Raw genomic sequence first — 72,089 nt, 5'->3', positions numbered from 1 at the left:
ATGTGGTGACACACACGAGTTTTTTTAGTTTTGTAAATGTAATTTTTTTTTCTAGTTTTCATTGAAGTGTAAATGCTGTAAATATAGATATTTTTTCAAAGTAAAAATAGTTAAAAAAAACCTTAACATTAATCTCTAAAATTCTGCCCCTTGATGTGGGTTCCTTTCCGTGGTGAGAGGACCTCCCAGAGATGGTTTAGTAATTTTTCTTTACCATCTCTGGGATCTGAACGCCCACCCATGTGTTTGCCATGCTTGGTGTCCCGTATGCCGGAAAGGGGTATCCTGGTAGTTGAGGGGCAACATAACATCCCCAACACACTGCTTCGGCCCCTGCTTCGGATAAACGGGAGACTCAAATCAGGCTGTTTGAGTCAGTCAGCTGGTCATTGAGTCATTCTTGATCTCGGCCTGGAGTCAACTGATCGATGCAGACCAGGCAGACACGTCAGACAAAATGTGCTCTTCTCGACTGCATTGTGAGGGTATAGCTCCTGGAAAACCCTGGTGTGACGGTCTATGGTAGTCTTCCATGTGGCGGCATCCCCTTGTTGGGCCCCATGGTGGGTGGGGTCACTAGGAACTGAATAATTATCTCTAAATATGGATTCACTAAAACCTAAAACATGTACTGACGCATTACCACCGAAGGATGTCATTTCTTCCAATCAACCAGCTTACCTTATTGTTCATGCTGCAGGAGAAACACCTCTATCTAAACATTCTCCTTTTTTGATTCAAAAATTGTTTGAATTGACATTGGAAATCTTTAAAAAAGTCCAAAAATTGAGGTCAGGAGATCTACTTGTAGAAGCAGCCTCCCCTCAACAGTCAGCAAAGCTTCTGAAAACGAAGCCTCTAGGAGAAATAATGGTCACCCATCACACCACACACAAGTTTGAACTCATCACGTGGTGTGATATCTGAAACCGATCTGATTTCTGAGGAAGAATCAGATATCCAGATTGGTCTTTCAGGCCAAGGTATCAGTGCTGTTCGACAAATTTTGATTCGTCGAGATGGCAAGTCGATACCAACAAAACACCTTATATTGACTTTCAACAAACCAACATTGCCATCTTCTGTTTCAGCAGGATAACTCCGTGCCCAGTTTGCCCGTACATTCCAAATCCGCTGCATTGCTTTAAATGTCAGTAGTTTGGACACTCACAAACATCATGCAGAGGAAAAAAAGCATGCGCACAGTGTGGAATTGAAGACCGCGAGAGTACTGAATGCACAAGTTCTCCATGCTGTGTAAACTGCAAAGATTCCATCCTGCCTACTCCCGAAAATTCACTGCATGGCAGAGAGAGAGAGAGATTCAGCGATTGAAGACTGTTAATAATATATCTTACCCGGAGGCACATCGCATGGTCACTTTAAGTGCACCAGTGAAACAGAAGACATTTGCTGCTGTTCTGAAATCCACAAAGACGTGGCGTTCAGACACATTTCTGCTTCACCAAATGAATCTCTGACTCCCCATGAAAAATGTCTGCCATCTACCAAAGCAACAGAAAAAGAAAGTAACAAGACAAAACCACTCTTACCTAAAACAGAGGTAACAACTAGGAATGTGGGTTCCAAAAAAGCCAGTAAGAACCCACTTAATAAACAAAGAATGAATGCAGCCCTCTCTAAATCTAAAAAATCGGAAACTCAGTCTATGAGTGAGTTCTTTGACTTCTCTGATGAAAAGACTAATAAGGTGATGACACCATCATCATCACCTCCAAAAGAAAAACTGTGAAATAACTTTGTGAAAAAATAGAAGAATAACCTTGCTAAAAATGCTGCCTCAAACACATAATGAATTATAAAATAATCCAATAAAACTGTCGTGGTTTCCGCAACAACTTCTCTGACATTAAACACTTGACATCATCTATCTACCTTATCTCTCTGCGTGGCACTCCAGGAGACCCATCTGAAACCTGGAGAAAGAATTACTTTAAAAGGATTCAATCTCTACCGCAAGGATGATGATAGCCACAACTGTGCCAGTGGAGGTGTGGCTATTGTAGTTTCAAATCACACCCCATCCTTACTGGTACAAATAACTGATTTACAAGCTGTGGCAGTCAGAATTTCTATTGGAGTAACTGTCACAGTTTGTTCTATATACTTGCCACCAGATGTCAGAGTCAATGAGGATGAGTTGGATGCCTTGGTTGAACAGCTGCCGACTCCATTTCTTTTACTCGGTGATTTCAACAGTCAAAATCCGATGTGAGGCAGATCCAACGAAAGATTCATAGGCAATCACCAACTATATTTATTTAGTACTGGAGAAGTGACATACTTCCATGCTTCAACAAGAACTTTCACTGCCATCGATCTATCCTTAGCAAGTCCAAACCTGTTTTCAGCATTTTGATGGGAGGTTGGATCTAATCCACTCTCTAGTGACCACTTCCCAATATTTCTAAAATACCAAGGCAGAAAAAGCTGTGAAACAGCCCATTTACCATGCTGGAAACTTGAAATGGCAGATTGGCCTTTTCTTTGGCAGATTGGCATTCTCTTCTTTGGCCAACATCTCTGAGGAAATGGTCAATACTGCTGATATCAATGATGCAGTTGAAGTTGTCACTACCAGTATTATTCAGGCAGCTGAAAAAACAATGGGAAAAACATCAGCCAGATATCCAAAGCAGCCAAAATCATGGTGGGTCAGAATTGCGAGGCAGCATTTAAAAAACAAAAGAAAGCATGGAAAGCTATCAAATTGTTAGCCGTGGGGTATCTTCTGAAAATTTCCCACTGCTAACAATTTGATAGCTTTCCAAAAAGCAAACGCAAATGACAGAAGAATAAGGAGGCAAAGCCAAAGGGATTCTTGTAGGAAGCATGTTTCTAGCATAACACTTTCCACTAGCTCAAAAGTAGTCTGGGATAAAATCCATAAAATTAATGGGAAATATGCTTCTCATGCTCTGTCCATGCTGGAAAATAATGGCACAATAATCAGTGATATACAGGGTATTGCTGATTTGTTGGGTGAAACATTTTCTTTTTCATCCAGCAGTATAATGTATACTAGGAATTTTCAAGCTTATAAAGCCCAAAGAGAAAAACAAAATTTAAATTTCTATTCCTCATCTAATGAAGAATATAATGTGCCATTCACCGGAATCGAATTACAAACAGCTCGGGGATTTCTCGCACAGAGAATACTGCTGTAGGCCCAGATAAAATCCACTACAGCGTGATTTAAAACCTGTCAAACAATTTGGAGTCTTTGTCTTTGTAATCTTCTGAATCTGTTTAACAGAATATGGACAGAACATACTTTTCTTGACTCTTGGAGGCTATCTATTATTATTCCCATTCCCAAGCTAGGTAAACACTGCAAGAATCCCTCTAATTACAGACCAATCTCTCTCACAAGTTGTCTCTGTAAACTCTTTGAGAGGATGGTAAACAAACGCCAGATGTTCCTCCTAGAGGAAAAGAACTACTTTTCACCACATCGGAGTGGCTTTCGTAGGAACAGAAGTATGATGGACAACTTAGTAAACCTAGAAACATTATACACAAAGCGTTTGTTAGACGACATCACTTAGTGTCTGTGTTTTTTTGACATAGAGAAGGCCTATGATTGCTGTTGGCGATACGGGATACTCTATGATCTGTACCAATTCGGATTGTAGGGTAATTTACCAATTTATATAAAAAACTTCCTACAGAATCAAAGATTCCATGTCAGGATGGGCAACACTTTATCTAGGCCTTTCACGCAAGAAGGTGTTCCTCAAGGCTTTATTTTGAGTGTGATGTGACTCTGTTCCCTAATTAAAATAAACAGTATAGCTAACTGTCTTCCTCCCAGTGTGAAACACTCTCTGTACATGAATGACTTTCAGATCTCCTGCCAGTCTAGTAACATGAGTTTTATTGAGAGACAACTGCAAACCTCCCTAAATTATATAGACAATTGGTCCAAGACCAATGGAACACGGAGAAGACCTCGTGCATCCACTTTTGCTGAAGGCATGGTTTGCACCTGGACCCTGAAATTCACTTAAATCAGGTTAAAATCCCAATGGTCAATGAGGTAAAGTTTTTGGGAGTTTTATTTGACCCTAAACTGACATTTTTACCACACTTGTGCAATTTGAAGAGTAGATATCTAAAATTTCTGAACCTTTTAAAGGTACTATGCTGCTCATCCTGGGGAGCAGATAAATGTTCTATGCTCAGTATTTATAGAGCCCTTGTCCGCTCAAAGCTGGATTATGGATGCATTGTTTATGGCTCTGCACGAGAATCTACTCTTCAGATGCTGGATCCAATCCACCATGAAGCACTGCGTTTGTGCACTGGTGCATTTCAAACTTCTGTGGTTCAAAGTTTGTATGTGGATGCTTATGAGCCTCCACTATCTCTCAGGAGAGAACAGTTCTCTTTTTTACTACATCAAACAGAAATCTCTGAATAGACTTTCAGCTAATAGTTCAGATACTCAGCTGAAAAGGTTATTTGCAGCTTGGACGAGTTGTGTCCCTACATTTGACATAAGAATCGAGAATGTAAGCAGCATGATTGACCTGGACACAAGCAACATCTCACAGATTGAGGTTAATAGTATTTCACCATGGTCAACTCCAGTGATAGATGTTGACTTAAGCCTAAAGCAGTTCCCAAAGAAACCATGCCAGACTATGTCTATAGATAGCACTTTGCAGAAATTCAACACTGTGACAGGAATTTAATTCCTATATACACTGATGGATCTAAATCAGATAACTATGTTGGCTCAGCTTTTGTTTGCCAAAATGAAATTGTGGCAGAACAAATAGCACTGAATTCTTCCATCTTTTCTGTGGAGTTGCATACTATTTATTTAGCCCTAAAGTATATAGATAGGAAAGGTCGTCATTGCTGCGTGATTTACACTGACTCAGTTAGTGCACTTCAGGCTTTGATCTTGTGTGAACCTAAGAACTCTATAGTGATTAAAATCCATAATCTGATTTGCTATGTTCTTGTGAGGAATTTATCTATAAAATTTTGTTGGGTCCCAGGCCATGTAGGTATAAGAGGAAATGAAAAGGCTGATGCAGATGCAAAGTCAGCAAGTCCTTCTCAGCATACAATGTTTATTGAAGGAGGTGATTTGAAGCTAGTTGTTAAAAAACAACTAGCGGAGAGATGGCAAAATATGTGGAATGCACAAATCTACAATGAACTACACGAGATAAAAGCAATGATAGAGAATTGGACATGTAATAAACAGTATGACAGGAGATCTGAAGTTATTCTTACTTGTTTGAGAATCAGGCATACTCGGTTGACTCATCAACACCTTTTGAAGGGTGAAGACCAGCCAGTATGTGAGTATTGCATCTGCTTTCTAAGTGTGAAGCACATACTGTGCAATTGTTCTACCTTAGAGACGAGGTGTAGACAGTATTTTGGAAATGCTTGTCTGACAGGGATTCTCGGCCCTAGGCCAAATGTTAATAAGTTACTGGACTTTCTGAAAGTGACTAATATTTATAAACAAATTTGATTATTTATTTATTTACTTATTTAATTATTTACTTATCTATTTATTTATTTATTTATATACTATTACATACCTCGTTGTTTTGTTAATTTGTACTGTTATATATGCTTGTTATTTGTTGTTAATTTTTTAATATATGTATATATGACCCTTTTGTAACGCCCACCATATAGCATGGTGCAGCATAGCCTGTACAGCTTGTGCCAAAAACCTCAACCAACTAAAATTCTACAATGCTTTATTCTGCAAGTAGACTCCTTTCAATTTTCATCATTAGGTTAATTCAGGATGTTTAACTTTTTCTTATATAGGGACTATATTCAAAGTTAATATAGATTGAAAATCAAATTTGAGTTTAAAAAATTGTTTCAAATATATCAAGTTTTTGGAATTTAAAAATCAACAAATTTCAAATATTTTATAACAAGTGAGCTTAAATTTAACAGGAAATTTAAACATCAATGCCAAAAGAAAATAAATAAATTACAGTAAAAACTAGATATTACAGACATTGTGTTATTATGGATGGCTAATATCAGTCTGGCCAAAGTATAGGAAAACTATAAGAAAACTATTCACTATAACGGACTCCTGCTACTATGGTCTATTTTTCAGATCCCACAGAGCACTGTCCTTTCATTATTATGGACTTTTTAGTCTTCGTTTTATTTAATTTATTATTATTTTTGTAAATAAATTCATTTTTAATTATTATTGTAGATTTTCACATTATTAGTTTTTGTTTCATTTTCTCATGGACTAGTTTTATTCAGTTTTGGTTTAGTTTTCTCTTTGAGCACAAGTCTTGGCTTGTTGTGTAAAGCAAATCTGTAGATCATAAAAGAAAATAAAAAGCTTTAGCTTGACTGATAGATAGAAACATTATTTTTACAAGTTTAATAAAAATTTGCCTTATATACTTTACAAAGGAAATTTCATCTATGTAATTGACTTTTGTCCATAATATCAATATACAGTAATGGACAAGTTGATATTACTATATACCAGTAGAATCCCCTTATATTTGCAATAAAGATCCACTGAAATGAGATAAAAATACATTGATTTGGCCTGTGGACTTGGAGAAAACATCCAATAACTACAGATATTTTCTCTGGATCTGTTATCGATATCTAACATGATTCTACTGTATAGTAATAGACTTTTTGATATAACAGACAAGTCAAAATAACAAGTAATCACAATAAAATGGACTTTTATAATAAAAGGAAACAATTTCTTCAGTCCTGTGGTGGTCTATTATATCAATCTTTTACTGTATCTATTTCTTTACTCTGTTAAGTTCATGCTGTTATGTTAAATAAGGGAAAATTTTAAACATTTCATAAAGAGAATTTATTTTATTTTAATTTAATAGCTTTTTAATTTTTGCTTGGTTTTTTTATATCAAATTTGTTAATTACTAAAATAATTTATTTTTTAATTTATAGGCAAAATTCATATTCTATCGATGAGGATTTGGACAACATTTCATTCATTTCATCATCATCCTCATCATCAGAAGTTGAAGATCCTTCAGATGAATGTATAGATGATATTGCTTTTCTCCAGTCTTTAAATTTAATACAGAAAAAAGAACTCCAAACCAGATCAGTTTCACAACTCAAAAAAATTTTTCCTTTGAGAAAAATATCAAGAACAAAAGCATGTAATAAACATCATTGCATAGATATGTTAGAAAATATTAAAATATTTGAAGAGACAGAATTATGTTCTCCTCTAGGCCGTCATGCACTTGATTCATGTCGAAAACAATTAACAAAAAAAGAAAGTACTGAATTAGTGAAAAAATATGAAAAATATTGTCAGATTTCTGTTTTAAGTATTCATCCAAATACTGTTAATTTACCTCAGCTAAGATGTAGAGAGACTTTAAAATATCCTGTGACCTATCGCCCAAATAAAAATTTGAAAAGTTGGTGCCATCAATATACATTTGGACATAGGCAAAGAAATTTACGATACAGAACGTTAAAGACAGGTAAATATAATTAATGATAATTTAACTTCTTTAACCACGTTTTGTATGGAATCTTTTATATTATTTTTAATGTGACAGGATTTCTTAAATTTGCTGATATTATGATTCTTTAAAATGATAAATTACTTTTTGTATAATAATGAATTTAACATCATCATCCCCTTTCCAATCATTTGAGAAATAATGGTTAAGATGTTTTATTGATCAATAAATTGATTTTAAAATAGTCATGTTTTTGCATAAAGTTTTATGAATACATAAAACCAAACACATTTGATTTTAATAATTTGGACACTGCCCTAAAAAGTATATTACAATATTGTTGTAATTTTTGCAGGAATCTATTTAATTTTATAAAGCATAAAGTGTGTAAGAATATCCATCAGTTTCTATCCTTAATGTAATGTAATATGGTGCTTGTCAACTAACGTGTTTTAATGTAACAAGCTGAGGAAGTTAATATTTACAGTTTCCGCCAATTAAGTTATGCAAGTTTTTAAAAAATCCAGTAACAAGTTGTTTAACTTTTCCCAATATTTAAAACTACGTGTGGCGCCATCTGTTATATTTTATTAAAAAGAACTTTTTATATATTTTAATTATTATAAAATGGCAAAAAGCTTAATTTTGAGAGTAGGGATGGGTTTTATAAAAAAAAAAAATTGTAAATGCTAATAAGGAGGAAAATCGTCCTTAACTCCTATCTTACTCCAGATATAACACACGATTACCCTTTAACGCCCCACCCTATCGTCTTTAACTACCAAAATTTAATAGAATCAATTCCCTAATATACAAAACTCCCTGCAAAATGTCAGAAATTTTTGACATAAAGCACAAGTTATTAAGCTTCAAAGAGGGTGAACAAAATCGTTCCCCGCACACGCACTATCTCTCTACATCTATACTTAAGTGGAAAAACCTCCGATTTTTTTCCCTCGACGATTCAAGGTTCTCTGAGCCCAAAAATTAAAAATCTTGAAGGGGTCATTTTCTCTATTCTATATTAATATAACAGAGCCGGGAAAAATACGCATTAAGTAGATTTTATCTGTTGCAAACTTTAATTACAGTAATTGATTTTATAACGTTATTCTGTATGATATTGAATAAATCTGGAGAATATTAGTTGTCATATCATTTAACCCAGTAATTACCAAACTTCGAGCCTACCGCCCTCCTTAGTTCCATAAAGTTATACCCAATGTCTCCTAACCCATTTTTCCTTGTGTGAGAAAGGTTTGGAAACCGTAGAAAAACCTTTCTACGAAACTTGCACTTTGTGTCACCATACATTGTTCTCCATATCTGGAAACCATTAAAATCACTGTTCCTTGCCCGTTTTAACAGAGGAAAGGGAAAGGTGTCAGCGACCCAACCCTCNCTAATAATATATTCTAATAATACTAATATATTATAAAAATAGCAGATTGTCATTGGCAACGGCAAAAGAGTGGAAACATCATTCGCACTTGTTCGCAGAAAGTCCATTATTCGCCTCACGTAACTGCCGAACGGAAAGTCCGTTGTTCGCAGCGTACGTTATACGAGGCACCACTGTATTTGATATAAGAGGACTGAAGAGGGGCGTTAAGCCCGAAATGCATATTCTTTTGTGTCAATAAACCTACTTTTTCCACTCAGTGTTCCTGTATGATTTGTTCTTAACAGCAACAAAGTTCTAATGTTGCTATACTTTTTTTTTCCATTTTTATTTCCTCATCCTTTGAGCACTAGGGGATTTTTTTCCAGGCTTATCATGGGTTTAGCTAGGTGGCTCACGATGGGACGACTGGAAAGTGAGGGACGGGACCCAATTTATCCGGTTCAGACTTCTATGAAAATTCCTGGGATTCACGCGGATTTGAATCTCCGATCCCCAGAACCATGTTGACGCCCTTATCTGACCTACTATGTTACTACACACAAAACTTTACTGTTTTCTCTGCTTAATATATGCATTACGATACTTAAAAAGTTAAAAATTTATTTTCATACACAGTTTTATTCACCAAATTAAAATTGGAAGAAAGCATCCCGACTGCTTAATATTGATCGATTGTCAGCTGTAAATGTACGAAAATATGAATTTGGTGTATGAAAAGCAGTTTTAGGGTATCAGTGTTATGGTAAAAATATAAATAATATTTATGAACAAATGTTGATTTATAAGTAAAAAATAATTTAATAACTTTCAAAATCTTTCAGTTTTTGAGATGAAATCAGAATAATAAAAATAAACAATTTACTTTTTAACATTCCAAATCAAAATTGAATGAAAGTGCGAACAGGACTATTTTGAACACTTCCGAGGTCCAGCCCAATTTCTTTAGTGACAGATATAGAATAAATGGCACCGTCAGCTGACTGGGCGATGGTCAACTAGGTCAGTGGTGCGCAAACTGGGGGTCGCCAGAAGTTTTTTGGGGTCGCCAAATATTTATGAAATGCATTATGCCTGCATGCTNTCTGTTTAACAGAATATGGACAGAACATACTTTTCTTGACTCTTGGAGGCTATCTATTATTATTCCCATTCCCAAGCTAGGTAAACACTGCAAGAATCCCTCTAATTACAGACCAATCTCTCTCACAAGTTGTCTCTGTAAACTCTTTGAGAGGATGGTAAACAAACGCCAGATGTTCCTCCTAGAGGAAAAGAACTACTTTTCACCACATCGGAGTGGCTTTCGTAGGAACAGAAGTATGATGGACAACTTAGTAAACCTAGAAACATTATACACAAAGCGTTTGTTAGACGACATCACTTAGTGTCTGTGTTTTTTTGACATAGAGAAGGCCTATGATTGCTGTTGGCGATACGGGATACTCTATGATCTGTACCAATTCGGATTGTAGGGTAATTTACCAATTTATATAAAAAACTTCCTACAGAATCAAAGATTCCATGTCAGGATGGGCAACACTTTATCTAGGCCTTTCACGCAAGAAGGTGTTCCTCAAGGCTTTATTTTGAGTGTGATGTGACTCTGTTCCCTAATTAAAATAAACAGTATAGCTAACTGTCTTCCTCCCAGTGTGAAACACTCTCTGTACATGAATGACTTTCAGATCTCCTGCCAGTCTAGTAACATGAGTTTTATTGAGAGACAACTGCAAACCTCCCTAAATTATATAGACAATTGGTCCAAGACCAATGGAACACGGAGAAGACCTCGTGCATCCACTTTTGCTGAAGGCATGGTTTGCACCTGGACCCTGAAATTCACTTAAATCAGGTTAAAATCCCAATGGTCAATGAGGTAAAGTTTTTGGGAGTTTTATTTGACCCTAAACTGACATTTTTACCACACTTGTGCAATTTGAAGAGTAGATATCTAAAATTTCTGAACCTTTTAAAGGTACTATGCTGCTCATCCTGGGGAGCAGATAAATGTTCTATGCTCAGTATTTATAGAGCCCTTGTCCGCTCAAAGCTGGATTATGGATGCATTGTTTATGGCTCTGCACGAGAATCTACTCTTCAGATGCTGGATCCAATCCACCATGAAGCACTGCGTTTGTGCACTGGTGCATTTCAAACTTCTGTGGTTCAAAGTTTGTATGTGGATGCTTATGAGCCTCCACTATCTCTCAGGAGAGAACAGTTCTCTTTTTTACTACATCAAACAGAAATCTCTGAATAGACTTTCAGCTAATAGTTCAGATACTCAGCTGAAAAGGTTATTTGCAGCTTGGACGAGTTGTGTCCCTACATTTGACATAAGAATCGAGAATGTAAGCAGCATGATTGACCTGGACACAAGCAACATCTCACAGATTGAGGTTAATAGTATTTCACCATGGTCAACTCCAGTGATAGATGTTGACTTAAGCCTAAAGCAGTTCCCAAAGAAACCATGCCAGACTATGTCTATAGATAGCACTTTGCAGAAATTCAACACTGTGACAGGAATTTAATTCCTGTATACACTGATGGATCTAAATCAGATAACTATGTTGGCTCAGCTTTTGTTTGCCAAAATGAAATTGTGGCAGAACAAATAGCACTGAATTCTTCCATCTTTTCTGTGGAGTTGCATACTATTTATTTAGCCCTAAAGTATATAGATAGGAAAGGTCGTCATTGCTGCGTGATTTACACTGACTCAGTTAGTGCACTTCAGGCTTTGATCTTGTGTGAACCTAAGAACTCTATAGTGATTAAAATCCATAATCTGATTTGCTATGTTCTTGTGAGGAATTTATCTATAAAATTTTGTTGGGTCCCAGGCCATGTAGGTATAAGAGGAAATGAAAAAGCTGATGCAGATGCAAAGTCAGCAAGTCCTTCTCAGCATACAATGTTTATTGAAGGAGGTGATTTGAAGCTAGTTGTTAAAAAACAACTAGCGGAGAGATGGCAAAATATGTGGAATGCACAAATCTACAATGAACTACACGAGATAAAAGCAATGATAGAGAATTGGACATGTAATAAACAGTATGACAGGAGATCTGAAGTTATTCTTACTTGTTTGAGAATCAGGCATACTCGGTTGACTCATCAACACCTTTTGAAGGGTGAAGACCAGCCAGTATGTGAGTATTGCATCTGCTTTCTAAGTGTGAAGCACATACTGTGCAATTGTTCTACCTTAGAGACGAGGTGTAGACAGTATTTTGGAAATGCTTGTCTGACAGGGATTCTCGGCCCTAGGCCAAATGTTAATAAGTTACTGGACTTTCTGAAAGTGACTAATATTTATAAACAAATTTGATTATTTATTTATTTACTTATTTAATTATTTACTTATCTATTTATTTATTTATTTATATACTATTACATACCTCGTTGTTTTGTTAATTTGTACTGTTATATATGCTTGTTATTTGTTGTTAATTTTTTAATATATGTATATATGACCCTTTTGTAACGCCCACCATATAGCATGGTGCAGCATAGCCTGTACAGCTTGTGCCAAAAACCTCAACCAACTAAAATTCTACAATGCTTTATTCTGCAAGTAGACTCCTTTCAATTTTCATCATTAGGTTAATTCAGGATGTTTAACTTTTTCTTATATAGGGACTATATTCAAAGTTAATATAGATTGAAAATCAAATTTGAGTTTAAAAAATTGTTTCAAATATATCAAGTTTTTGGAATTTAAAAATCAACAAATTTCAAATATTTTATAACAAGTGAGCTTAAATTTAACAGGAAATTTAAACATCAATGCCAAAAGAAAATAAATAAATTACAGTAAAAACTAGATATTACAGACATTGTGTTATTATGGATGGCTAATATCAGTCTGGCCAAAGTATAGGAAAACTATAAGAAAACTATTCACTATAACGGACTCCTGCTACTATGGTCTATTTTTCAGATCCCACAGAGCACTGTCCTTTCATTATTATGGACTTTTTAGTCTTCGTTTTATTTAATTTATTATTATTTTTGTAAATAAATTCATTTTTAATCATTATTGTAGATTTTCACATTATTAGTTTTTGTTTCATTTTCTCATGGACTAGTTTTATTCAGTTTTGGTTTAGTTTTCTCTTTGAGCACAAGTCTTGGCTTGTTGTGTAAAGCAAATCTGTAGATCATAAAAGAAAATAAAAAGCTTTAGCTTGACTGATAGATAGAAACATTATTTTTACAAGTTTAATAAAAATTTGCCTTATATACTTTACAAAGGAAATTTCATCTATGTAATTGACTTTTGTCCATAATATCAATATACAGTAATGGACAAGTTGATATTACTATATACCAGTAGAATCCCCTTATATTTGCAATAAAGATCCACTGAAATGAGATAAAAATACATTGATTTGGCCTGTGGACTTGGAGAAAACATCCAATAACTACAGATATTTTCTCTGGATCTGTTATCGATATCTAACATGATTCTACTGTATAGTAATAGACTTTTTGATATAACAGACAAGTCAAAATAACAAGTAATCACAATAAAATGGACTTTTATAATAAAAGGAAACAATTTCTTCAGTCCTGTGGTGGTCTATTATATCAATCTTTTACTGTATCTATTTCTTTACTCTGTTAAGTTCATGCTGTTATGTTAAATAAGGGAAAATTTTAAACATTTCATAAAGAGAATTTATTTTATTTTAATTTAATAGCTTTTTAATTTTTGCTTGGTTTTTTTATATCAAATTTGTTAATTACTAAAATAATTTATTTTTTAATTTATAGGCAAAATTCATATTCTATCGATGAGGATTTGGACAACATTTCATTCATTTCATCATCATCCTCATCATCAGAAGTTGAAGATCCTTCAGATGAATGTATAGATGATATTGCTTTTCTCCAGTCTTTAAATTTAATACAGAAAAAAGAACTCCAAACCAGATCAGTTTCACAACTCAAAAAAATTTTTCCTTTGAGAAAAATATCAAGAACAAAAGCATGTAATAAACATCATTGCATAGATATGTTAGAAAATATTAAAATATTTGAAGAGACAGAATTATGTTCTCCTCTAGGCCGTCATGCACTTGATTCATGTCGAAAACAATTAACAAAAAAAGAAAGTACTGAATTAGTGAAAAAATATGAAAAATATTGTCAGATTTCTGTTTTAAGTATTCATCCAAATACTGTTAATTTACCTCAGCTAAGATGTAGAGAGACTTTAAAATATCCTGTGACCTATCGCCCAAATAAAAATTTGAAAAGTTGGTGCCATCAATATACATTTGGACATAGGCAAAGAAATTTACGATACAGAACGTTAAAGACAGGTAAATATAATTAATGATAATTTAACTTCTTTAACCACGTTTTGTATGGAATCTTTTATATTATTTTTAATGTGACAGGATTTCTTAAATTTGCTGATATTATGATTCTTTAAAATGATAAATTACTTTTTGTATAATAATGAATTTAACATCATCATCCCCTTTCCAATCATTTGAGAAATAATGGTTAAGATGTTTTATTGATCAATAAATTGATTTTAAAATAGTCATGTTTTTGCATAAAGTTTTATGAATACATAAAACCAAACACATTTGATTTTAATAATTTGGACACTGCCCTAAAAAGTATATTACAATATTGTTGTAATTTTTGCAGGAATCTATTTAATTTTATAAAGCATAAAGTGTGTAAGAATATCCATCAGTTTCTATCCTTAATGTAATGTAATATGGTGCTTGTCAACTAACGTGTTTTAATGTAACAAGCTGAGGAAGTTAATATTTACAGTTTCCGCCAATTAAGTTATGCAAGTTTTTAAAAAATCCAGTAACAAGTTGTTTAACTTTTCCCAATATTTAAAACTACGTGTGGCGCCATCTGTTATATTTTATTAAAAAGAACTTTTTATATATTTTAATTATTATAAAATGGCAAAAAGCTTAATTTTGAGAGTAGGGATGGGTTTTATAAAAAAAAAAAATTGTAAATGCTAATAAGGAGGAAAATCGTCCTTAACTCCTATCTTACTCCAGATATAACACACGATTACCCTTTAACGCCCCACCCTATCGTCTTTAACTACCAAAATTTAATAGAATCAATTCCCTAATATACAAAACTCCCTGCAAAATGTCAGAAATTTTTGACATAAAGCACAAGTTATTAAGCTTCAAAGAGGGTGAACAAAATCGTTCCCCGCACACGCACTATCTCTCTACATCTATACTTAAGTGGAAAAACCTCCGATTTTTTTCCCTCGACGATTCAAGGTTCTCTGAGCCCAAAAATTAAAAATCTTGAAGGGGTCATTTTCTCTATTCTATATTAATATAACAGAGCCGGGAAAAATACGCGTTAAGTAGATTTTATCTGTTGCAAACTTTAATTACAGTAATTGATTTTATAACGTTATTCTGTATGATATTGAATAAATCTGGAGAATATTAGTTGTCATATCATTTAACCCAGTAATTACCAAACTTCGAGCCTACCGCCCTCCTTAGTTCCATAAAGTTATACCCAATGTCTCCTAACCCATTTTTCCTTGTGTGAGAAAGGTTTGGAAACCGTAGAAAAACCTTTCTACGAAACTTGCACTTTGTGTCACCATACATTGTTCTCCATATCTGGAAACCATTAAAATCACTGTTCCTTGCCCGTTTTAACAGAGGAAAGGGAAAGGTGTCAGCGATCCAACCCTCGCCTGCCGTCATCGTCCAGTACCATGCCCTCCCCCTGCCGTCATCGTCCAGTACCATGCCCTCCCCCTGCCTCCCGTTTGCTTTTGTTTTTTTTTCCTCTCCTAGATTTACTCATTGCCCATTTCGGAAATCACTGGTTTAGCTGTTAAAACTGTTTTCTAAATAAAATATTAAAGTATATTTCGCATTGTTATTGTTAGCGCTGTATTAAGCTAACTTTTAATTGTTTAAAAAGACGACAAAAGCTTAATATAACACAGACGATTCACGACTTAAGGGCCTAATGCGTTCCTTAAACTGTGCACAAAGACGAATATCCCAAAAGTCAAGAAATTGGATTGTATTATAATGTAGTCAAGTTTCCAAAGAACTAAAAATTACAAACTCGCTTATTAATGTAGAAGAGTTTGTTTTAATAGTGAATGTTACTATGCATTTTTTCGCAATTAGCACAAGGTTGCTGTTGAGAACAAATCGTACAGGAACACTTTGAGTGGAAAAAGTAGGTTTACTGACACAAAAGGAAATGCATTTCGGGCTTAATACCCTTCTTCAGTCCTCTTATATAATTTTTTACCGATATATTTGATATAAGATTTACAGAATGTGTTAATATATACAGTATTTAGCACACGCATACAAAGTTTTCACAGTAAATGTAATTACCTAAGATTATTATAGTGATTGCTGGAATAACCAAATTGCTAGATAAAACATGGATGGAATAAGTAAAATAGTACAGCTAAAAGAATTTTTGTTAAACCGTATAAAAACACGGGCTAGAATAATAAAAACAGAAATATATTAAATATAAAAATTAAGTAATTAGTTAAGGAATTAAACGTAAAATTAATAGGGAATACCTATAAAGTACGATATAATTCCGATAAAATGTTTGAAATGTTGTTTGATTAAAAAGTTGAATACAAAAACATAAACCAACTAGGACAGTCTAAAAAGTAAAGTGAGAGTATTCACTATCGTTATCAGAATGCCTGTAGTGTTGTACGACAGTGGGATGTGATGGGAGAGGGAGAAAGGAAGTACATCTTAAAATGGGCTCTTCTATTTAGTTAGTAATGGCTGCCAGATGTCATTGATGACAACACCAATGTTCAGATTCATTCTGTGTATTTTACATTTCTGTTTTTATTATTCTAGCCCGTGTTTTTATACGGTTTAACAAAAATTCTTTCAGCTGTACTATTTTACTTATTCCACCCATGTTTTATATAGCATTTGATTATTCCAGTGGTCACTATAATAATCTTAGGTAATTATATTTACTGTGAAAACTTGTACACATGTGCTAAATATATTTGAACACATTTTGTAAATCTTATATATTTTTTAACCGATATACAGTGGTGCCTCGTATAACGTACTTAATCCGTTCCAGGTGCACTTCCGTTAAGTGAAAAGTCCGTTATACGAAACGCATTTTACCATAGAAATGCATGTTAAAACATAATTCGTTCCGCAGCATAAAATAACCGTACTGTACCATAAAAAAATGAAAATGGAGCAGTCACCAATTATGCCGGGTAGTCAGATGTTGTGAGGAGGTGGAAGAACACTTTCTTCACATATTCATACAGATACAGACTTTTTACACATTGCAGCGGATCTCTTTTTATTGTTTTTTAATCGGAGTCAGTTTTTTAACCGGGGCTTGCAGGGTCAACTCCTCTTGTTCCATTCTTTGTTTTTTGGCAGCTGACTTCTTGAAAAACATATCCAAGGTGGTCTGTTTCTCTCTCTTCTTCAACACCCGACAGGTGTTGAAGAAGAGAGTGTCATTGTAGAGATCATTGGTCCTGTTGGCCTCCGCTCTGTTTGGATAATGAGTGTTGGTAAACTCCTGAACCTCTCCCCATTTGACAAGGAAGTTTTTGTCAACTTTCACTCCTTCTGATGATTTCTTGCTTTGTTTCAATTGAAATCATCTTTCTGTATTTTTAGAAGCCATGATTTGGACAACACTCGAATAAATGTAAATACCCTGCACCTAGGTGATGTACGTAATATATACAAGGGAGCAAGCCGAATCCAACGGGAGCTCTGTACTTCAGAAATACTAATAATATATTCTAATAATACTAATATATTATAAAAATAGCAGATTGTCATTGGCAACGGCAAAAGAGTGGAAACATCATTCGCACTTGTTCGCAGAAAGTCCATTATTCGCCTCACGTAACTGCCGAACGGAAAGTCCGTTGTTCGCAGCGTCCGTTATTCGAGGCACCACTGTATTTGATATAAGAGGACTGAAGAGGGGCGTTAAGCCCGAAATGCATATTCTTTTGTGTCAATAAACCTACTTTTTCCACTCAGTGTTCCTGTATGATTTGTTCTTAACAGCAACAAAGTTCTAATGTTGCTATACTTTTTTTTTCCATTTTTATTTCCTCATCCTTTGAGCACTAGGGGATTTTTTTCCAAGCTTATCATGGGTTTAGCTAGGTGGCTCACGATGGGACGACTGGAAAGTGAGGGACGGGACCCAATTTATCCGGTTCAGACTTCTATGAAAATTCCTGGGATTCACGCGGATTTGAATCTCCGATCCCCAGAACCATGTTGACGCCCTTATCTGACCTACTATGTTACTACACACAAAACTTTACTGTTTTCTCTGCTTAATATATGCATTACGATACTTAAAAAGTTAAAAATTTATTTTCATACACAGTTTTATTCACCAAATTAAAATTGGAAGAAAGCATCCCGACTGCTTAATATTGATCGATTGTCAGCTGTAAATGTACGAAAATATGAATTTGGTGTATGAAAAGCAGTTTTAGGGTATCAGTGTTATGGTAAAAATATAAATAATATTTATGAACAAATGTTGATTTATAAGTAAAAAATAATTTAATAACTTTCAAAATCTTTCAGTTTTTGAGATGAAATCAGAATAATAAAAATAAACAATTTACTTTTTAACATTCCAAATCAAAATTGAATGAAAGTGCGAACAGGACTATTTTGAACACTTCCGAGGTCCAGCCCAATTTCTTTAGTGACAGATATAGAATAAATGGCACCGTCAGCTGACTGGGCGATGGTCAACTAGGTCAGTGGTGCGCAAACTGGGGGTCGCCAGAAGTTTTTTGGGGTCGCCAAATATTTATGAAATGCATTATGCCTGCATGCTGCATACCATACAGTGTACATATAAAGAGTGAAGCGCCGTCACTCACTGTTTAATTGCAATTTCATGCAGAAGATTCAAGGATTTTCCTGAAAACGATCTTGGTTGGATTCGTGATCCATTTTCCTACGACATATGCAGTTCAACTCTTCAAATTAGTGAGAAAGAGCAATTGATAGATTTAATTAGTGATTATACTCTTCGAAATCAATTTAAGACTCAGCCTTGCCAAAAATTTTGGCTATCCGTGGAAAAGCAATATCCCGTTTTATGCAAGAATGCCATCAGGGTTTTAATACAATTTGCATCAACGTATTTATGTGAAACTGGATTTAGCAAACTAGTTTCAATAAAAACTAAATACCGCTCGCGTTTAAACCTTGAAGATGATATGCGAATTGCAATTAGCAACATACATCCAAACATCGATGAGATAATTAGAAACTTGCAGCCACATACATCTCATTAAAGGGAAATTTACTGATTTTTATGTTATATAAAAAGTATTTTCTTAAAATTATAAATAAAATTAATATGAGTCAGATATGATGATGTTTTTATTCGATAAAACGAAAGAAATGCGCGAAATATACATCGTATTTGTGAACATTTATCTTTAGGGGTCGCCAAAAATTTTCTCTGTACAAAAGGGGTCGCAGTCGAAAAAAGTTTGCGCACCATGGAACTAGGTGACAAAATAAGAGATCAATAATAGACTTTATACAAAATTTTTTGTTTTCTTTATAAATAATTTTTTTTGTTTATCTACTAACTGGTAAATTTAAATAATAAATTTTATAAAGATTTTGTAATTAACAAACACATCTATACTTGTCACATACCTTATTTATTTTTATAAGTAAATAGCAATTGTCTTTCGGGACTTTTCTATCTTAAATTAAACCAATAAAACAATGTAAACAATCTATTCCCAGAATTAACAAATATACATTAAAAAAATAATAATTACATAAAAATTAAAAATACATTACATTATACATTAAACAAAAAAAGTATAAAAGTTCTTTGAAAGAATTTGTTTTGGAAGTACTTCCTTTCTTTGATGTGCTTTGTTAACCATTTCTGACATACAATAATTGACAATGCCAGAGTGCGTTGTTCCAAAACATTTGCTTTTCCTAATTTGGAAATAACTCGTAACTCAGTTCATAATTCACACCTCATAAGTTTTAACCATATTAATAATATTTAAAAAAAATCGCGAAATCGTATGCTTGCTAAGCGTACAAAAATTAAGTAGTCACCGCTTTCTCAGCAAATAAATCACACCAATTTCACCAAACACTTAATTTTTGCTGAGCATAAATTCTTTTATTTTTAATAACGTTTTCAATCTAATATTGGCATCGTCAGGCTTAAGACTATAAATGTACCTGAATAAAATGTTGGTAATGATCAGCGAAATTGAATCTTTAAGAAGACGGGCGAGTATGCCATCCGAATCTCCCTCCATGGCAGGGTATTCCTATCCTTAATGCGACACTTAGTGTAAAAATATCTTTGGATATCATTAGTTCTTTCTGTAATTTTACGTATAATTTTTCCAATATGCTTAAGATTAGTAAATTATGTATGTTAATATTTAAAAAAAAAACCAATATAAATGAAATTTTAATAATTATAATCATACGAATTTATATTTACTGTTTTTACTTATAAATGATAAGCATTCCATATAAATATTAATATTATATACAAATTAGATAGTATTCAGTGCAAATATTAACTACTTTATTATTTGTTTTCAGGACTTAACGAAAAAAGTCGTAAATTGAAGAAACTTTGCAAGAAAGTTCAAATATTAGTTCCTCGATTATCTAAAGTTAAAATACCAGACACGAAGCCGTTTAAAATGAAAAATTCGGATGATGATCTATCAAGTGTAGAAAATTGTGAAGACGATAATTATAAAAATTTAGTTTTAAATTCGGACAAAGTTTCTAACTTAGAAAAATTTGAATCTGAATCCGAATCTGAAAGTAAAGAAAGTGAAACGATAAAAATTGATTTTAGTGATGCCAAGTTAATATTTTCACTCAGCAGTCGAAAACCAATTGTTTTACTTGAAAATATCATTGATAAACTTGTGTGGATTGGAAATAATGTGTATATAAAAGATACGAATATATGGATGACGGAGAAGGATATAACATTATTAAATATTGATAAACCGCCTAATATCTTGAGAATGAAGAAAATGAGTTGGATAAGAAATAATTCTAAAGTAACAGAATGGGTTCCCTTAGTTAACAAATTCAATATATTGAGACAAAAACAAAATATTGACGAGAATAAACAAATATGTAAGGAAATTCAAAATAATTCATCAAATTCAGTACAAAACTGTCTCCTAAAAGATGCTCCATCTTCATTTCCAAAACAGATTTTGTCTGAAGCAAATGGAAAGCTTAAAAGAATTCTTACTTGTTCTAATGCTTGTAGTAAATTTAAGAATAATTTAGATATAACTGTTGTGAACGGTAATTATGCAAGTGAGGAAAATTCATTGCTTCATGATTTAAAGAAAAGATTAAATTCTCACAACGTTTGTATTTCGGACACAAATTCTTGTTATAGTAATATGAATATGAATCTAGATTATGCTACAAATAACCAATTGTTAGAAGGAAATCCTAAAATTTTAGAGAATACTGAATTTTGGGGAAAACCATATAATGGTAACGGTGATAGAGAGATTCTCTCCCCTCAAAAATATTTTCCAAATAGTTTTAATTATTCATTTTTTGAAGATGTGACAGATATTCATTTTAACCAGAACAATAATTCTATTTTAATGAAAAAAAATTCATCAAATGAAGATAAAACTGAAACAAAGAATAAATCCGAAATAACCATCACACCATGTTGGCCTAGCTTAAGATATTCAAATGTTAAATCTTGTACATCGCCTTTAAAAAGAAATATTTCTAAGGTACTTCCAATTCAGGAAAACGGTCTTTCCAATTTAGAATGCGAATCGGAAATTTCTTCCAATGAAATAAACAGTAGTGATATTGAGATTCTTCCAGATATACAGATAGAAAACAATCAGCAGCCAAAGACGTCTTCCTACATATTCAGATGTCATGGATGTGGTCATAATGCTTCATTCAAGACAAATCACCAGTTATTGAATTCTGCACATTATCATATGATGATGTATCATTCTGTAATGGACCCCAGTACGTTTTTAAGTCATAGTCACACAGAATACGTTGATCGCTTAGAATTGACTGTAGAAGCATTTCCTAGTTATAAATCTTCAAACTTATCACCGATACAAGTTTGATTTTTATTTTTTAACTTTTAGTCTTTGACTATGTAGTCTTCCCCGTGTACATAAGTGAAAATATTGGCAGTTTCTTAAATGTTTTTACAAGAAAAAAACGTGTGGAGTTTTTAAAAAAAGTGTTGTTTGCATTTGTAATAAACTTTAAAAAAATTCTTGATGAAAACATTTACACAAAAACTATTATTTCATCTGTTGAGTGGAAAACAGTTTGATGGTATATCAAACGTTGAATCTAAAACTTTAAAACATTCTACTTGAGTTTTGTTTAATGAGAGTTTAATATTTATTACTTATATGTTTGATAAACTTTTAAATGTAAATTGTGAAAACCTACGAAAGGATCGAAACTATATTTGATAATAACTTTTTAATAATGTAATTGTTGTAATGTTACGACTGTGTATGAATAGACGTAAAGCTTCGTAATAGTCTTCTGATTTATACGTTTTATTTAATTCATATGTTTTCGTATATAGTGATTCGTTTTATTTATGAAATTATTTATTCACAGTACTGAATACTAAATATTTCTAATTGTTCTGTTTGTATGTGTTTTTTTCCGCAATTTGATTTTCACAATATGCATTTAAAAGATTATCTTATTTAACCCATCTGCTTGCCATTTTGCATTATTACTACTTAAAGTACGTATTAATGATAAAGTAAATAACTGAAATTTTGAGTGTATAAAATATTTGTAGCACATTTTAATTTTACTCAAATCAAATGCTACATAAATTTGCCAATTTACGTTCACGTTATTAGAAAATGACAATTAATACTAAATTCCTAATCTTTATTATAATACGGTGCACATTATGTTTAGTCTAATTTTAAGTGTTTACGATCAATCATCGAAGAATTATCTTCATAATTTACAGGTAAGCAAATGGGTTAATTTTACTGTATTTTAAAATTGCTTGTTCATATTAAAAATAAAATTCAGAGTTGATGTCATTTATTTTGTTAAACCATTTGCGCATGAAAATATTGTATATAGTACTTATATTGTAGTTATCATTTATTAAAGATATTCTTATTTAGACTGTGCTTTTTATGTGGAAAACTGCTGGATATCAAATTCTAAATCAAAGTCTGTATGTAGATGATTGAGTTTGAATGTCGTTTGAAAACGATTAAATTTCATTTCATGAAAATGGATGAATTTCATATCGAAGGATTTTTTTAAATAATCGAAATATTTGAAAATGTGATTCAATTATTTTATTATCAACCTGTGTCTTCTAAAAAATTTCTACTTCTCATTCTTTCATTTCTTGCAAATTTTCTAATTTTGTTTTCCTATCTGGTTTGTCCCTCTTATTTTTCAATTCAGTACTATATTAGCTCATCAATTGTATTATTTTATCTTTATTGTCTAAGAATTAACATTAAAAGAAGAATGCAATCATTGATCGTTCCTTTATTTTTCTTATCAATTTGTTAGTTAAGTGCTTCATCAGATTCTATTTTTCCGTATATATATAAGAATATGACTAGTTGGATGCCTTTCAGAATTAAGGGTATGCCATTTTTGTTCATGATATAATTGAATTTCCTGAATAAGATCCATTCAAATTTTATTCTTTCAATTTCCAGTTTCATGTCATTTTTCCATGTTTGTAATCTAAAGGTAGCAATAAGATTCTCTTTTTTTTTAGTATGTCCCATCATTACAGGACAATCACGATATTCTTATTTTTTTCTTATTAATTATTCCTTCAACGATTTTATAAAGTTTAAAATATTGCCACAAGTTGTGTTGTTACCTTTTATAAAAATTGCTCCAAATGACATGAAAACCAATCTTTCATAATTTCGAATTTCAATTTTTTTATTTTGAAAATTAGGAAGTAAATGCGATTATTTCTTCGAGACAATTTATTTATAAAAGCTAATATGTATGTATTAGAATTTTGTTGGCTATACTAAAATACTACGCATTATTCGCGGAGAATGTGACTAAAGAAATCAACATGGCGACACCAATTTTTTGTGGTGGTTTTAGTTTACAAAAAAAAACTGATTACTTGACAAAAATTCAGCAAAGAGTTGCTCTCTATTACAAAAAGTTTTTTAAATAAAATGGCAAAAAGTTTTCAAAATGATTATAAAATATATTTTTAGAGTAGTGATGAGTTTTATAATAAAAAAAAAATTAAATGCTAATAACGAGTAAAATTGTCATTTAAGTCCGACCCTACTCGAAATATGACCTGGGGCTGATTGTCTCCCAGCCACCCTACGTCTACACACTTGCCGCCCTTATAGGAGGAGACGGTTTTTTTTAAATTAAATTTTTGGACTAAAATTGTTGGTGTGGGAAGCCTATAAAATAAGCTACTTAAACAGGTAGCCCATAACCTAAACTGTTAACCTAATCCCGCATCACGGGGACTCGTAATTTTCGATACAAAAAACTTTTATGTTGAAAACAAGACTTGCCACTAAAACTTTTTAGACTCTCATATAGATGAATATTATTTTTTATTTTGGAAAAGTTTGGCTTGTAAAGAATTCATCAACAAACTTTTAATGTATAATAGTCAAATTAAACACTAATAACTGTATGCCCTGCATCTTTGATTTTTTTTAAAGCTTGTGATATTTTAAACGTTTCGCGCATTAGCTTTGAAGATGCTTACAACGCATTTTTTGTATCCTAATATTTATATTGCGCGGTTTTATGTATGATGGTTTCTAACTATTCCGGTGAAAGATCGTTTTCCGTCTTACGACGCATTAAAAATTATTTGCGAACGACCCAAAGTACAGACCAACTAAATTCATTAGCCTTGTTATGTATAGAATCAGAATTAAATCAACAAATGAATTATGATTTGATCGATGAATTTGCAATTAGAAAAGCGCGTAGAAAATTTTTTAACTCAAAAAAAATTATATACTTTTTGTAAGTGTTTTATTTTTTGTAATAAAGATATTTTGGTCTGTCACAATTTTTATTATTACAATGCATTGATGAAAAATAAAAACAGGCTCACAAAAACGCAGACTGAAACACAAAAAATGTCAAGATAGAACAAAAAATTTTCTTCCATGGTGGTTGCCGCCCCTGGAAGCCGTCCTACGCCCAGGCGTACCCCTTAATCTGCCACTGAATACGACACGACTCCCTTTATCTCCCCAACCCCGCGATCTTTACAAGCAAAATTTAAATTAATTAATAGCATCAGTTCCCTAATAAATCTTTACAAAATTTCATAAATTTTCGACAAAAAGCACGGGAGTTAATTAAGCTTCAAGCAGGGTGAACAAAATCATGCCTCCACATATAAACACAAATATTCATACGTACAGGAAAAACCCAAAAACCCGAATTTTTTGCATTTCTTTGTTTCAAGGCCACGAGTCCAAAAAATGTAAAAATCTTGTGGGTCATTTTTGACCGATCGCCATACTTTCCCTCTGTTATATTAATACACTGTATAACAGAATAAAACTAGATATTCGTTGCTATTCGTTTAACTTATTAAACTGAAATCGTTCTCAAAAATCCAATTTTTGTCATTTTAATTAAAATATCTCGGGCAAGTTACATAAAACTCGGGTGTTTGGACCCCCTAAATTTTTTTTTTGGATTTTTGGAATGTTTTTTAAGTCTCCAAATTTTTTCAAAATTTTTCCCGCGCGAAAAAATTTTATCGCGATTTTAATTTACCTTTAATGACGCACGATTCACACTTAATTGCTTTTTAATTGGAGTTTGATATCAAATTTCATTCATCGTTCTAAAGTTGTAGCGCACGGATTTTACTTCGGTAAAGTTATTTAAAGCTAGTTTCTGATGTCAAAAACGACCTCCGATAGTTTCTAAATTTTTTTAATTAATAGATTTTATTATATATAAGTTTAATTAAGTCGGGGGGTCGGAAATCGCAATAAAAACTTTAATTTTTAAAAAATACAGTAATACCTCGACTTACGCGAACCCGGAGTTACGCGATTTTCAAATCTCGTCGATTCGTCTTTTGTTTGAGCGCTACGCAACTCTTGATTACTCACTCCCCCACACTATTGTTCAGCTTACATGTTTGGACGTGTAGCGCGGAATCGACACATAGCTTCAATTTATTTTGTGTTTATTTCTGTGTTTGTTATATCTACGGAGACTTGAGAGACTCTATGTGGTGATTTCTTGTAACCGTGAACGAATCAAAAGACAAGATAAGATTAACGAGAACATTATTAGCTTACATACATCCGACTTGGATTTTACACAAATTGCGAAATTATACCCCGACTTACGCGGTTATCGCTCGGTCCCACCTATCGCGTAAGTTCGTGGTATTACTGTATTTAAAAATATACCGCCAGCTAGTATTCACCCTACTATAAACCCATCGCCTCCCGAGAATGTTCCGGGAAAGCCAACTCCAGCTGTGTTCAAGGTCATCCAGCTGTGTAAACAATGACTCATCTGCGTCAGATTTCACAGAAAGGCGAGACAAAGGAAAATAAAATTTGAAGCTTTCTTCAAAATTAACGCATTTCTTTCGTTTTTTCAGTTTTAAGTATTTTTTATGTTTAGCAATTTTTGATATTAATGTAATTAGAGTCCCAAGAAGTTAAGCTAAGTATTGAGATTTATAAAACAAGCTAGATTCACACCGTGCATTTTCGCGGTTCAAATGTAAGCGACAAGGTCGAGCCAATTAAACTCTTATCGTTTGTCGTTCGGAAATTGACCCAATGAACGTTCATTAGATCATGTGGTTTACGATTTTATTTCCATTCATTTAGTATCATTATCCACTTATTTGTGTATAGCATGGTGGACGAAAAAAAATCGAGACAGAGTTAAAATTTTGGACAACTGCCAATTTAATAATTGTTTTCATATAAGCAAAATTATAAAACATTTCAAACTGAAGATATATTTTCTAAATACAATTGGTGTTCCGTTTCCGGTTAGTGCTCTGGTAAAATAGCGTAGTCTAAAACCTCGTGAGCGACAATACGTCAGAAGCGATCGTGAAAGCGACCTTCTGTCACCTAGTGTAAACTGGGCTTTACAGTACTGATATTGTTAAGAAATAATAATGTAGTTTATATTACAATATAAAAATGAGCACGGTTTGAAAATAATTTTTTTCTCCCGTTTAACTTTAAAATTTGCTCTGTGTTCTCTTTGAAAAAACACACCCGTAATTATTGCTGGATATCGACTTCGACAAACTATGTTAGAATTTCATAACAGATGGCGCCATACACAATTACAGTATATTTTTAATAATTATTTTAAAAATAACTTTAACAGCCGGGAAAGTTATGCAACCCGTTGCTATACTTTATTGATTATATAGTAGAGCGAATAGAGTATTTAATATAACTAAAGAAAACTGATCATTTATAAGTTACTCTATTTTCAACAAAAACCATAGTAGGATGAGGAGCATTCGTGGATGTGATTTGGTTCCACAGAGATAACGGGATGCAAATTGACTCAAAAGTAGGTATCAGTGATTAATAATTACCTAATAATGGACCAAATCTTTAAATTTTCCTACATCGAAATTTTTGATTTTGAAAAATTCAGAAATTTGCGTCAAATCTCAAAGCAAAAATGTCATTACTGAAAAATATGAAGCATATAAGATGGTATAGATTGTTTGAATTTTGTGCCAAAATGTTTTCTAAACAAAAAAATTATTTCACTGCAACTGTCGCCCTGTTCTAAACCAAATATTTTTCGGAGTCTTTGTGTTAAAATATTTTATCAGAATATAGGATAAATTTTCGGCAATTTTTCAAAGTAAAAAAGTTTATTTGACGACACCCACCAGTAGCCGAGTGGATAAAACGCTGGTAGTTTGGTGGTTTCATCCACTCGTGTGTTCGTGCGTCGCCAACGGGCTGGCCACGCGAAGTTTTCCTGGTTTTCTTTACATTTATAATCAGGGATGAGAAGTCGGCGGAGAAAGACACGACTCTCGACTCGTTCTTTTAAAATCGATTCCGACTCCCAACTATCTTTCCATCACTGTCTAACACCTAGAGGCCAAATTTCCTTAGAAACTCCCCTTTCGACAGATCGCCCACGTGTCGCGTTTACCGTAAACAAGTAAACCAAACCATTTGACGGCAGGTTGATCTAGGCCAGGGGTCGCCAAACTTTTTTAACCGTCGACCACCAACCACTTTCCAAAGCCTCACATTGACCCCATTGTAAAGTTTTATCACAAGTGTATGTGTATGAGCAAAAAAAAAAAAAACGTTGTGACCCCTTAGCCGCATCGACCCCTGGGGGTCGATATCGACCACTTTGGCGACCCCCAGATCTAGGCAATAACGGCATCAGCCTATCGCTCTGGTAGGCCGGGATCGAATTCTAATGAAGCTCTCCACAACTTTTTCGTGGTGGCCCGGATGAGTCGATTCAGAACAAAACTCTGCGCTTCGAAGCAAAAAGTAAAAACATTAATTTAGGCAAAAATCTTCGCAATTCCAAGCTTATCTTTGAAAATAATTTGGACGACAGTCAAATTTAATTTTCTACCTGAAGCATTTTGCGATGCTTGCGACAGAACGTTTTTAATAAAAATTGTTATAAAAATTTTAATTTGCATAAATTTGAGCTTGTTCTGGATATTTTGAATAAAAATCATTCGTATCCATGCAATTTTATTCTTACAAGTAGAAAATTAAGCCACAAAAGTAAAATAGCTCTTAAAACCGCCGTAAACTTTGACTATCGACCCGGAAGTTAAGCTAGCATCTCACTGATACCGAGAGAGACTTAAGTTTAAAATTCGAGCTTTCTACACCCAGTTTTCTCCTCTGGGAGCGTCTGCAGTGCCAGGTGAAGAGAACTTTTTCTTTTGGCATTTTTGCATTTTTCGATTGCTTATACTGTACAGTATTTCGGCAACCCCTTTATAATGCACTGTTCAAAAAAGGAAGAGCAGGATGACAATGAAAGTTCTGACCAAACGAAGTAATGTTTCCATGATTAAATTTTTTAATGCAAATTGCTAAAAAATTTTTAATATATACAGATAAAATTAATAATAAAAGATCAACTTACATTCGAGTTTTTTCGAAAAGTAAGGATTCCAAAATTGAGAGTCTATTTATATTCAGACAAATACTATTTTTTCAAATTCACAATAAATTTATAACTCAAAAGTATACATGTTTAAAAGTACTTATTTTTTCCACCATTGCCATATCAATCATTAAACAGGTCAAAAACGTTTTCAGTACAACTTGCCTTAGTAAAACTCCAGCAATAAAATTGTCCTTAGCATTTTTTTTTCTCCTTTTCATTAAAATTGTTTCATTTACGAGGAAAAAGTATTTCTTGTTTAATTGGCATACTGTTATTGTCATACATAGCTTCTTTAGCTAGTCATACAATTTGTCCTAAAACAAAAAGTAATCGCCATGTCTATTGCTAGAGATTATTCACGTCTCTGCTGAGAAAATGCTGATCAGGACCATATCATCTGTGTTATAACAAATTTACACTAAACATTTTCATATTAAATGAAGGATACTTTTATTCTAATTTTGTTTCTTTCCAAAACAAAAATTAAAAGTTCAAAGTATTCAAAGAAACTTTACTGCAAACTTCTTTAACACCAGAAAAGAAGTTTGTATAATTCCCTGTAATGCAAACAACTATAAAATTTGAAAATGTTAAAATCTTTCGGTATAAATATACATCAATGAAAATCATAACTTTAAAAATGAATTTTATAATTATGTAAATGTTTACACAATCCAATTAAATGCTTCAGGAATTATTAAAAATATTTATTTTTGTTAATACAAATAATACTGATAAAGATTAAAGCCAATTCTTACATTAGTTTGTAAAGATTTAATTTAAAATAAAAATCTTAGAAGAAATAAATATATACCAGATTTATATTTATATTGCAATTAATATATGCAATAACAGATATACTTGATATATACTCAGACTGTTGATATATATTGTGTAAATCAGTAAAGTTATTGCTTTACTGATTTACACAATTAATGGCAAATCAAAAATCAAAAGCTGCTATAAAAATGTTCTCCTCCAAGTATATACAGTTTAATTCTGTTTACATACTTTATTTACATTCATTTTATAACAATATAGTTACATCACAGTGTTATTTAATCTGAGGTTAACAAGGGATCTTGTTTTAACTCTGTGGTTTGTGTCATTACAGGGGAGAGAAAACTCTGTGGCATTGAGAGACATCTTTGATTCGTTGCGTTGCTTCAATACCGGTCTACTCAGAAATCCTCCCTCGTCGTCATCCTTTCTGTTATCCGTAAACTTAATAGCCACTGATGATAATTTTTTTAACCATTGTTTTTTACTATGCTCGCTGTCGGCTCTTAAAGTATAAGAACTGTGTGATTCATCAACAGAAGATACTGAAAATGCATTCTTTGCTGGAAAATATTATATAATTTGAAATAATTAAAATAAATTAGTGACTTTGAAATTTTGTCCTGAGAAGTATGAAATATGTATATTTAAAAATACAAAATAGTAGTGATATCAATCAGATTAAAAAAACAAATAAAAAATTTAATTTCCAGATTTTTTTTAGAAATATCAAAATAATTCTATAAATGTTAGCATAAAATGTCTAATCATGTACTTTTATTTTAAACTAAATGTAATTTGGTCTATAGTCTAAAAAATGCATTTAAATTTAAAAAAGTAACACACACATAACCATGAAATTCTGTTTCAAGTATTAATTTTAAGATATAGAATGGTATGCTGTACATATAGTGTAATTTTTTTTAAAAATCAGTATCAGCAGGACAGAGACTAAAAGTATACTGAGATAAGAGCAACCTTTTATCTCAGCACCCTCAGTCCTGCTATATGTTACATTTACACTGTTGTACAGTTTCATAGACCACTTATCATTTAATTAATAAGGAACATTGTATATACATGTAACCCCCGTATAACACGGCACTTCTATAGCACGGATTCGCTCTAACACGGTTCGAGAATTGGTACCATCCCCCGTATAACACGGTACTTTTATAGCACGGATTCACTCTGACACGGTTCGAGAATTGGGTAAAACCCTCGTACAACAGGAAATGTAATAAATTTTTACATACTTAAGTAATAATAGTTCACGAAAATTATTATTTTCGTGAACTATTAGTACTTAAGTATGTAAATTTTCTCTTCTCGCCTTCTGTCGATACACGTGGTCCTTCTCGAAACTTGTTTCAATGTTGCCAGATCGCGACGCTTCTGCTTCTGATGTTGCCGAATGTTTTTCCCTTATTCCATACTTGCTTTATTCTTCATAAGTGCTTAGCACCATATAAGGAAATTTATAAAGACCTTTTAACTAGAAGCAAGCAATCTAAAATTACATACATTTTGCAAAAGGTAAAGCATGGATCTGAAGATAATGCAGAAAAATGCTCAGAGGATAAGGATAACTTGCCAAAAAGAAAACGCTCTCGGTTAATTAATAGTGTTTTTAGTGATGACGAAGAAAACATTGTTTAATTTATATTAATATGTATCACTTAAAAAAATTTTAATGAAGATATTTATCTTAATTATGAAAATATAGTAGCATGTTTTTTAATTTTTGGAACCTAACCCTCCTTTTCGTGTTAGTTCTTTGTTTCGTATAACACGGATTCGCATAACACGGCAATTTTTTGGAACGTAACTACCGTGTTATACGGGGGTTACCTGTACATAATTTTTTTTGACAGGTTTAAATTGATGTTTTAAGCATTATAAAATAAATTTGAAAAGTAAAAAGTTATTAGAAAATTTTTTATTAATGATGTTTTGTGTTTACAAAAAAATTAATCTATAAATTATAATTCCAAATGAAAAGTCAAATAACATTTAATGTCTATTTTGGAAATTAGAAGATATTATAACTGAACATTGATCAAGTTAATTTTTGACAAGATAGTTACTGTAACATAAGTACAACATACTAGGACATTGCGTGACTGTCATATTGCAATAGAACTGAAACAGAGCTGAAAGAAGCAATCTCTGCATCTATTAGAGGCACAGAAGAGGCAATTCTTGTACCGTACCCGATGGACACAGACGATGAACTTTGCACTTGCTGCCATAAAAAAAGGATATCCTCACACCTGCAGGCCATGGGAGGCATGATCCTTGCACTAGCCAGGTACAGAGAAATGATCCAAGAACAAAGCAATTGCCATTGATTGCTTTGTTCATTTTTTGCATTTATTTTCCGTTAGGCGCACTTGTTGCATCAGAGCAAGGACTGTCATCAGTGTAATACCTTCGTATATCGAAAACAAAGTCGTGGACTCCTATTTTTACTTTCCTGGATCTGTTATACATAACAGAGGAAAAATACAGTGATACCTTGGTTTTTGTCAATAATCTGTTCGAAAACAGTAGGCGAAATCCAAGGCATTTCCATATGAATCAATGTAAATCCAATTAATTCGTTCTAAACACTCCAAAATACATACTAAAAACATATTTTACAGAGAATAAATACAGTGCTTAATAATAAAAACAATAAGAAATTAATATAAAATGAATGTAAAAGACTAAAAAATAAATGAACATTCAACATGAAATTTCCCAAGATGGAGCTAAAAGGAAAGGGAAACAATGGAATTGGGCATATTCAAAATCTCAGCATCAATCCAGCAAGATGCTGCCAGAAATGACAACTGCTGGCCTTTTCTAGAGAACACAAACACTGACTGCCGGGAATTGAGAGAAAAAAAACAATAAAAATAGTGATGTGGACTTCCATGTTACATTTAAATAAGTTCAAAAATAAATTTAATATAACAGCTTAATGAAAAATAAAAATTTCAAAAAAGATTTTTTAAGTTTCCATAGGAGTTTTAAATAATTAAATCAATCCTAAGATTACACTTTAACAACTAAAAAAAATTATGTGATATCGTATGTAAATATACTAGTATATTAAAATATTCTATTAACGTACTAACCAAATATTAATTTATTCAGGGTTTATTCATCAACAAATAAATTAAATTCAAAATTGTCAATGCAAAATAGAACTCTTATGAGCCTTGTGGTGGCTGCCATCTTATTTGCTGGTGTATCAAGTGCTGAAAAAGATGCTTGCAGCAACCAGAAGTCATCTGAAGTTTTGAACAGAAATGCTGGCTGCACACTGAGATTTTGAATACGCCCATTGTTTGGCTAGATGTGTGGGTAATGCTCACACAATGAGAAATGTCACACCGAGCAGGAAAACGTGTGGTTTTGATAAAGGGTGGTCGTGTGCAATATCTCAAGTAGAGTCAGACTTTATGACAATTTTACTTGTTATTAGCATTTACAATATTTTTGGAAAACCCATCCCTACCCTCAAAATTAAGTTTTTTGCCATTTTATAATAATTAAAAACGTAAACAGTTTTTTAATGAAATATCATAACAGATAGTGCCACCAAAATTTTAAATGTTGCCAGGAAAGTTAAGCAATTCATTACTGGATTTTTTATGTTTAAATGGACCTACATTACATTTCTGGATTCCTTGTCTCAATTAATGGAAAATGGCAGTTTTATCAAAATCAGCTCATTAAATTTTGAGAACAAACTGTATTCTATAAACCCATACAAGACATGCACATGACAAAGTGATATTGTGCAATTCATGCGATATTGTTTTGTTGCATGTGCTCATGAAACAACCTTACATCTTGAGAAAAAAGTCATGGACCCCATGGACCATAATTGTGATACGGAATACAATTTTTGTATTCCGTATCACAATTAATGGAAAATGGCAAAGTTTAATCAAAATCTATTAAACAGATTTTCAGAATGAACACAAATCTGTAAGCCTCACATAGAAGCTCCGCTTCAAATATAATTATTTTTCACATTCCACACACTTTTCTTGTGCATTCAAGATATACTTTCTTCTTGCAACATCTTAGTATTTTACAAAATACTAAGATGTTGCAAGAAGAAAGTATATCTTGAATGCACAAGAAAATTTAGAGCAAGCGAGAGGTTGCGAGCGATTTAGTTTTCGCAAAGGAAAACCATGCACAAACAAGAAGCAAGAAATAACGCTGGTGAGAGTGAATTTCTGGTTCTCGCACATATCTGACTGGTTTTGATATTTATCGCGTCTCGTCTCTTCTCACCACATATTCTTGCTCACTCAGAAAATTCGCTCGCTCGCATCTGCATAGTCGCACCCTAAATGTCATTCTCTTATAAAACTAAACAAAATAAAGTAGAACAAACTGATAAGTGAAGTGAAAATGAATGTATCAAATAATTATTACTGGTTAATTTACAAAACATTTTTCAATTTTTTCAATTACTGATTTTACAATTGTATGATTTACCAAATATCTTAGTATTTTGTAAAATACTAAGATATTTGGTAAATCCTACAATTCACTTCACTTATCAGTTTGTTCTACTTTATTTTGTTTAGTTTTATAAGAGAATGACATTTAGGGTGCGACTATGCAGATGCGAGCGAGCGAATTTTCTGAGTGAGCAAGAATATGTGGTGAGAAGAGACGAGACGCGATAAATATCAAAACCAGTCAGATATGTGCGAGAACCAGAAATTCACTCTCACCAGCGTTATTTCTTGCTTCTTGTTTGTGCATGGTTTTCCTTTGCGAAAACTAAATCGCTCGCAACCTCTCGCTTGCTCTAAATTCGTGTCTGCATAGTCACACCCTTACATCCAAATAGCAAACACCTAGTGTGCATATTCATGACATACCCTAACTGTGTACCAAATTTCACCTCTAGGTTCAGCGGTTTGCTCTGGGTGATGATGAATCAGTCAGTCAGGACATGTAATTTTATATATATATAGATGACTGGCCATTAACATATCATCATCTATACTAATATTATAAAGAGGTAATGTTTGTATGTATGTATGTATGTATGTTAGTTTGTATGCAGCAGGTAATCTCCGAAACTACTCATCCGATTTCAAAAATTCTTTCACCAATATTTAGAATGGAACTTCAGGGTGGACATAGCCTATATATATTATTCCGTTAAACATGGGGGATGGACAGTTTTTTACGGTAAGCCTTACAGAAAAGGTTACCGTAAAGAACTCTGCTTCTATTTATACCATTTTAGATGCAGTTTTTTCCGTTTTTGATTGCGTTTTAATAGAGTACGTCAACAGAATGTACACTAAGAAGGGATTTTTCGATATTCCCCCGCGGGGGAGAGAGACAGGATTAAGGCTTACTCTGAAAAACTTGGCTTCTATTATACTATTTTAGATGCGGGTTTTTGCGTTTTTGATTGCATTTTAATAGGATACGTCAACAGAATGTACACTAAGAAAACATTTTTCGAAAAATTTTCCCCCACTGGGGAAGTGTTATACATTTATAATAGATACATTTTGAGCCACAACAAGGCATGGCGGGGTCTGCTAGTTCTTAAATACATCTACATAGTTTTTGTACTTCAGACAACTTCTTGGTCCTGATAGTGTCTGCTATTCAGAGGTTATACTGTATTTCCAAAATATGGGCTCTGAAAATTGAGTGTTTAACTTATAGATTTTTGGAAGTTTCACATTCCTAGTAAACATATACACTAAGTGGCCAAAAACATTTCCATCGTTTAAAGTGGATAACAAATCACTTTTGTAACTGAACATTCATATAAGGTTCAATTAAAATGAGCTTTTTACAGCTGAAAAGATAATTACTGTAATATACCATATGTATGTTTTAATTACATATGCTACTTACACTTTTTGGTATTTTCACATTCCTAATGCAAATTTGATGTTTTCATAATCCATATTCTTCACTTTGTTAAAATACAATATGGCCGCCAACATTTACATACAAATAGCAAACATCTAACTAGCTGTTACCCCCGGCTTCACCCGCATGGATAGAAATAACTCTCTCTCTTACTATACTCTGGCCATTAACGTAACATCATTCTTACAATTATCTTTTTACATCAATTATATCAGTAAAAGATGTTTTGTATTACTCAAAAAGACATTCTTCACAATCTGAATTCCCATACTGAGATGATTTAGAAGTTCCAGGAAAAGAAATAAGTTTTTAGATATAAAAAAAATATATGTTTTGTTCATGGCATGATGCAGACCAGTGTTCTGCAACCTTTTTTCTACTTGTGGCACACCTATGACTCAACACGGCACACCAAAATGTTATTCCCCTCAATAACGTATGATATGATACTCTTAATAGAATTTCGTAATGCCATAAACCAGGGGTGTCCAACCTTTTTGTTTCTCTGGGCCACATTGGAAGATGTCATGGAGTTTTGGATCACAAGTATATATAATATACTTGTGGCCCAATCCTTAAATATACTTGTATATTTAAGGATTAACATGTCTAGATTATAGTAATAAGTATTAAATCTTTATCACGAAAAAAGATATTTTAAAAAATTACTTCTACAGACACTTCCAATTTTTACTTAGAAATAGATAAATGAATTTATTATAAAGGAGACAAACAAAAATTTATTTGAAAAACACAAATATTTGTTTTATTTGGGTATCTAATGAATAAAAAATGACAAAACACTATTTTAAAGTGCATTTTTATTCAACTAATATATTTATAAATAAGATGTAGCCCAAAAAGTAGCCAATGCGTCAAATGATATTTTTTTACGCCAAACTAAAAAAAGGGTAGCCAACTTTGGCACAAAGTAGCCAAATCATGCAACACTAGAAGGAATACTAAATAAAGCCAGAGCTGGACTGAAAGGATTATAGACCCAAATGCGGGGAAGGGAAAGAAAGGACAAAAGATAAGGAAGTGAGGAAGGTTGGGAAATTAAAGGTCCATATTTGCTTGACAAAGTCTATGTAACCTTTCTCACTACTTTTTATCTTTTGGTCTTACTCTCCTTTTCTTGAATTTGTGTCTATAATTCTTTGAGTCTCAACTTTAGCTTTATTTAGTATTCCTTCCTCATTCACACACTTCCAAGTATTTGAAAATATTTCCTTTCCACTCAAAAATTATATATGTATAAAGGTTTACGGCTTTGTAAAACTTCTTTTTGAATTTATGCCATTGAAATAAATAAAAATAAAAAAATTTGTCAGTTTTGTTTACACATTTATTGGGCCACATGCGGCCTGGACACCCCTGCCATAAACCATTTATGGCATTACGTTATGTTTATGGCATTAGGTGAACACTGATGGCTGCGTACTATACCAGACCAGAGTCAAGGCATAGTAACTTCAAAAAAAGACAAAAATTAAATAAACGTGTCATTGTGTGTCTGTATTCAGGAATTTCCTAACAATATGACTGTATTCAATATAGAGGCCTTCTGTAGTGTGGTGTAATTTCTAAACATTCAAAATTTATAAATTATACAAGAGGAAATAAGAGTCTTTGCCAACTGCATTTTTTCATGAAAAATAGTTACAATTTCAAAATATACATATGAAGGCAGTTCCTTCTGCATTGCTTCAACAGTTTTCAATGCTGTCCGGCAAGATACAGGAAAAATATGGGTATTTGAAAATAGCAGGTGTCTGTCAATTTCCACATTGGAGGAACACAGAATTGTTACTGGATTTTTGTGAGCATTTGGTAGGGATACAAGCAAAATTTATTTAGAAATGAGTGCATTGTATGGAACAATTGTCTATTATGGCAAGGTGAGAGTTGATGGCATGAGAAGTTTAGAAATGGAATGACAAACATCCAGGATGACCAGATCGGGCTGGTTTTCATCATTTGCCATAGTCTGAATCTTGTGATTGTCACCATATTGACCTCCTCAAAAAGGAATTAACAGGTCATCACATTTAAAGTGACAACAATGGGAAGACACTATTTCAATTTTGCATAAACAACCAGATACATTTTATGAATGGTATCCAAAAACTTATGCCATAATAGGAGAAATGTTTGGCCCATCTTGGTAACTAAGTAGAAAAATGATGCATGAACTGGGCTTTTCGAAATTTCAATATTTTGAAATTTTGAAAAGCCCAGTCAGATTTCATTTTTGTACATTTTATATTGTTTAATAACAAATGGAACTTTAGAACCAATCTACTCACCATATAAATGTTAGTCTTAATTTACAAATTTTGTTGATTTTTCATGGAACCAATATATTATGTAATTCTAAAGTTAAATGTGTAAACAAAAACAGATTAACTGTTTTATAATATGAAACTGAAAATAATTTCTATTTCAAGATAAATGTTATGTATATCATTTTTTTCTATTAAATGTTATTTAAGTTTTTAAAATTACAACAACATATTAATGTTGCTTTTACACAAACTTATTTGCATTATAAATAATGCAAATATTGTTGAAATTCAAAATAAATATTTACTACTAACATAATATTAAACAGATAAATAATAGTACTATTGGGTTGTTCGGAAAGTAATTTTGTTTTTTTCCGTAAAAAAAAAACAATATTTTTATAATAAATAAATATTTTATTGAATTATATATCAACCATTTTGGTCAAATACCTGTTGTCATTGTTTCTGGTAGTAGTATGATTTCATTCATAAAAGTTTTGATTGTTGCTTACAAAAAACTGATCCAAGTGATTTTTGACATTGTCATTTCAAGTAATGTCTTACAGTTAAAAAAAATTTGTATAGACCGCAACAAGTAATAATCTGTGTATGCTTGATCTGGTGAATATGGTTGGTGTGATAGCACGTCCCATCTAAGTTATAACAGTTTCTGACAAGTTACCAAACTAACTTGTGTGAAATCTGACATTATCGTGGTAAAACACTACACTTGTTTTGTTGGTCAATTCTGGCCGCCTTTTCTGTTTGATGATATTACTCAATTTGTTTACTCGATGGCAGTACACTTTCGAATCAATTGTTAAATTGTATGGTAAAAGCTCCAAAAAAAATTTTCTTAAAATTCCACTAAAGAGAGCATCTCTAAGTAATAGATATGTATATATCAATGGTGCAGTTTTCTTTATATTCCTTTTAAAAATCAATTTTTCAAAAAAGTATTTCCTCAAAAATTGATGAAACTTCATGGGTTAATTCTACAGAAATAACCACTGTTTTTTCGCCTGGACCGCATTTAATCAGAGACAAAAGCTTATCTTCGTATTCTTTATTTACTATGCATTTCAGGTGCAATATTTTCGTGCAACTTGCACCCCTCTTCAGGTATTTTACATTTCTATAGATTGGAAAATTCAATTACAGTAGAGCGTCGATTATCCAAAAGTCAATCATCCGAAAGAATTCCAGTCGGCAAATTTAAATTTTCGCCAGTGCTGTGGCGCTGCAATCTTTGGCTATGTCTTGGGCTACTCAAATATTTTACGTTTTTGATACTAAATTAACTTCTGAAGTATAATTTTTTATTGTTTTTATATTTTTCAATATATTTATTTTGTTCGTACAAAATAAAAAAATAATTTTTAACGATACAATAGTCTTTGTTAGGCTTAACATCAACGAAAATTCAATGCAAAGCAACACGAAATGGAGGAAAATTTCAACATGGGATAAATTAATATATTTTTTCGTACATAATTGGTTATCCGAAACATTGGTTTTCCGAACAACCCCAGTCCCCAATTGATTCAGATAATCGACGCTCTACTGTATTACATTTGTTGTTACAGTAAATTACAACAATAGTTATAACTATAACATTTGTTATTACGGTAAATTACAACAAATGTTATAGTTATAACTATTGTTGTAATTTACCGTAACAACAAATGTAATAATTGAATTTACCAATCTATAGAAATGTAAAAAACCTGAAGAGGGGTGCAAGTTACATGAAAATATTGCACCCGAAATGCATAGTAAATAAGTAAATAAAGAATACGAAGGTAAGCTTTTGTCTCTGATTAAATGCGGTCCAGGCAAAAAAATGGTGGTTATTTCTGTAGAATTAACCCATGAAGTTTCATCAATTTTTGAGGAAATATTTTTTTTGGAAAATTGATTTTTAAAAAGAGCATCTCTCTCTAAGAGCATATGGAACCCATATATCAAGCTTTGAAACAAAACCAATTTGTTTCAAGTAATCATAAACAGTTCAATTTCACAAATTTAATCTCTTAGTGATTTCACGTTTTGTTATTCGGCAGTTTGCTTCAATCAGTACCTTTATTTTGTTTTCATTGTCTTCAACTGGCCATCCAGAATGTGATGCATCTTCAATATTGAAATTGCCAGAACAGAATTTTGTAAACCAGTTTTGGCACTGTCGTTCTATCAATACATCTTCTCTATATACATCATGCAATTGTTTTCTCGCTTGAACAGCATTCTTACCTTTTTGGTAATAAAAGAGCAAAATATGCCGAAAATGCTGCTTTTGATCTTCCATATTTGATGGGCCACAAAAAATAAACAATTGCATAAAATCAAACAAAAATTTTTTACAAATAAGCCTTAAAATTCTAGCTGTCAAAATATATAATGATAATAAAATATGACTAATCCGTTTAGTGGTAAAAAAACAAAATTACTTTCCGAACAACCCAATAGATACAATAAGTAGTATAATAAATAGCTAGATATTACAATATTGTTATCTGATGATCATAGTTTAAGATGTTTTAAATTAAAAATTAATAATTTAAGTATTTATTTTATGTAATATTAAATACATAATTAAATATAATGTTATTTACATACCCAGATTAGTGTTAGAAGTAAAAGCATTGCGAAATGATCCTCCTATTTTTATACTCCCATCTTTGATGTCAGTTACTACAAGCTGATGTCTAGGAATTGGATTTTGATAAACTTGATACATTGTTTTATATTTCAAATTTTTATGTCTTGTAGTTTGATGAGATAATAAAAATCCATTGTCAAATAAAAATGCATGCAATTTCTGTTTAAAAGAAAAACTGTGTTTATTAAATTTAAAAGTAATTTTTCTTCTGCTTTAAAACAAAAAGTTACAGATAAACTACTTTTGTAATTTTCTAAAACTTTTATAAATTCAGACATTTGTATCCATTTATTGGAATCATGCAAATGATAAATTCTGAAATGTAATTTTTGTAATAATTCTAATTATCATTGTCATTATAACAACAAGTAGATAGGCAGAGTTTTTTTGTTATCTCAAATCAAATTTTTTATATTTTAACAATAACATTTGTAATATGGCAAACCATTAAATTTGAATTCCTTACTGCAAAATTTATTTTCAATATTTTGAACATTGTATCTCTTGAATGCTGTTTCCTATTGCTAAAATGATATATGAAAATTAAATTGTATTTATACAGTAGAACCCCAGCTATATCAATAAATAATGAGGACTGATGTTACAATATCTCGGATAACAAAAAACTAAGATAATATAGACGACCCAACCATTTTGGATTAAAAATTACTAATATAAAAGATTTATATGTTATATCCCTTTTAAGTTCTTTTTAGTCTGGATAATAGTGAATTTAATCAAATACAATTTTTACATCATTTATTATACTGCTAACACATACAAGTTTTAAGAATAAAAATGTGTATTATTTTAGTTACACTTTTAATATGAACGGTTTGTCTCATATTGAAGTTAAATGATAAAAGGTAACAGAAACAGATCGTTTTGTAATATATGTTATCATTTTAAACTTTCTTTTATGAATCACAATGTAAGAATAGTAGTATATTCACTTGCAGGTATATATTCTATTATATTTAAACTCAAAAATATGAAATTATAGCACATGTAAAATAAGCAGATTTTGCAGACAACTGTAATGTAATCAGTTATCTTTGGCTAAAATTATTTTGAATGTATGTCCTGAAGACTGGTTATAATCACATTGAAAATATTTTTAGTAGTTTTACTTTACAGGTATACCTCGCCTTACGTCAGTAATTGGTTCCAGGAGAGGCGACAAAGTCGAATTTACTTGTCACTAGGCTAAACCACAAATAACCATTCCCAGTTCTGTATTTTATTTATAAATGCATTTTTAATAATATATTGTTAATAAGAATTATTTTAAGCTTACAAACAAATAAATTTTAGTTTTTAATATAGTACAGAAAAAAGTAATCTAAATTTACAAATTCATGTACAGTACATACTTGTAAATGTTTACAATTTGGCGATGTTTACAGTACATTGCAAACTCTTTATTTGTGAATGTGGTTTGCTCTAAGACATTATAAGACGATTTTGTAAGGTTAAATAACAAATACAGTTATTAAAATTATCTTGCGACAGTAGAAAATAAACTAATTTATATTAAATTTACCAATATTGAGTGGCACTGACAATGACACCAAACAGTCGATATTGGAACTACCATGGAAAACGCCAATATTGAGCACTTAAAGACCACAAAATAAGACGAAAACACAGAAACACAGATGTTTTCATGTTTTGTTCTCTAGGATTTATGATGATTATATTAACATTTACTGTGAATGTACATATTTTAATACGATTTTATGTGCTTTTAATGCTTTTCTAGTCATATTACAACTTCAATATTTGTGGCGGACAGACGTAAATCAAATAAAATGACTTAAATTTGATTTTTATTTTTTCATATATTTTTTTGACAAACGACATATAATCGAGAATGACGTAACTCGAGGTATAACTGTACTTGAGAAATCTGTTGTGGTAGTTTATTCTCACAAACTAAAAGTATGGCTCACTAATAATTTAATTTTTATTAACAAAGTTACATATTTTTAATATTTTTTAACTTTTTAAAATATTTTTAAACTTTTAATTTACAGATTAAATTTTGATTTAATCTATAAATTAAAAGTTTACTTCTATAAAGATCAATTAAAACTATAAGAATTGATAATTTTGTTATTTAAATCTTATATGCACAATTTTATTGTGTTTTTAATAATTTATTACAATACATCAAAAATGCTCCAAAAAACCTTTAAAATGCAGCTTGTTTTGCTAAAATACCAAACGTTTTTGGTCAACTTCACTGACCTTCTTCAGGTTTGAACAAAAAAGTTAATTTCAAACTGAAACTTCTTTTGCCAGACAGAAATTCTAGAATGATTTTTTTAAAAAACAAACTATTGTAGATTCGAATGCACAAGACCAGTTTGCTCTTTTAAACTTGCAAAGCTGCCTCTTTCCATGCTGATGCTAGTTTACAGGATTCACGAAAATTTATAGATTGCCCTTTTTCATTGTATTTATTAATATGCCATGTTTCTGTATACTTTAGACGCTGTCTGCTTGCAACCTTTTGTATAAGTTCTGCTTTATCCCAATTAACTGAAACCTCCGTTGGTTCTGCGATCACGTAATTTGCTAACACCACGACTGGTTGCTCATATCTAATATTCCTTTTGTGCACTTTCAACCTTTCAGTAAGCGACCATTTTGTGGCCTCTATATAATACAGTTCTTTTGGCACCTTCTATTCTGTAACAGTATTTTGTAAACCCATGGAACCACTTTTTGTCTATGGATCTTTGTCATTTCTTAATAACTGAAATATTGTAGGGTTCCTCTTACAGGCTATTTCCTTATTATTCACTATTCCTATTCTCTTGTATATGCTGGTTAACGGTGCCCTGTAGTCCATTACAGCAAACTCCTCCTCTTTTCTCTTCTCCTTGTGTTCATTTTAGCAAAACAAGCTGCATTTTAAAGGTTTTTTTTTGATGTATTACAGTAAGTAAAGTTGAAGATACAGTGATTTATTACAATATAATAAAATCTATATTAAATCCATTAGTAAAAATAAATAATCCTTAATTGTACTTAAATAAAGTATTGGTAAATATTGCTACTTTAGACCAAATTTAACTTACAGTCCCTCGATTATTTCTGAGAACACCAGAACATAAAACTGATGAAGATTCTTCTAGAAAACTGTTTTTCTGTTTAGATAATATAATTTAATAAACACACATTTATAATTTTAAGTTTATTTATACATTACATAAGTTTAAAAATATATCTTTATGTTCAGAACAAACAGAATTAACAAAATATATTTGTAATATTTACCTGCTGAGTGTGTACAAAATATAATTTTTCCAAAACAAATTGACAATCTGCTTGTCCAGTACACTGATCTACTGATTGTATAATTTTTTCAACTTCAGAAATCTAATTTTTTTAAAATTGATTAAATAATTGTTTACATGTTTGTCTAAACAAAAGTTGTTATTAAACTTAATCTTTATATATCAGAATAAAGTGATACTTACTGCTTTCGGTAATAATAACTTGTCTATATTATCTTCTGGTGACTAAAAAATTTTATTTTATTGATTTAAAATTATATATGTTATAATTATATAAACATTTTACTAGTAAAAAGTGTGGAATTATTAAAAATTTATTTAATTAATTCTATAAAAATAAACAATTTAAAATGCTTACATGTTTTAATATTCTTTGCAGTAACAAAGGATATTTTACTAGTCTGTTTCTAGGAATATCTAGAAACAAAAACAAAAATCATGATTTATATCAATTTTAAAGAATAATAAAACTTCTGATTTTAAGCTATGAAATAACTAAATAAAAGAAACACACTTATGTTAGGAATACAAGTTGTTTATCTATATATATATATATATATGTCCCTATATTTCACTTTTTCACCAAAACTACACATCGCACGTGAATGGTGTTTGTATGTGGTGGTAGCCCCAAGTCTCCATTCGTGCATAGGGGTGGTTGCGTCTCGATAGCTATAAGGGTGCGGGAGATATGAGGCTGAAAGTGGTTGAAAGTGGCTTTCTATTTCGAATGTTTTGTTCGATTTTTTCGAATTTGTTCGAATTAAATTCGAACATAAAATTCAAATTGGTTCGATTATAGAACGATTGTAAACGTTCCAGAAACGTTGAAAATAGTTTGTTTAACTAAACGTAAAAATTCTCTAATTAGTCTGGAAACGGGTGACCTAATTCTTGCATTCTGTGAAAACGGGTAAGATTAGCTATAATGTAATTATCTTAATCTTCACTATCGTTACTTTTTTGCCCAGCAAAGTGGGTCCTTGCAGCTAGATTCTAGATTACTTAGAAAAAGTCTTTTATATATATAAAAAAAAACTATATTACAAAGTAACATACAAATAAAAACCCAGCGAAGCGGGTCCTTGCAGCTAGTATCATATAAATTTGGAGAAATTATTATAGTCAAAATTATTACTGGAAAATATACAATAAAAAACACATTTATCTGAAAGGCAAGTAAAACAGTAATACCTCAGTTTTCATTGACTTTGGTTTTGGATTTCGTCAATTTTTTCCATGAAAAATTTGTCTGTTTTTGCCAGTTGCCTCAGATTTTGATGGCGTGCCCACATAATGTCGCTGCTAATTTTGTGAAAACAAAGGGTGGCCATGTGTTTTCCTGCTCATTGTGGTGTCGTTTCTCATTGTGTGAGATTTACCACATGCATCTAGCCAAACAATTCCATTACTTTCCTTTCCCTTTTGCTCCATCATGAGACCAAAGAAAGTATCCTTTGAAGAAGGCCAGGAACATGATTAAGTTGAAGGAAATCATTGAAAAATACGAGAGCAGATTTACGATTGCTGAAATTGGCTACATGTGTGGGAAGGTGCCATCCACGATAAGTTCCATTGTGGCAAAAACGGAAGCAATAAAAGAGGTTAATGTAGTGAAAGGCATGAATGTGCTAACGAAACAAAGATCACAAACAATTGAAGATGTCAAACAGTTATTATTAATTTGAATCAATCAAAAACAGTTAGATGGTGATTCTGTTTCGGAGGCCATCATATTAATCTTTTATTTTCATTTCATATTAATTTCTTATTGTTTTTAGTATTAAATATTATATTTATTCTCTATAAAATGGGTTTTTGTTATAAAATATTTTGGAGTGTCTAGAACAAAGTAATTGGATTTACATTGATTCATATGGAAATAATTGCCTTAGTTATCGTCGGTTTTGGATTTCACCAATTGTTTCAGGACGGATTATTGATGAAAACCAAGGTATCACTTTATATAGATTGTTTGAAAAACACACAAAAACAACAACAAAAGAAAAATGCTGGTCAAATAACTTCATGAATACTACTAAAATCCATTTGTCTTACTAGAATAGAACAAATATTTCAATTTTAAACTATTATTTATATTTCCTTAATTCACAAATTTAATCAATGTTCACATAATCTATATATATAAAAATGAATGTATGTGTGTCTGTGTGTCCTTCATGTATTACCACACCATTTATCCGATTGCCATGAAGCTTTGGGAAGTTTTTTTTTAATACACTCCTGCGAAGGTTTCTGGCATTTATCCTACAATAGATGGCGCACGTTTACACGAGCATTCGAGCACAGTGTGTTCGATCGATTTCAAATTGTGAAGACCATTTCCCCCTCCAAAAAATCTCTCTATATATGCATTTATTATTTACGATATTTGTTATAATTTTTGTTTAATCACTTTATTTCAACTCTTTTTTTTTGCTAATTACGTAATCGCTCGAACTTTGTTAAAGCCTTAACTGTATCATGAAAAACAACCGAAGTTGTAGAAGGAAATTCGCCTATTTTACCGATCTAGGGATCCCCCTATTCCAAATTTTAATATCAACTCAAAATAATTTAAAAAGACAAATTACAATAAAACAGTTTATTATCCAACTATCAGAAATTTCACAACACGCCAAGGAAGAGAGGAAGGAGCAATTAAATAATCAAAATTATGAAGGATTAAAAAAAATATATAAAAATGGGGAATATTGCACTTCTAACAATCTCTGCGAGTATGTGGGCTAAATTTAAAGAATCCATGCTTCTCGCTTGGACAACTGTATGTGGCCAACTCACGCGTCGAAAAACCTTCCGATTTATTCGTGTACGCACCAGACGGAAAAACAAAAAATATCATGTATCTACAAACACTCCAATAAATAAATAGAATTGAAACGACACTTTGAAATGTTTTCCCGATGAAAATGAATAATAATAATAAGTTTCAATAAAAATAATAAAATGTAAATTGAATTTTATCATATCGAGTTTACTTGAATTTCCTTTCTTCTGAGTTTGCAGCAATGCGCGACGGGTAAGCTAGTTAATAAATTTCATACATCTGAATATTAGTATAGCACTTTTATAAATTTTCACTAATTTTAATACTTAATATTTAAAATAAAGTATTTATTGCTAATTACTTATTTAATAACAAATTAATACTAAGTAACTGGTATAAATTTTCTATTGACGCCATCAAATGCTCTACTTTTTCTTCACTTACGATTTATCATTTGAAATTATATATGGTATTGTGTAATCACAATTTATGACATTGAGCTTATAGAAAATAGAATAGCTTGCTTAATAAGTTTTCTAGAAATAATTACGTGTTTAAAGATTTACTGTATAGGGATATTGAAGCAAATTTAAAGTTAATTCTTTTTAAGAAAAATTTTTAAATGCATCGGTTCTTTAATTGATAAATTCATTTAAATATAATGTCTTACCTAAATAATTCCACAAATCCAGTTTTCTACTAAATGGTGACTCCAAACATCTTTGCAAAAAATCTCTGAATCTTTTGTCATTCATTTTTTTCTCATCTAATGCATCTTTTGCTCTGTTCATATTTGAACAGTATGTTTCATAAGCTCTTAGATTAGGTATCTAAAATAGAAAAAAATAATTTAAAGACAAACAATATACAGATTTAAATTAAACAATATAGATACTTTCTTAATACTCGATTTATTGAAATTCTAAAAATTTAAAAAATAAATTTATTTAATTAAAAAAAGTTTAAAAATCAATTTATGATTACATAAGCTTTTCTAATTAATTATCAGTGAATATGTAAAGATACACATCTTTACAATATAGTGAATAAAATATTGAAAAATGGAAAAATGATATCTCATTTTAAATCATACTACAAAGTTGTTATTATAAATAATAAAAATTAAGACTAATAAAGACTAACATTTACTAAAAATGAATAATTCAATTCACTGACAAAAAGTTGTAACCAGGAAGGAGGCATTGAAATTGAATAAAATTATTAGTGTGAATACAGTGACAATTCTAAAATAGAAAATTACATTTAAATGTAGGTAAGTTTATAGTAACAATAACACAAGATAAAAAGTAATTTAAAATTAAAAGCAAATTAACAAAATTATTTCCAGAATGTTAAAGGAACATTTGACTACAATAATAAATTGATATATGATTTAAGGTGTCATATCACTAGTCAAGTTCACAATATTATGTTCTTTCAAAATTTCTAAAATGCATTTTTTTAACCTACTTTTTACTTATCCAAAGTATAGGTGCATCTTAGAAACAATAGGTTCTTACATTTTCAGTCCAAAACAACAGTCATGAACAAACTGAGATGTATTATGCACCAATAACATTATTACTCAATGATTCCATTATTTTAGATGAGCTTTGCCAATATGAGTAGTTAACTTAAACTACTTTTTGGACTGCAATTTGAAAACTTATAGACCTATAAATTTCCACTGTTGTCAATCTGTCTGTCCTTCCATAATCTTGAGAACAGTGTTAGATAGATGGAAATCAAGACTAGATATGAAAAGCTTAGGGGCAGGAGGCCCTGATTAATTTTATATAAATTTCCAGTACAAACAAGAAGTTACATTATTTCAATTAAAAAATTTTCCTCCAAAAGGAGTTAGATAGATGACTGGCATGACTATTACTAACAGGAAAAGTATGGTGTACAGGAGCAAGACACTTCTGGTTTGACAGAGAGCATATATTTTAAATCAAATCAAATAAATTAAAAATATGGTTAAAAATTGCAGCCTGGAATTGTGACAATATCACAATAAATAATTGCTCATATCTAAAATGCCTTCAAATGACATCATAATGCAGCATTAAAATAAACAGTTATTGTATATGCAGAAGAGACCAGATGTAAATTTGCCAAATATTATCTGTTTTACAGCATTTATATTGTTTTTCTAACTTGTTGTTACTTAATAAAACTGATTACAGTAGAACCCCTCTAATCCGTCACCTTTGGGACTGGGGGTATGATCAGAACGCAAAAAAGGTCGGATTATCAGAAAAAAGTAAAATAAACAATCTTCCCTTTGTCCAGTCTTTGTAGCACTGCTAATTTTTCATTTAATGAAAGAGTAACGTGTTTACATTTCACTCCTGACATGTTGGAAACACACACAAAACTGTACACATACACACAATGTAAAACATATACTGTAACAAACACAAGAACGCCACAGACGGTGAGTCACTGACGAGTCGGGACAAGTTTCTCGACTCCGACCACGGTCAAATTAACCGGAGTGACGGACTAGCTGAGGGCAGACTAGAGGGGTTCTACTGTATTTAAAAACTTTTTCCTCCAAAATATTTTAAAATTCAACATTAAACTTGTTGTGCATTTCAGAATTAAGAAAATATGGTAAATAGTAGACAGAAGTACAGTAGAATTCAATTAAGGTCTGACATTAGAAGTTTAATTTCAAAGGTCTCAATTTTTCACTATAACATATATATAAATTTTTCCCATATGATATACAATAGAGTGTCGATTATCCAAATCAATTGGGGACTGGGGTTGTTCGGAAGATCGATGTTTCGGATAACCGATTATGTACGAAAAAATATATTAATTTATCCCATCTTGACATTTTTCTCTGTTGAGCGTCGCTTCACGTTAAATTTTCGTCAATGTTAAGCCTAACAAAGACTATTGTATCGTTAAAAATTATTTTTTTATTTTGTACGAACAAAATAAATATATTGAAAAATATAAAAACAATAAAAAATTATACTTCAGAAGTTAATTTAGTATCAAAAACGTAAAATATTTGAGTAGCCCAAGACATAGCCAAAGATTGCAGCACCACAGCACTGGCGAAAATTTAAATTTGCCGACTGGAATTCTTTCGGATGATTGACTTTCGGATAATCGACGCTTTACTCTCACGCTATTTAACCCGGCGTGAGTGAGGCGGGGTATGTCATACCCAAGATTTTAAATGCAGATTATTTAATGTTATTTTTGTCATGGAAATCCCGTCGTCACAGTGCTGGAGATAAGGGAGTAGGAGACGAGGTGCAGTGTTGAGTTTAGTGTTGCACCTGCGTCAGTGGGAGATACACGCGAGCAAAGATGACTGGGGTACGTCACACCTGACCTCATAGTCGGTGTTACATTTTTGAGTTGACAGTAAGTTTATGAGTTATAGTTATTTATAGTATTTTTAGATTTATTTCTAGATTTCTCAAATGATAGTCTTCGCATTAGACAAAAAACAATGCATTATCCAAGGGAAACTCGAAAGTGATTACTGATCATCTGGGAGAACCTTCATTACCTGTTTCCAAAAAAGTGGGTAGTAAATATGTCAGGTGCGGTGACTACTAAAAAAACAGATAGAAAAACAAAACATTGCTGTTCGAAGTGTGAGAAGCCAATATGTATGAAGCATGCGATTTTTGTGTGTGGAGATTGTGTTGATTTGTAGGTGTAATGTTGGTGCTGTGCAAATTGATCTCATAAGACCTTTTAGTTTTTTTTCTATTTTTATAATTGAAAGATACTATAGTTATGTTGATTAACCAAAGAAGTTGTAATTTTGTTAGAATTTTATACGAAAAAATGTTAAACTACTAAAACTTGTAGTTTTTCAAAGAAAATATACACAATTTGTTATTTCAATTAAAAAAATGCTTTTCAATCTTAAACATAATATTTTATTTACTCATCTTGTTGAATAGATACTATTTTTATTATCCCAAGTGAAAAAATACTTTTTACACAATTATAGTATAAAAAAAATTCTGCATCGAAGTTTCGGATATCTCCTACCCACCTCATAGCTGGTGTGACAATTTCTCACCTCATTCACGCCGGGTTAAGAAAATTTCCCAGTTAAGTAGATTGATATCCTTGTGTTTGTTCAGAAAATGGACTCACTTAATAAATTGTTAACTGCAGCCTATTAAAAATTTTTTACATTTAATTGCATATGAAAAAAATTACATTAGGAAACGCACAAGATATGTCTCTCCTTTTATGCAATTTTGGCTGCTTTGAACATTCTTTTTATAGTATTCTTACACAGTTATCTGGCAACAATGCTTGTAACAAACAGAAAATTCTGGAAAATGTTATCAATTTGTAGTTGACATTGTATATATTCAACAAATTTTAGTACAGTATTTGTAAATCTGTGATTTTGTTCATGGGAATCAAACATACTTTTTTTTACAAAATATAACAGATGAAACAGGCTACGTTAGACAAATAGATAGATATTATGTAAGTCTAATTTACTGTAATGTAGCAGAACATTGTTAAATAAATATGGATTATTGAAAGAAAAGCTATATTTTCATTTCTGCTTAAGAAGTTTTTAAAATTGATTTATTGAAAAACTTAACAGAGTTCTTCTGCATTAGCTTATAAAATCATAATAGAGACTTCAATAAAAGATATATGATTTAGTCACCCATCTGATTATTTTCACATCCTCCCTATTTTCTAAAAAATAAAAAATTCTTCTTCTCCAAATTAGTTTTTAAACTTAAGTGGATCATTATAGTCAATCATTTTCAACATTATTTAGCATATTATATAACAGTATCAATATTATATTATCCAATTTATAAAATGCTATTATCTTTAATTTACAACTAAAAAAACTCTAGGCAAATGATAGATTTTCCAGTAATCTATAATGTTTAATTTTGTAATATAAAGTACAGTGGGTGATCGGTTAATGAACAAATTGTATAACAAACACTTTCGCAAAAGATTTTTGTTTGGACAACAAACACCTCACAGAACAAACATAAGAAGCAACATAAAATAATGAATATCAATTGGTCTTCCTTTGTCTTCAGGCAACAATTCAGAACTTTTCGGAGCGCGGGAGACATCAACATCGACGATCAACCAGGTATATACTGATCGGATAGTATTCCTCCAAACTTTGAAACTCTCACTTGTAATTCCAGCCTTTTATTTTTCTGACAGAAACAATTCTTTTACAGTATTTGCAAGACAGTCAAGCAAGCACTCATTAAGTTTTGCATAAGTTTTTATTTTCAAAAAGTGAGAATATAATAGCAAAGATAAAGTGAACAGAAAATGTCTGATGTTGTTGGGCAGTACTGTAGACCTGTTCAAGCCATACAGCTTGAACAGGTCTACAGTAGGTTGCAGTTCAATATTATCTAAGAAAGATACAATATAATCAAGAAGACTCAAGCAGCTAAAGAAGTAACAAAAATCACATCTGAGAAATAACAAACATTGAAGAGCTCATAACGAAACCTGAAACTGATCAAGAAACTTGGTGAGATATGTTTTATTCTGAAAAAGAGGATTAATGCCAACATCTGCTATTAAAGATCTTTTGAAGAAGTGGGGGGATGTCAGAACAACAGTCTTAGAATGGCATCCAATCCAAGCAAATAGGTAAATAAGCTTAGGGATCTCTACGATGATAATGCTATCAATTACTTCTGAAAAATCCTGAAAAAGAGAGAAAAGCAATCGACATTGGACAGATTCTCTAACGCCCCACAAACAGAAAAAATATGACTGATAAAAATGCACGATTGTGTATATGTATTTTTATTATTACATATAAATAAACATAGTAAGAAAGTATATAATTTTTTATTTTTGAGTCTCCAGAACAGATTAATCAAATTCCCATAAAAATCTATGGTATATCGATAGTTGGTTAACAAACAATTCAGATAGTGAACAAAGTCTTGGAACAGATTATGTTCATTAATTAAGTGAATGAATTCAAAACTTGGTTAACTCGTGACTGCATTTGTTCAGCTCATACAATTTGTCAAACCTCATTTAGTGTTAAATTCTGTAAAATAATGCATTAAATAAAAAAGAACTGCATATTAAATATTAAAAAAGATTAAAAATATTAAAGATTAAAGATAAAAAAATATTAAAAAAGAACTGCATCTTCCCATTTATCTTCCCCTGGTCATGGTGTTAGCCAAGGAAGCAATTTCCAAAGATGGCAATCCTAGATGACACAATAGGATAATTCTTTGAGTAAAAGGGAATTAATTGTAATTTCTTTCAGGAGTGTTGTAATATTAACTTTATCTGAAATAACATTAAAGTTATTTCGTAATACACAATAAAAGCATGCATATCCATATATAAATGGAGATTTTTGGGTTTCTTTCAAAACATAATTCCAAATTTCCCAATTATTTTCCATTCTCATACTCAATGTTTATTAATTAATGAATGGACCATGCTTATAATGTAAATCTAATTTTTCTAAACTAAAATAAACTTTAGAAAATATTCAAAAGAATCAGAAATCAGGAGAAATTTTGGTATCATCCTATCAGTAATAATGATGTAAATAATGCAATATTACATTTTAAATAAATTTTCAAATATAAATAAGAATGAAGTATTAACATACCCAATTTAACATTATTTCACCAATGCTCTGAATAGTTCCATCATGTTGTTGACTACACTTCATATTTTTAATCAATGCTGAAAAATTTCACAATACTTTGTATCAAATAAGTAAATTTTATATAAAATCAAAATAATAAAATGTATGTAAATTACATTTCTATATATATATATAACTAATAATTAAAAAATATATTGATACTTACTTTGATGAAGAGGAATTAACTCATGAAAAGAACCAAAGATTTGTTGCAATTCATCAGGATTTAAAATTTCAAGATAGAGAAGTGAATCATAATAAATTTGTTTAACTAATGTTAAATCTTCTAAAATATCATTTTCACCTTGAAATAATTCATAGATTGCCTGTAATTTATTACAATGAATATTCACACAATGTACTTATATAAAATAAATGGTTTGAAAGATATAACATTGGCAAATAAATTTTATTATAAAAGTATTCAAAAAAAATAAAATTGATTAAATATTACAAAAATTAAATGACAATTAACAAGACCTATCAAAAATGACAAATGTAAAAAGTTTTCATTCATTTTTGATGCATTTTGTATTATTAATTACATATTATATTATTATTGAACTATGAATCTCAATGTTTAAATTTGTAATATAAAATAACTATGATTATAAAAAGATCATACAAATTGCTGTTATCCTAAAATATTGTTAACATTACTCCAGTTTAATATACTGAGTCCATCCAGTTTAAGTGTATCTTTGACAAAAGTCATTCAACTAGTTTTGTTACACTTGAATTTTCTTCATTCTGATTAACTGAAACATTAACTTTTTTTTATTTTAGAACAGAAAAGTAAAATGTATACACAGTTTTTTTATTTTCTTGTATTTATTTCAAAGTATAAATAATATTTATATTTTATTAAATTTGTTTTAATTTTCTATTTTCTAAATTTTCTAAAAATTTTACATATTATAAAATATGTTTCTTCTTCAAAATGTTGTAAAGACTACTCTGTTAAATCTAAAGGTAGAGAGATGATAAAATTAATATTAAATTAAATGCAATATTTATGCTAATGAGAGGACTGTTGTCCTGTGATAAATTTCATAAACAAAATCACATACCTCCTGACGATATAATTCCTGTCTTGTCAATTTCTCTTTCATAAATTTTGCAGTTGCATGAGAAAGTGTTTCTAACCATAAGCATGACAAACGTCTTTTTGGTGGTTGGTAATAAGACTGTTTGAAGGAATTATAATCATTTGAAGCATTTCTTTTAGTAGTATTTTTTATAGGATCAGTGCAAGACAAATTTATCATGGAAGAATTTTCTATAGCTGCCATAGATCTTCGATGTTCTGGGGTGGAAAATTTCAGTGACAATGGAGATAGTTTTATTGCACTAAATGATCGCTAAAAAACATGCAGAGAAAAACCATTACTTAAATATATTTTCAATAAGCATTAATTAACACATTATAATTTGCTTAATTTGATGATTAAATAAATAAATTGCATTAATACTTTTTGCTAATATTCTGATACTGCAATATTCATGTTATTGTAATTTTTTATTCATTGTTAGTCATTAACATACCTGAAGAGCATTCCCAACTTTTTTCACATGGTTTACTGGTGACAATAAAGAAGCAAAAGATTGCACCCTTTCTAATGGTTTTCGACGCTTAAATGACTGCTCCTGAAAATCAATATTTTCCTTATACTTTTGATTTTATCTAAATGTTGATCTAATATTCAACATTTCACAAATAAAATGTTAAGTTTCAGAAATTATTATGTATAAAATATATAAATCTATCTATTTAATTAATAAATGAATAAAATACTAACATTAATAACACTGGCAAAGTTTGAAACAATATAAAGCAATAAGTTTGTATAAGTATCCTGAATAAGAATTAAATTTTAAATCTAAGATATTTGTTAATGCTGTAATTAATTTTTTTTTCCTATGTTTAATTTAAAAATAAATAAGTTTAATAAAATTTTATCAATTTTAATTTTATATCTAAACAATTATATTTACTGTATGCTCCTGTTCTCCTTATCTATTCTAGCATTAAATTTTCTTCTAAACAATTATGTGCAATATCTTTAAGTTAATTTCATCTATTTCATAACCACTACAATTATAAATTTTGCTGTAATCAATAGGTTAATAATTAATAGGTTATCAAAAATTTAATCTCAGTTTAGAATAAAATTTTAATTCTCTCTAATTTCCATTATTCTAAAATTATTAGCAAATTATAATTTTATTCCATTTATGTAATATCTTTATATAAAAAGATTTCTTTTTATTTAAAAACACCAGTTTGTTTACTTCTAATAAACCGAATAAGGATTTCATACCACTGAACCTCTTCAGCATACAGTAAAACATGGAAGATGTGACAAATTACAAACTTTTTTGGAATCCGCCTGATTCCAACTTCAGGTTAAAATAGTTCATTTCAAATTGGAATGCACTGAATAGAATGTACTCATAGCATGTCTTATACAGGCCTGTTCAAATCTGAATGCTACACATGCATTCTATTCAGTGCATTCCAATTTGAAATGAACTATTTCAACGTGAAGCTGGAATCAGGTGGATTCCAAAAAAGTTTATAATTTGTCACATTTTCCATGTTTTATTGGAAGCTGAAGAGGTTCAGTGATATGAAGTTATTACGTTTCTGGTGATAGAGAATTATGTTCTGAATAAGGATTAATTTTTTTTAAATGAATTATATAAAAAATTATAGCTAAGACTTATTAATTAAATAATAAATAAAAACATAAATTTCTATTTTTTATTTATCTATAATCTTTTAAAAGGAAAAGAAAAAAAACCATTAAAAATAATTAATTATTTTATTTATTTTCTTAAAATAATTAATATCTTAAGAAAATAAATTGCATTTATAAATAATAATTTTATGCTTTGCATGTAATAGAAACTGTAAAGAGATTGAAATCACTTTTACTATGAAGTCAGAAGTTTTCATCATTGCATAATCTTAATAGAATATTAATAACTATACATAGACAACTATTATTTTATAAACATAATACAAACTAATCCACAGGTTCCACCTAGACATTGAATTTTTGTTTTGATTTAATTCAGGTTGGCAAGATAATCTCCATAAACTAAAGTAGCAACTCTGATCATGATACTCAAGGTAAAAATTCACTATCTTTAATGATTACAATTTGGAGACAGAACAGCTGGAGATTTCATTTGAGGAATTTTAAGTGTATGGCTATAAACAAGAAATGAACATGAAGGGAAAGAAGCCACAGAAAACAGGACAAGCTACAAAAGATCATCTATAATAAGATTGTATGCCTTTGTCATCAAAATTTAATAAATTGCATGCCATTTATAATTTGTTAGTTTTACTGAATATTGAATATACAGTCGAGTCCTGCTAGTACAAACTAATTGGGACTGAGCCCTGTTCGAATTAGCTGAATAATTGAAATAATGCATAAGCAAGCAGCAAAACAGGTCTGGTTTATATAGATCCAACACCATCAATGATCTCAGTGCACCACTCTTTATTTCATTTGACTTGTACTCAATAGAGAGGCAAACAATTAACAAAAATAAGTTTTGTGATTTTGAAATGGCAACCTGCCTTCATTGTTTACTTTAAAATTATTTTAACTGTGTAAAAAACATTGTTTTTAATACACAGTCCAAGATTCCAATCAGTTCACTGATGCTACTGTGTGAGTTAGCATGCTTAATTGTGGATGTTGAATGTACTTTACGTTCTACATTATTTTAGTTCAGTTTAGTCTGCTGCTACAATGGCCACAAAATGGAACACACCAGGGCTGTCCAACTGGCGGCCCGCGAGCCGTATACGGACCGTCAAATAATTTTTACAGCCCGCGAGTACATTTTACTATGAATAAATTTATGTTACTAAATTATTATTATTAATATTAAAATTATTTTACTATGTGAAAATTTAAATCTAATTTGAATTTAAAGTAAGTACTATTTAGTTTGCATAAAGTAGGTACTATTTAGTATAATTAACATAAACAGACTTTTCATTTATCAACCTTCTTGGCCCCCAAAATGTTTGGTGAAGAAAATATGGCCCGCGGGCTATGATAAGTTGGACAGCGCTGGAACACACAATGTGTACATTGAAAGATAAGCTGGACAAGGGTGAAAGTGCAATGAAATTGGCAGTATAGTTTGAAGTGGGCAAGATCACAATAACCAACTGGGGAAAAAAAAACTGCACAAAGATTGAGCAGTTTTGTACCTCTACTTCAGAAAAATCAGTTAAAAATTGACAAACAACAAGGCCCTCAACATTTGACAAGCCTTATTCACGTGGTTCACTCAGGAAAGAGAAAGGGAAACACCCCTAAGTGGACCTCTTGTTAGAGAAAAAGCCGTTCATCTCAACAAACTAATAAAAGGTGGTGAATTCTAAATGTTTTTGTACCATTAACACCATTTAAATTTAACTGGAAAAAAAAGTATATTTTGTGAGCTAAAAAGTTTCCTCTCCTTCAGCCGAAACATGTTTGGATTAGGTGAAAATTCGGATTAGCAGTGTTCAGACTAGTGGGACTCTGTATGTATACCAAAATAAAATAAAAAAACAAAAAAAAATTTAATATAATCAAAGAACATAACATCTTCAACAAGCAATTATTTATTGTGACATTGGCACAATGCTGGGCTACAATTTTTAATCACATTCTTTTAATTTATTTAATTTAAAACATATGCTCTCCATCTCAAATTAGTACTTAATACTTTTCCTGTTAGCACAGTCATGCTGTCATCTATATAACTCCTTTCAGGGGGAATTTTTTAATTGAAATAATGTGACTTCTGGATTGTACTGGAAGTTTGTATATAGTTAATTGAGGCCTCCTGTCCCTAAGATTTCCATTTCTCATCTCAGATTTCATCTATCTAACTCCATTCTTGAGATTAAGGAAAGACAGACATTGAACAACAGTGGGAATTTATATGTCTTCAATTTTTTCAAATTGCAGCCCAATTAGTTCAGTTTTTAATTTTAAATATTCACTTAAAATATGTAAATATAATTTATAAAGTTGACAATATAATAATAATAATAAAAATAACAACGTATGTAGTTTTGAAATTTTTATTTTAAAAAATTAATTGAAAACTATATAATATTTGATTTATTTTTAAATTTTATTTTAACTTAATAAATATATTATANATTTCAAATACGAACAGACAGCCACACGGTCAGATGAACAATAAGAGAGAAAAATTGTTTTAATAAATTGTTAGAAAATGTTTTATTGATTTCTGTCTACTTTATTTATTTATTTATTTATTTTTTTACCTGACAGATCAGATAAATATTTATCTAGAGACGAAGATTTAATCAGTGTCAAATAAATCAATTATATTTAAAGTTTATTTCAAAAATGATTGAAACAATTTTAATAATACATGTTTATAATATTGTATTAAAAATGTTTTAATAATTTTAAATATTAAAAACAATATATTCAATCATACGTTTTCTCTAAAAATAAATTCCAAAATCTTTTCCAAAATTTGTTCTAAAATAATTTTATTAATAAATAAACTAGCTACGTTCGACATTGCTTGGGATCTCGAGAGGGTGGACAATAGGTGTATATGGACTGGCTATACTTTTTACAGTATTTTTTAAGGAGTTAAAGATTAACTGTACGAGCCTGGTGTTGATGCTTAATAGGACGTGGGCTTTAGGGTGCTTCATGCCAAATTTGGTGCTATAAAATATATTTCTAACGAAAGAGTATGTCCTATACAAAGTGGAAAATTCTGCTTCTGAAGCAGTGATTCTATGAAGAGTGATTGTCGTGTATGAACAGTTAATTGATATTTTGATATAATCATTTGACAACGATGCTACCATGTTTGATTAATTAATACTTATTGCAGTAAGTAGGATAATATAATTATAACATTCAAAATGTAGGAAATCCATTAATTACATTTCATTCTTACTTAATTGTACAAGTAAATTTAAATTATTATTCACATATTTATAGCCTACAATAAATATCTATTGTTTTTTTTATAATTTATAAACAAGTAAAATTACCTTAATGTTATTATATATTAAGATAGATAAATTTTGAAAAATTAATACTTGATCATTAATTTTATATATTTTACAACAGAAATTAAATAATTTAGGCAGGCATGAACTTAAATTCTTTTTTTTTGCAAATTATATTTATTGAGTTTATATCTTTAAAATATTTTATGGTATAAAATAAGATATTCTGTGAAGACAATAAGCAAAAAATATGTATTGTGCATCTTCCCCCTTTCGTTGAGCGCTGATGCTTTCACGCAAGGCAAAAAAGGGGGTATTGTGAGGTATTCGTGAGCACCCTACACTGTATAGAAAGTTATTATATAAAATTAAATTATATTTTTTAATTTGCAATTTAATATTACTTAATTTTGTCAATTTAACTTTTATTTTAATATATTGAACATAGATTAAACAGCCGTTATGTAAAATAGAAATAAATAAATAATTTTTAAATAATAAATTCTGATAAAATATAATAATTACAGAAGTCGTGTCACTTGAATTTTAAAATTTTCCCCTGTAATGTGTTAGATAGATGACCGGCACGGCTCTATTGTTAAAGGAAAAGTATGATTTACAGGGGCAAGCCACTACTAATTTGAGATGGAGAGCGTATCTTTTAAATTAAAGTAATTAAAAATATGATTAAAATTTCATAATTGCTCGTAAGTAAATAATTTTTAAAACAATTTTTCTGTTATGGGGAAGTATTACTTATAATGCAAACAAGTTTTTACTCATTTTAATTAGATGCTTTATATGTTAAAACAAAATGAAAATTTTGATTTTGACACGTAAAACAAAGCCGTTTCGAATCGATATTTACAAATATTCAAAAGTTTTAAGATATTTTAAATAATTACAGTACCAATAATTTTCATTTAATAAAAAAACAGCAATATTTAAAAATACAGCCATACCCCATTATTCAAATGTAATGTGTTCCAGAAAATGATTCAGGAATTTGGAAATTCAGGTGTTGAGAAAAGACTTCCATTGTTTCATATTGGAAAAAGTTCTAACTCATTCTTTGTCATCTCAAACAATTTCACTAAATTACATTAATGCAAAAAAACCTATCTATCTATCAATTCATGTTTTTAGCATGATATTAAACATTATTAGTAAAGTTATTGAAGTTTGTAAACAATAAGGTTATTAAAGAATATGTTGGTAATGCAATGAGCATGTTTCTATATACCCCTTATTAAGAGTTGTGTAGGAACTTTGTTTTCTTTAATATGCAGTAGACCACAATAAAAATCTTGTAATGATATTTTACATTTATATTAAAATAATGATGTATAAAAATAGAACAACAATGGAAAAACAAATGAGGTTGAGAACATTTTGCAATAAACAGTTAAGAATAAGCTGAAAATTATCTGAAGAGAATGACTCGAAAATCTCTACAGAGACCAGGTACAAGATGCCCAACATCTACAAAACTAAGTAAATCTAAAACAATAAGTTCATAAAACTTTATTGAAATTTTATGATAAAAATTATTAAACTGAAAAATCAAGTATCCCTGTTCATAAACTGTACAGGTATCCCTTGATTAACATGGTTAATTAATTGCTCTAATTAATTATATACCAAAATCACTTCAATCAAAATACAGTATCTATGTTACGTAAAGACGTGTAAATTAAAACTTCTGCCACGTATATAAAGGAATTGCCACAATTAATTTCATGCATTAATCAAATCTTGCATTAAGCAAAACCATGTTAAGCAAGGGATACCTGTATAACACACATACAAAGCTATAGGCCTATAGAAACAAACAAAACAAATGCATAGTTTATCTCTCTATTTCCAATTATTTTTACTATTGTAACTTTTGAAACTTTTACAAATGTGCTTTGAATAAATTCATAACACTGGGATTATTCAATTCTAATATTGCAATAGGTGCTAAAGATTCACAGCAGAAATTTAGATAGTGGAATATCAAGTTCAGATATCAGTTTAAGACCATCTTATTTTTGGCAAGAAATAAATTCTATTTCCACAAGCAATTATTTATTGTGACATTGTCACAATGCTAGGCTGCACTTTTTATCATATTTTTAATTTATTTAATTTAAAATATATGCTCTCCACCTTAAATTAGTAGTGACTTGCTGCTGTACATCATACTTTTCCTTTAACCTTTCAACAGTGGGATAGTCAGGTATGGTGCTATCCCAGAGTAGTGGAGAATAAACATGGGAAATTTTTAAAGTATTTTTCTGCACATTTTTTCTCATTACCGCTTCGGAAAAAGGTTTTGTAAACAGTTATGTCTAGTAAAGAAAAGTCTTTTTATTGTTACATAATTCATTTTTAGGTGAATTTTTTTTCGTGGTAGTGTTTGGCTAGTTTTTGGGAATACCCCAAAAAAATTTAACAGATATATCCATCCCTTACAACTGCCATACGATCATCCTGGACAGATATATCCGTCCTTCACTGCTGAGTGATTAACAATAGAGTCTTGCCAGTAATCTATTAACTGCTTTCAGGGAAAGTTTTGAATTGAAATAACATGATTTCTGGTTTGAATTGGAAGCTTGTATACAGTTAATCAGAGCCTCTTGACACCAAGATTTCTGTATCTGGTCTCATCCTTCATCTAACTAACTCTAATCTCGAGATTATGGAAAGACAGATGAACAAACAGATGACAGTGGGAATTTATAGGTCTACAATTTTTCAAATTGCAGCCCAACAAAGTTTAAATTTAAAAAATTCGTATGCATTTTATTTTTAAAAATAATCACTAAGCAAATAGACTGATTTTACTATTTTCAATTTCTTGATAAATATCTTTAACAAATAAGATATAATTACACAAAAGTCATTGTTTAATTTTCTAACTATTTTTGAACCAAATTATTTCATCTTAGCATTTTTATAACTTAAGAATTAATCACTAAAAATACTACATAAGTAATTAAATGTATATTGTTATAAAAAAACAATTTTTATATGTAATACTTGCAACTGATATAAATTTCATCCTGCTGATTTGCTATGTTATAACTGTATAGTGTGCAACTAGAATACATACATACAGGTAACCCCCGTATAACACAGGAGTAATGTTCCAAAAAATTGCAGTGTTATGTGAATCCGTGTTATACAAAACAAAGAACTAGTATGTAAAGGGGGATTAGGTTCCAAAAATTAAAAAAAACATGCTATTATATTTTCATAATTAAGATAAATATCTTTATTAAAATTTTCTTAAGTGATACATATTAATATAAATTAAACAATGTTTTCTTCATCATCATTAAGCATTATCACTAATAAGCATTTTCTTTTTGGCAAGATATCCTTATCCTCTGAGCATTTTTCTAAATTATCTTTAGATCCATGCTATATCTTTTGCAAAAAATATGCTATTTTAGACTGCTTGCTTTTAGTTAAAAGATCTTTATAAATTTCCTTATATGGTGCTAAGCACTTATGAAAAATAAAGCATGTATGGAATAAGGGAAAAACATCTGGCAACACCAAAATCAGAAGCGTTGAGATCTGGCAACACTGAAACAAGTTTCAAGAAGGACCACATGTATCGACAGAAAGCAGGAAAAGAAAATTCACCTACTTAAGTACAATGGTTCATGAAAATAATAATTTTCGTGAACTATTAGTACTGTACTTAAAGTATGTGAAAATTTATTACATTTCATGTTGTACGAGGGTTTTACCTAGTTCTCGAACCATGTTAGAGTGAATCCATGCTATAGAAGTGCTGTGTTATACAGGGGTACCTGTACTATATTTTGGTGTCCATATTTAAGTATTAAAGCAGTCAAAATTTCCTATAAATTTTAACTTATATGATAATTCTTTTGATGTTTAACCTCCTTTAATTTTTAACATTAAATAAAATAGTCATATATAGTGATAATTATCAATAAAACAAGCTTTCATTTTATTACAAAAAGGTTTAAAAGTTTAGTTTAATAAAAGGTTTCAATTTAAACATTAAAAGTTTTCATTTAGATAAGTTCAGATGTTTATCTTAAAAAAGAATTAACCAAAAATATTAATTTAAGATAAAAGAATGAACACAAATTGAATTAACCAATTAAACTAATAAATTACATAATTTTCATTAATTTTGTTATAATGAAAATTTATTCATATTTTAACTAGAATTTTGTGCAAAAAATAAGCAATATGTGTTTTTATATAAACTTACAAGATTCTGATTAGAAAGTAATGTAGTAAAAGTGCATAAGATTTTTTAAAATTGTTGCAATAACTGTTAAATATCTGCTCTTACAAAAAATATTAATCATCACTTTTTCTTTTAAAAATGTCAATAATAAAAACTGATCTAGTATGTTTCAGTTAACACTGTGAATATACTAATTAAAATATCCAAATACTAAATAAATTATTATTAATATTTTAAATTGATTTGACAATCAAATCATGTCATAATTCTTATTTGTTGCTAAAATACTATGTAGTGTAATTGATCGATCACTTGGCATTCCTTTATCTTTTTATTTCCAAATCAGTTGATCAACTGATTTGAAAATAAAAAGATAAAAGAATGCCAAGCGATTGATTAATTACACTACATAATGTTTAAGCAACGAAAAATTTTAAACTGAATTCATACTTCTAAACTTCATAAATAATATACAGTTTATTATACAATATATATATATATATATATATATCTATCTATGTGTGTGTGTGTGTGTGTGTGTGTGTGTGTGTGTGTACAGTAGAGCATCGATTATCCGACTCAATTGGGGACTCAGGTTGGTTGGATAACTGAAAAAATCTGATAACCGAAAACAATGAAAAAAAATACATTATTAGTATAGTATATTAGTATATCCCATGTAATTAATATATTGCTATTAACCAACTTCGCATTGAATTTTCATTGATGTTAAGCCTAACAATTTTTTTTTAAAATAATAATCGTCACTATTGCATCGTTAAAAATTATTTTATTGCTCACAAAACAAACAACCACTCATAATTAGAAAATTAAGTCTCGTTTAAATACTCGCTGCCCTTTAATGGTTGAGCCTGTTGCCAGCTAAAACACGCAAAAATTTAACAAAAATAATATTAAAGTAGCCAAGACATAGCCAAATATTGAGTTGGCACATCACTAGCAGACATTTGAAATTTGCCAACTAGAATGGTCAGTTAACCGATGTGACAGTTAATCGAGGGTTGGATAATCGATGCTTTACTGTAAATATATAAATTACATACATAATAATTAACTAAATAAATACCATAAAATTCAGTGTAGACTATTTTATTACAAGCAAACATTTTCAGCTATATTGAATGGATTTCAAACTTTTTACAACATACAATACCAAAATTGATTTAGAATGAAAATAATTTTTAAATTTCAGAACATCCAAGTCAATTAGAAGTGAATGAATGAATAGAAAGAGCATACCAATGGTTATTTTAAAACATCTGCAGGCTAGTTCATGCTAATTTTAAAATACGTTCAATGAGTGCATCAAAATTAATCAGGATGTAACATATAAAGAATAAAATCAAAATAAACAGCATTTGTGATATCTGTGGACAAGCTTTGCAATCCCCTCTTCATAGAATGTTTCCACCAGTGACTTGAGATAGGCCTTAACATTTTGAAGATTGTCATTAGTCTCAAACCTCTGCCTTCCTAGCCACATTTTCAGTTCAGGGAAGAGGCAGAAAGTCTTCACATATTAAAGGTGTGTGAAGACGTCCACCTTTCAGACTTCCACCCAGCTTGGAACTTGTTTAAACACACAGCATATAGTCCCGATTTAGCGCTGTACGACTTCCACCTCTTTCCTGAACTGAAAACATGGCTAGAAGGGCAGAGGTTTGAGACTAATGATGATCTTCAAAACAACATTAAGGCCCATCTCAAGTCACTGGTGGCAACATTCTATGAAGAGGGGATTGCAAAAAACTGTCCTCATACTTATGTCAATGAAATGACAGAGATTCATCAGTAAATTACAAAATTGACAGCATACTGGTAAAATGTGCAATCAAAAAAAAATTGATCAGATATTAAACTCAAATCTCCAGAGATAAATACAGTATTTCCTCAGTAATTTAGTTCTTAAAAGTTTTCTATTCTTACTAGATAAACTGAAAAATTATAAAAACATTTGTAAATATATTTTTCTTATAAAGGTAAAAAATGCATTTGTGAGTTCGGATTATTAAAATGTTTCTGAGTTAAATTGCTTTGATTATATACAATTATAACACTTTATAGTCCAAAAATAATAATGTGTATATTTACAAATACTGTATTGCAATAAATAAGATATAATTTAACAAAAATAAATCAATTTTATAAATAATGTAAAAAAATTATTTAATAAATAAGATCAGCAGTGAATCATCATAATTAAAATTAGGTAAGTAGACATTTAAAAAGAATATCTTATTTCTACTTTACTATAAATTTAAAAATAAAATTCATAAAACTGAGGAAAATAATCTTTATAATATGAAACATAAATCAGTTATCGAAAAATTAAATTTTAAAACAATAAACAAGCAGTAATGATTTAAAATTCATATATTTCTACTTATTTCTGATTTTTAAATTTTTCCACTATATATTTATATATTTCTGTAGTGATGAAATGAATAAAGCTATTTTCAAACAAAACAAACATTCCTATCAAATTTCCTCATATTCAAAGAAAGTAAGCAAAATGCTATTTGTTTAGAAATTATGTTGTATGTATGTATGTATGTATGTATAAAATTTAATATAAGTGAATTATTTGATGAACATTTTAAATTCATATCATTACTTGTTTAAATTAAGTTAGAAATAGATAGAATTTCTCTCCTCATTAATGATATAAATTATAAATATCAAACTAGAAAACAAGGTATATCAAAAGCTACTTGAGCTAAGTTTTCAATTTATTTATTTTATGAATAAACATTAAAAATATACTAAATCAGAAAAATTCATTGAATGCAAGAAAAAAATATATCAAAATTATTTAAATAGTATATCTGCACTGAAAAGTAAAGAGTTTATGTTAGCTCTCTACTTTTTATATTCTGTTAACAATTATGTTACAGAATATAAAACAATTGTTTTCCCTTTATGGCTATTTAGGACTATATAAAAATAAATCGATACATACCAAGAAACATTAAAATTAATTAAATATAAAATATTAAATAATGAACCCCCATCTATTAAATCAAATTATATAAATAGCCCATTCTGTAGCTGTCACAAGGCTTCATGTTATTTATGTAGAGGGTATACAAAAAAGGACCTCCAAGCTGCTGAGAGTTAACATTCTTATAATTGATAGAATATCCCATACACGTCGCTTTACAAATATGAAAAACTTCTACGTAGCACATGTTGGTGATTGCCTATTTTTTTTGGATGATTTGGGTTCGGTCCCATAAAATACTTGTAGAATTTTGATTAGCGATGTCATATGCAACTAAGGTGGTAATTGGGTTGGATTTCCTATCATCATCCTTGTGTTCTTTTAAGTGTTGTTGGATGGATCTCAGGATGGGCCCAAAGTAGTAGAGAGTGTGTGCGATTCTGTTGTATGTTAAAGGTAAGTTGTAAACACCTAGGATCAGTGCCATGTCCAGGGATCCTTATCATCTCTTAGACACTTCTGTTCTATAGGTACAGAATAGGTATGTCTCCATGGGGGCTCCTTTTGGGGTGCTTTATGAAATGGTTCTTAGGTCCATGGAGACTAAACTAAGTAATAGGACACTTCTGTGTTGCGGCATTATTGACAGCAATTTGTAAAATTTCAGATATACTCGCTAGTGCTTTCAACAGTTTACAACCATCATCCAAACTAAGTAAGCTTAAGTCGTCCAACACCAGTACAAGTGTTAACAAAGCAGAGGGTAATAAGGAAATTCTAAGCTATGAACAGTCCCAACATTACATTTACAAGAAGACTGCCAAAGATTCAAATCTACGTGTAATGTATACGAGAAATCCCATTTTCTACCTTCTATCTAATGCTAAAGTATAACATGTCACAGATACATCAACAAAAAACATATAAAACAAAACATTTGTTTTCTGTAGTTATGCCTTAACTTTAGTCTGGCATAGCACTAGGCATCAGTATATATGTCATATAGGATAAATTCCAACACCACTTAATATAAAGGTTGTTCAAATGAAACAGACTATATGTTATAAACTGTATGATGTTACTGGTCACCACAGCAATATTACAGTATACACAGCATAATTACAAAGTTGCATTAGCTGCTACAGAAAATTACTTCTGCATTCAAACATGATATAAGTTTGTGTATTTTATCTTCCATATACAAAGAGGAATGCTACTGAATGAATCATTCAGTTATAGCTATATAGCTGTGTGAACTTTGTCAAATTGGAATCCATAACATTTGACAAACTTTTTTAAAGGTCCAAAAACATGGAAGCTGCAAGGCAACATATCAAGATTCTAACCAAATGCTGCTTCACTTTGGATGAGAAATTCTGTTCAGATGTGCTTTAAACCTTCCATTTTTTTCAAACTTTTAAAAAAGTTTCTCAAAGGTTGCAATTACAATCTGACAATGAAGTCCAAACATCTGTACAGTTGTAACTGAATGAATCCTCCAGCAGTTTTCCTCTTTTAATATGTTCAGACATTTTCCAAACTTGTACCAGTTTGGGAAATATCTGAACACAAGAAGTGATTTCCTATAGCAGCTAACACATCTTTGTCATTATGCTATGTATATTCTAATCTTGCTATGATGAACAGTGACACCAGATATTTTATATGTCCCTGTTCATGTTTCATTCAAACAACACTTATATATAAAATTTGGTAAATTGTATTAAATAAATAATACATCAGAAATATTCACTGCATGAACTTAAAATTACATTGATACTATTTTTAAGCTTGGCATGTTTCTCACTTCTCTAAAAATATTTTGGGTTTAAGTTTATTATAAATGTTAAATTTTTTTTTATAATTAGTTAATATCTAATAATGAGTGAATTTTAAAACAGAAAATGTGAAATTAGTTCATATGCTTAAAAGAAATCTTAGCGAAATATTTTAATATACGAATAAAAATACAAATTTACCTTGTTAGATTTTTGCTTTTTAGCAAAAGGCTCAAGAAAAGTTCCATTATTATTGCTACTCATGTTCTTAATTCTATAAAATCAATTATATTAAGTCAATTAATTTTAATAAATTATATTTAATTCAGATTATGTTAATGTTACTTTATAAATAAATACTGTATACAGAGATAATTTTATATTATGAATGATAAATTTGAGATTATTACTAATAAAAGTATAAGTAATCAGAAATAGGTAAAAAAAAAATTGAATAAGATAAACATAGAATACTTACTTTTTGCTTTTAGTAATATTTATATTATAAATAAAACATAAATATCAAAAATGTATTGGTAAAATATATTTGTCATTTGGAAAATGACCTTTGTACTGAAATTTTCTAAAGAGAAATAAATTTCAATAATAATGAATCACATCATGATTCATACAGGAGTTAAATTATATTTATTGGTAATTAAAAGTTTATTAATTACATATGGGTAGATGTTTCTTGTAAATAGCAATAAACTTAAAACACAAGATTTTAAATATCTAACTTTAAAAGTTGGTTATATTAATAAAGAAATATTTATAATGTGGCATATTAACAATAATTAAGTGACGAATGTTCTAAATAAAATATGCTGTAAATAAACTTTTAATTTATTAATCATAAACATAATACATCAAAATGATAAGTCTATGAGATATATATATATGTGTGTTATATTGTATTATTTTTTTTATTATTTTATAATAAAAGAAACTCAGCCTATTTGTGGTATTTCATACAAATATTTTCAACTTAGAAAACTAAACAGGATTTAGTATGTTACAATACAATTATTACCCATATCCATTATTACATTACATTATATAAATCATTATGACGTGTATATTTTTTAAACTTTCTAACAAGAAAAAAAAAATGAGTGCTTTTCCAAATAATGTAAACATTAATTTAAAATTAAATAAAAACTATGCTTTATTGGAATATACTTTTATATATTTTTAAATGTTTAAAGAAGATTACACTAGGGCTTATTTAGAATATTTTTAAAATGTTAACATTTCATGTTGTTCTTTTAGAAGTAATTAAGTACCTGAACACATGTCAGAACTCAAAACCACATGTTTACAATATTTAAAATTACATTCAATAAAGTGTAATTTTCATAAAATTTGAATTTGGATTAAAGTTTTCTAAATATTAATCTATGTCATGAAGTAACTAATACACCTTTAGCAGTGGTTTGTAAATCACTAATATCTTCAGTCCGGTTAACGAGTTGTATTCAAATGTGAAAAGATAGGAATCTTCCTTCTATACCTTTTCACACATTAAGATGACATATTAGCAGGATCTACGACATTGGCTGCATTCAGCAGACTGGATAGTTCTAGAGCTGTTGAGTATTTTTCTGCTGAATACCCTCTATAGTAGCACTGTTTTGGTGTTTTGATGTCATATTTAATAGTGGATTTCATTTATGCTACCTTTGAGTAGCTGTATCTGATCAAAGATGGCTGTACCCATATAACAAGAAGTATATAATTGGTGATTGGTTAATGAACAAATCGGATAATGAACACTTTCGCAAAAGATTTTTATGGTCGGAAAATGAACACATGATTGGATAACGAACATTTCACTGAAAAAGCATAAAAAGAAGCAATGAAAATAGCAAATACTGATTGCTTTTCCTTTGTCTTCAGGTAAATTTTTGGAGCAAGAGAGACGTCAATGTCAGTGCTCAACCAGATATATACTGATCAGATAGTATTCCTCGAACTTTGAAATACTCCCTTGTAATTTCAGCCTTTTATTTTTCTGACAAATAATTCTTTTAAAGTATTCGCCAGACTGTCGGGCAGGCACTCATTAAGTTTTGCATCGGTTTTTATTTTCAAAAGGTGAGAGTATAATAGCAAAGATAGAATGGGCAGATGATGTCTGATGTTGCTGGACAGTATGGCTTGAACAAATCTACAGTAGGGCGCAGTTCAATCTTATCTAAGAAAGATACAGTATAATTAAGAAGACTCAAGCAGCTAAAGGAGTAACAAATATCACATCTGAGAAATAAAGAACATTGAAGAGCTCATAATGGAGATCTGACGACAGAAGAACACTAAAGAAACTTGGTGAGATATGTTTTATTATGAAAAAGAGGATTAATGCTGATATCTGCTATTAATTTAATTAAAGATCTTTTGAAGAAGTGGGATATGTCAGATCAATGATCTTAGAATGGCATACAAACCAGGTTGAGGTTAATAGTCTTGGGGATCTCTACAATTACAATGCTATTAATTCTGAAAATCCTGAAGAAGAGAGAGAAGCAATCGACATTAGACAGATTATTTAACCCCACAAACAAAAAAAACATGACTAATAAAAATGCAAGTCTGTGTATATGTTACTGCTACAGCTTGAAAGTTGTTAATGTGTACATTACCTAGTTAATCTGCAGATTAACTAGGGTGATCCGTTAAAGTTGTGAAAATTGTTCCATTTCTCAAATTACCTAGATAATGTGCAGAGTATCTAGGTAATCCGCACATTACCTACTAGGCACTCGGTAAAATGAAAATAAGATCTTTGCCACAAATAGGTGTGCTTGTAGCAAAAACCAACTGCTATGAAATTCAAAGTGTCACCAATCTTTAAACTGCACTAGTAAGTAAGCACAATTGGATAATGTTACCTATGGTGAGTAAAATGGCGTCTCATCTCTGATTCCAGCAAAGAGAAGAAAGGAAACAGTGGGGACGCCCGTTCAAACCTAACCTAACCTATTCTAATAATTTGGTTGGTAATAATTATGGTAATTTATTAGACTAGATTAGGTTAGGTTAGAACGTGCATCCCCACTGTTTCCTTTCTTCTGTTTTCTGGAATCGGAGACAAGCCGCCATTTTACCCACCATAAGTAACATTAACTGCACAATTATATCACGCAATCACCAGAAAAAGTATGATAACTTTATTATTTTTCGTCTCCGATCCAAAAGTTGGGTATCGTTGAAGTCGTCTCGGCCCCCTCAGTTCAGATAGATACTCAAAGTCCCGAAATTCCATAGATGGTTATCTATATAATAATTTCCCTAATTGTATTAATATTTTAAACCGTTTGATTTTTTGTATGTTTTTTAATTGGTTGATGATTGATTCTATCAACAAATTTGTCGATTGTTTGATTGTATTAACTTGATTCTTTAGATATCAAAAATTAAATAAAGAACATTATGTTAATTTAAGCGTACAGAAACGTTACTGTTGTTTCAGCAAAGAATTTATTTTCACTTTACCGAGTGCCTAGTAGGTAATTTGCAGATTACCTA

At 30.5% G+C, this 72,089-nt stretch overlaps 3 protein-coding genes and 1 long non-coding RNA gene across 6 annotated transcripts in view; 2 read left to right on the top strand and 2 right to left on the bottom strand.

Moving 5' to 3' along the window:
• The window catches only part of LOC111624238, a 64,791-nt gene extending 56,747 nt beyond the window's left edge, over positions 1–8,044 (top strand). The window contains exon 4 of the mRNA XM_023367053.1: positions 6,967–8,044. Within this exon, the coding sequence (XP_023222821.1) occupies positions 6,967–7,531 (565 nt within the window). The 3' untranslated portion in view covers positions 7,532–8,044. The remainder of the gene's footprint in view (positions 1–6,966) is intronic.
• A 5,640-nt stretch (positions 8,045–13,684) lies between these two features.
• On the top strand, positions 13,685–30,402 carry LOC111624223 (the record flags this gene model as incomplete). Its single annotated transcript, XM_023367036.1, has 3 exons — positions 13,685–14,237; positions 20,547–23,613; positions 30,274–30,402. Coding segments are annotated over 2 exons (2,094 nt in total), but the record flags the coding sequence as incomplete, so codon positions are not given.
• Positions 29,869–55,264, bottom strand: LOC111624224 (rho guanine nucleotide exchange factor 3-like). Of its 3 annotated transcripts, none has more exons than XM_023367037.1 (11): positions 55,120–55,264; positions 54,645–54,935; positions 53,741–53,900; positions 53,536–53,612; positions 47,566–47,725; positions 44,466–44,524; positions 44,291–44,332; positions 44,088–44,189; positions 43,889–43,957; positions 40,760–40,961; positions 29,869–30,502 (listed from the first exon to the last, which is right to left on the bottom strand). In XM_023367037.1, the coding sequence occupies exons 2-11, from the start codon at positions 54,864–54,866 to the stop codon at positions 30,201–30,203; spliced, it is 1,395 nt and encodes a 464-aa protein (XP_023222805.1). In that variant the 5' UTR covers positions 54,867–54,935; positions 55,120–55,264; the 3' UTR covers positions 29,869–30,200. The 3 variants fall into 3 exon arrangements, with proteins under 3 accessions (XP_023222805.1, XP_023222806.1, XP_023222807.1); XM_023367038.1 differs by lacking the exon at positions 29,869–30,502 and adding an exon at positions 31,892–32,565; XM_023367039.1 differs by lacking the exon at positions 29,869–30,502 and adding an exon at positions 31,892–32,421.
• A 13,498-nt stretch (positions 55,265–68,762) lies between these two features.
• The window catches only part of LOC111624241, a 10,343-nt gene continuing 7,016 nt past the window's right edge, over positions 68,763–72,089 (bottom strand). The window contains exon 2 of the long non-coding RNA XR_002756541.1: positions 68,763–68,835. This is a non-coding gene — a long non-coding RNA (uncharacterized LOC111624241). The remainder of the gene's footprint in view (positions 68,836–72,089) is intronic.

This window comes from Centruroides sculpturatus, unplaced genomic scaffold, assembly GCF_000671375.1.
Source record: "Centruroides sculpturatus isolate CEXI.00-Female unplaced genomic scaffold, Cexi_2.0 scaffold61, whole genome shotgun sequence".
Lineage (NCBI taxonomy): Eukaryota > Metazoa > Arthropoda > Arachnida > Scorpiones > Buthidae > Centruroides > Centruroides sculpturatus.
The sequence above is the reverse complement of the archived record's forward strand: the minus strand, read 5'-3'. Positions and strand labels throughout refer to the sequence as shown.

What these genes read in the sequence shown, in the direction of transcription:
- LOC111624224 (XM_023367037.1), bottom strand. Translation starts at nt 54,866, where the DNA reads ATGGCAGCTATAGAAAATTCTTCCATGATAAATTTGTCTTGCACTGAT. An exon ending in TGCAAAGAATATTAAAACAT is followed by an intron (nt 44,333 to 44,465) that starts GTAAGCATTTTA and finishes AAAATTTTTTAG; the next exon opens with TCACCAGAAGATAATATAGA. An exon ending in TACTTCTAACACTAATCTGG is followed by an intron (nt 30,503 to 40,759) that starts GTATGTAAATAA and finishes AATATTTTCCAG; the next exon opens with CAAAGAATGCATTTTCAGTA.